Source organism: Pelobates fuscus, chromosome 3, assembly GCF_036172605.1.
Source record: "Pelobates fuscus isolate aPelFus1 chromosome 3, aPelFus1.pri, whole genome shotgun sequence".
Lineage (NCBI taxonomy): Eukaryota > Metazoa > Chordata > Amphibia > Anura > Pelobatidae > Pelobates > Pelobates fuscus.
In genome coordinates, this window is record NC_086319.1 from 406,477,997 (window position 1) to 406,550,085 (window position 72,089).

The 72,089-nt window shown below is 39.0% G+C and overlaps 2 protein-coding genes across 2 annotated transcripts; both read right to left on the bottom strand.

Moving 5' to 3' along the window:
* Positions 1-27,466: 27,466 nt before the first annotated feature.
* Positions 27,467-28,411, bottom strand: LOC134601964 (olfactory receptor 5G26-like). The gene has a single exon (XM_063446469.1). It carries the CDS (start codon positions 28,409-28,411, stop codon positions 27,467-27,469), a length of 945 nt encoding a protein of 314 aa, XP_063302539.1.
* A 35,296-nt stretch (positions 28,412-63,707) lies between these two features.
* On the bottom strand, positions 63,708-64,640 carry LOC134601965 (olfactory receptor 5P66-like). Its single transcript, XM_063446471.1, has one exon. It carries the CDS (start codon positions 64,638-64,640, stop codon positions 63,708-63,710), a length of 933 nt encoding a protein of 310 aa, XP_063302541.1.
* Positions 64,641-72,089: the final 7,449 nt, after the last annotated feature.

Here is a 72,089-nt window from a genome sequence, read left to right on the forward strand (position 1 = left end):
AAAAACACATATCTTTTTCCTCCAGCCTTGGTAAGCCTTCCACTTCAAACACCGTCCCATACTTTTTGTGGCTGTCCAATCACAGACTTCCCAATGCAGGTCAATGAGAAGTCTTTGCAAGGCAGGTGCTCTGGGCAATTGCTGGTTCTTGAGTTTAGCTCCATTGAGCTAACCAAACTAGAAAGTAACAGGACTAATTGTCTGATTGACAACTAGGGAGGAGGGTAACAATGTCCATTTATAAAAGTGTTGATTTATATTCAAATCTCCTCTTTTTGTAAAATGGAGAATACAGTCTTCACACATAAAGAAATACAGCGAAATGCTTTGGAGGTCTGGAGTGTACCTTCAATCTGAATCAAGTGGAAAATGTGGTATAATCTATCCTTTATTGTGCAATACATATGCACATATGAGTATATAAGACAGGGGTACTCCACCTTTGGCACTCCAGATGATTTGGACTACATCTCTCCTGATGTTTTGGCAGCATTATGGTTGTAAGAGTTGGAATGCTGTGGTGTTATTTTGCAATTCTAGGGTGGAAAAATCTGATTAGATCTCTAATTTAATAAAGTTACTTGCAAAATTGGCAAGACTCTCCAAGTGGGTTGTTATTGGTAGAATTATTATTATTATTATTATTATTATTATTTTATTATTTATATAGTGCCAGCAAATTCTGAAGCACTGTACAATGGGTGGACTAATAGACACGTGATTGTAACCAGACAAATTGATGCACAGGAACAGAGGTTTTGAGGGCCCTGCTCAATGAGCTTACATGCTAGAGGGAGTGGGGTATTGGGACACAAAAGGTATAAGTAGGGGTGATGAAATAAGTTGCTAAAAAAGTATTCACTGAGAACTTAGGTTATTTTTGACAGTTGCAGCAGAGGAGTCATGGGGGGGGGAAGGAGGATGAAAACCCGCTAACAGTTTAAATGATATGCTTTTCACAGGAAGTGTGTTTTCAAAGATGTTTTGAAGGAGTGGAGACTTGGTGAAAATCTAACAGAGAAGGGAAGGGAGTTCCACAGAAAAGGTGCATCCCTGGAGAAGACTTTGAGGCGAGCATGAGATGTGGGAGTACGGACAGAGGATAGACGTAGGTCTTCGGCAGAGCGCAGTTGATAGACGTAGGTCTTCGGCAGAGCGCAGTTGCCTCCACGGGACATACTTGTGTATTAGGTAAAATAGGTATTTTGGAACAGCATTTGGAACAGGGACTTGTAAGCAAGCACCAGAATCTTAAATTGAGCTCTATATCTAACTGGAAGTCAATGTAGGGACTGGCAGAGGGGGGAGGCATGGGAGCTGTGAGCGGACAGGAAAATGAGCCTTGCTGCCACAATCATTAGTGGTGCAATCTGGGAATATGTAAGACCACTGAGAAGGGGATTGTAGTAATCAAGGCGAGAAAGAATGGACTAGCACCTTAGTCGCGTCTGGTGTTAAATAGCGGCGGATGCGATCTATGTTTTTGAGCTTGAAGCAGCAGGATTTGGCGATCGACTGGACATGAGGGGTGAAGGAGAGGTCGGAGTCAAAAGAACACCTAGGCAGCTTGCCTGCGAGGTAGAGGTGATGGTGATACTGTTGACTTGGAGGGAGACAGACATGGGAGTAGCAACACTTGAGGGAGGAAAGGAAAGTTCTGTTTTGGACAGGTTGAGTTTAAGAAAGTGAGCAGCCATCCAGTTGAAAATCGCAGAGAGGCAGTGAGAGACACGAGTCAAGATGGGCAGAGAGAGATCAGAAGAGGACAGCTAGATTTGCATGTCATCTGCATATAAATGATAATGGAAGCCAAAGGAGCTGATGAGTTTACCAAGGGATGCAGTATAGATGGAGAACAGTAGGGGACCAAGGACAGAACATTGGGGAATGCCAAGAGGGGTTAGGAAGAAGAGGCAGAGCCAGAGAAAGAAACATTGAAAAAGCACTGGGAGAGGTAGGAGGAGCAACAGGAGAGAGCAGCATCTCATAGACTGAGATTACGAAGTTGTTGATAATCAACAGTGTCACAGGCAGCAGAAAGATCAAGGAGAATTAGGATAAAGTAATGGCTGTGAGATTTAGCAGCGATTAAATCGTTAAGAAACTTTGGACACAGCTGTTTCAACAGAGTGACGAGCGTGGATTTCAGACTGAAGCGAGTCAAGCAGAGAGTAGGATTCGAGGAAGTCTGTCAATCTCGCATACACAGCTCCCGCCCTATGGCAGTAGTAATATAGGACAGTAAACAGAGAAACGGATGATGAATAGGGTAGGTGCAATAATTCACATAACCATATGTAAAATACTGACAAGAACCCTATACATAGCCTACCTCAAGGTTGCAAAGTAGGGGATAACCCAGAAAAAATACACAGAAAAGGAGACCCTTGAAACAAGGGGATCCTGAGGAGCAACTTTGAACACGGAAAAGGCACTTGAATGCCTGGTAACAGGAAAGAGAGAAAGAGTAGTGGGAGAGTGAGCAGGTAAAAATGACCTATGCCGTACCCCCAACTTCCTTAATAAACCATACTTGAACAGAATATAAAAATAAATAAAACGAAGGAACCTCCAAAAACCTCTCCAATAGCTACCTAGTATAGTATTGCCTTTGAAGGCAATCACCTAAACTAAGGCAAACTCGCTAAATACCTGATACCATAAGCAAACCAAAAAAGGCCACCTAATAAAAAACTATAAAGGTGCTACCTAAGTAAAGTGTAAGACAAACATATAAAGTGAGGAAAACGCTCGACGCGCGTTTCAGCGTGGATACACGCCGTCGTCAGGAGCTAGTCAACCACTGTGTGCTCCCAAGCTTCTTAAATACCTGACATATCGTAACCGAACAGCCTACAGCTGATCGGAGCAAATTAGAGGGGCGTGTGTGGATACCGTTCTATCCCGCCTCCTAAGCCACGTCATAGCCAGCCTGTGGCTGTACATTGGTGGTTGAGTGGGTCAATCAAAGGTGAGCCCACAGAGGATCCGCCTCTCCTAGTTACAGCACACTTTCGGCGGTGGTCATAGGCTAAACGACCCATCCGTCGGGTGTGGGCGGAGAGGGAGGAGGGATACAATTACTGGCAAGCTGTTCGCCGTGTGTCTTCTAATACTGGGCAAACAAGTGGGAATGTGAAGCACCGTCTGGAGGGCGGGGCTTAACATCGCTCACTATAGACCGGTCAGTGGGAAATATACACCAAAGTAGCATACCACATATACACCTTATGAGGTGTTTAGCGAGGGCTAATGTGTGGATCCCTTGCCAGTGCCCATGGGTAGAAGATCAAAGTGATTTCGGCTTATCCCCGAATTGGAGTTTAATAAAGCATACACTGCAAAGCCAATTCTATATAACCTCTGTCCAGACAAATTATGCTGATGCTTAATAAGGATTAAGAAGTCAACCCCATATACTGCAAACATAGGACAGAGGAAAAGAGAGGGGCTATTAGTTGGACTGCGTTCAATAACGATCCGAATTTAAAGGGATAGTCAGAGAGGAATGCTATATTAGTCAGGCAGGGCTATCGATTACACACAGTGTTGTTCCAAAGAACAAAAGACAAAAAACAAAAAAACTTTATTATTTACATAAATACACAATTGCATAATCAGCAAATTAGGAATTAAAAATAGTCAGAAAAAGGTGACCAGCCTATAACCCGTGGATGTTAGGTACCCTATAAATTATAAAAATGACGTAAATGAGAACCCTTCGTTGAGTCCTTTGGGGGAGATTGTTTTTAATTTATAAATCCAATAGGACTCCCTTTGTCTCAGTTTACGGTCCCAATCACCTTTACGTTGGGTCTGAGGTATTAATTCTATACCCATAAAACGTAGCCTGCTAGATGAGTTGGCGTGATGTATCTTCAGATGTCTAGAGATAGGGGTTTCCAATCTCCTTCTGACAGAATTCACATGCTCCCTAATGCGGAATTTGAAGGGGCGAAAAGTCTTCCCAACATATTTAATTCCGCATGAGCACGTCAGAAGGTAGATGACCCCCTCCGTACGACAGTTAAAGAAAGATTGTACGCAATGGAAATCTTGATTGGAACTGTCTGAGAACATCTTAGTTTCTTTGGGTATGAATTGGCATGCGCTACAGTGTCCGCACCTATACGTGCCTTTAGGGAGATATGGTTTGGCTGGATTGCCAATTGGTCCGAGATGGCTAGGTACCAATAGGTCCCTAAGGTTTTTTCCCCTCCGAGCCGTGACTGACGGAAAGGGGGGGACCACCGATTTTAACTGTTCATCTGCCGTCAGGATTGGCCAGTATCTGCCGAGAATTGACAGCATGGTGTGCCAGCCTGCATCAAAGGTTCCAATACACCGGATTTGGTGACTACTTATTGGACTGTTGTCTTTAAGTAGATCACTTCTATCGGACTGCAAGGCCCTTGAGTAGGTCCTTTTTAATACCCTGTTAGGGTACCCCTTATCTTTGAAAGATTTCCTTAAGTCGGCTGCTTTGATTTTGAAATCTTCCACCGTGGAACAGTTCCTGCGAAGACGCAGGTACTGTCCGGTCGGTATGCCAGCCTTTGAAGGGTAGGGATGATGGCTCTGCCAGTTTAAAAAACTGTTTGTGGCAGTCTTTTTACGAAATAAAGTGGTAGATACATGGTCATCCTGTAGGGACAATGTAATGTCTAGGAAATTTAACTGTCTACCCCCAATTTCGCTAGTGAAGTGTAGATTTAAATCATTATCATTAAGCAGTTGTACAAACTTATTGAAGTCTTCTGTGGACCCCAACCACACTACCAGCACATCGTCGATATAGCGTTTCCAGCAGAATATCTGGGTCATATATTGAGTCAAACGTATATCGGTTGACAGACGATGCTCCCATGTGCCCAGATATAAATTAGCATAAGATGGGGCACAGGATGTGCCCATTGCTGTGCCCACAATTTGATGGTAGATCGCCCCATTAAACAAAAAAATTTTTTAGTGAGTACAAAATTCAAAATGGCACAAACAAAATCAATGTATTCTTGAGCGAATTTGGACTGTAGTTGTAGAATTAGTCTTAGATTTTTAATACCAAGGTTGTGTGGAATAGAACTATAGAGAGCCTCCACGTCCAGGCTGCATAGTACTGCATCTTTAGGGACTGTGAGACTCTCCATAGTCTGGAGCATCTGTTTAGTGTCCTTTACATATGAGGGGAGTGCTAGGACGAAAGGGCTCATTACTTTGTCAAGGTAAATACTCATGTTTTGGGTTAAGTTTCCTGTGCCGGAAACTATTGGTCGTCCCGTAGGATTCGTCATGGATTTATGAATTTTTGGCAAACTATAAAACGTTGATATCGTGGGATGCCTCGTAAACATGAAGTCAAGCTCATCTTTAGTGATGAGTTTGTTATCGAATGCTTGATGTAAGAGCCCTTTCACCTCTAGGATATATTCCCCTGTAGGGTCCGTCTGTAAAGTACGATAAGTTTTAGTGTCGCTCAGTAGTTGGTTGACCATGGCTATGTAATAAGGGCGGTCCATTATAACAATGTTACCGCCCTTATCCGAAGGTTTAATGATTATGTGCGGGTTAGTGCGGAGAGATTTGAGGGCATTCATTTCGGCATATGTTAAATTACCATTTGTTTTAAAATCCAAATCATTAGGGTTAATACGTTCAATGTCCCTGCATACCATTTCCAAAAAAACCTCTATGCTCTTATAATCCTTGAAATGGGGGGTAAAGGTACTCCTGGGTTTCAGGTCCGTCTGGGGTACGTCAGACTGTCCACCTTCCTCATTGCACTGCAACAAATCAACCAACATATCTAGACACTCTAAGTCTTTTACCGTCAGCCCTAAATTCTGTGCTTTTTGCTCTTTCCTAGTAGTGTGATATTTAAATAAGGCTAGTTTCCGGGCAAAAAGATTTTAGCTAGACTAGCTCCTGACGACGGCGTGTATCCACGCTGAAACGCGCGTCGAGCGTTTTCCTCACTTTATATGTTTGTCTTACACTTTACTTAGGTAGCACCTTTATAGTTTTTTATTAGGTGGCCTTTTTTGGTTTGCTTATGGTATCAGGTATTTAGCGAGTTTGCCTTAGTTTAGGTGATTGCCTTCAAAGGCAATACTATACTAGGTAGCTATTGGAGAGGTTTTTGGAGGTTCCTTCGTTTTATTTATTTTTATATTCTGTTCAAGTATGGTTTATTAAGGAAGTTGGGGGTACGGCATAGGTCATTTTTACCTGCTCACTCTCCCACTACTCTTTCTCTCTTTCCTGTTACCAGGCATTCAAGTGCCTTTTCCGTGTTCAAAGTTGCTCCTCAGGATCCCCTTGTTTCAAGGGTCTCCTTTTCTGAATATAGGACAGTAGTTGGATGGGGAGTTGGGGTCAAGGTTGGGCTTTTTCAGAATTGGCGTTATGGTTGCATGCTTAAAGGGTGAAGGAAATGTGCCGGAGGAAAGGAAGAGATTGACATTTTTAATGAGAGGAAGAGCAAGAGAGGGAGAAAGGGTGCGGATGAGATATGAGGGAGTAGGATTGAGGGAACAGGTGGTGGGGCGGAAGGACCGGAGCAGAGCAGAAACCTCTTCCGTTGTAGTAGGTGTGAATGAGCATAGTACAGTGAAGTGAGTGGCGTTGGGTGATGTATTGGAAGATGTATTGGAAGGGGAGGGAAAGAGTTTAGAGATCTCTTCTCTGATTGTAGAAATCTTCTCAGTGAAGTGTGTTGCAAAGTTTGAGGTGGACAGGGTGGTAGGAGGAGGGGGAGCAAAAGGGTGAAGGAGAGCATTAAAAGTGTGAAAAAGGGATTTGGGTTGGCGGGACATTGTACATATGAGGGTGTTGAAGTCATTTACTTTTGTATAGGAAAGAGCCAGAGTGTAGGAGCGCAGCATACATTTATAGAATAGTGTGTTCTTCTTTTAAAAATGAGTGAAGGAGTGACCAGAAAATGGTAAGACCAAGTAAAGTTACCTATTGAGGTGACCTTTAGAAGATGCAGATCCCAGTATGCAAAGAAATGCATATCTAAAGAGTGGAAGCAAGGTTTATTAAAAAACTGTAAAGCACAAAACTCAGCAGTTCAATAATTCCCACAGGCCTTGCAGGTAGTATTGTACATGACTCTCGTATACTCCAATTAACAGACCTGCTGTGATCTGTAGCTCCATCCCCTATGGCTTGCTTCCAATATTATTAAGTGTGACACTTCCCCATATCTATCTTGGCACAGATATGAGGTCAGACCCTGACAATGTTTGAAGTGGCTGTTACCTCACTCAAAACGATCACATGGCATATATCAATGGCTTATGCATTGTTACAAGAGACATCCACTCAGAGGCTGCCCTTGTTTGCAAGGGCATGGTCAGGAGAACCGATCCTCTCCCAGTATTTCACATGCTAAAATAGAGACTTGCTGGAGGTGTCAGGTATGCATGGGTAACGCTGGAGGCAATGTGAGAAAATTAGGGGCTTTTGGTAACAAATTTGAACTCTTACGACCTCCATAATTGATGCTAGATTACTATTTACTCCAAGATCTTTTCTATTCCACTTCCAAAGACTGTCCTTAGGAAAAATATAAACCTTCTCTCCTGCTCCTGAGTGCTGCTAAGGTCGGTATTCCACTCCACTGTAGAACGCAATGAATTCCTTCCATTTTAGATTGGATTGACAAAGTATAAAGCATTAGAACCATTGAAGAAACTAGATTCTCGTATTGTCAACATTATGGCCAATATCCAACCATTTGGGCACCATGGGTCTCCTTTCAAAACACAACACAGGGGCCTACACAACCTCTGTGAGTGGATGTATTGCATAAGAGAATGTCTCTATGCAACAGTACCTTCGTTATAGCGATATGTTTATTCGTATTCTTACCTCTTTTGCTCTATTTGTAGTAAAAAAAAATATGGCCGAAAAAAAAAACCTCTTGCAGTTTAGGATTGGATGTCATCGTCCTATCTATTATATGCAAAACCTCTAAACTTTTCTATTGCACTTATACAGTTCTTATTATGTTGATTTAATTCAATTAGATTAAGTTGCTAATGTTTCTTGGCAAGCAGCCATGCCTTTTTCCTGTATAAACACCTTAATAATATACCTTTTTATATGTTGAGTGAGCATTTTTTACATGTCTATTGAGCTTCCCTATGAAAGAAGGTATTTGAAATCCCATATTTAATTATACTGTAACCTTAGGGGTACATGCATTTTTCAGAAGGTTTTGTATGTCGTTAAATCAGTTGGCTCAATTTAATGCACACATTTGATGCATAATTGTTCATTAGGTGTGTTGTAATTCCTTCCCTCTGAAAGATCGTTTACCAAGCTAAATGAGGCGTGAAATACCTTTATTGTCCTGGTGTTTGCATTTTAATCTTCTCATTTTACTGTACCTGCAATAAATCATGTACGGCATATATTCTTTGATTTTGCACCTGTGGGCTTCTTTCAACCTACATCATGCATGCAACAGAGTATTTCACTTTAATGAAAAGAAGCCAAACAATATGTTAAAATTGGGTCAAATCAACCCAATCCTTTTATTTACTTTTATATGATGTTACATTAAAACAGTTATGAGTATGTGTCGGTTTCATATTTTCCATGTTTTTCAGCTTATATTCTATATACAAGCTCAGTGTTAAGTGCGTCTCTATTACAATGCAATATGTACAGTTCTGGGCGCACATTTTAAGGCTCATGTTTTATCCTGAATGTTTGGGGTGAGACTGTCTTCATTTTTTATTTATTTACCTGGTGTGTTTCCCAGTCAGTTTTTTTCTTTTTCTTTTTTTTTTTCTCACTGTCTTTTTGACCCTCAAGTTTTTCCTCCTCAATTTTTCTTATATACTGTGTTAACAATGGAGATCAAATGTTTAAAGGAACATTTAAAGCGAGTAAAAATATATATAGTGAAAAACAAACATTGCAAAATAGTAAAATATAAAATCAATATTCATTTGGGCAGACTAGATGGTTCTTGTCAAAAATCACATTCTATGTTTCTATAGGTACTTCATCAGCAAGACATTTCATGGCTTTAAATCATCAGTCTTGGGCTATATCGCCACTAAGTGTGAACCAGAAAATGACAGCCATGAAAACAATAATCTATTGCCAGTACTAAAAGAGTGAAGTACTGGCATTATTTCCTTTTAGGAAATGGCTAACTTGCAAATTCCCATTATAGCTCACTGACAATGAAGTATGGCTGTTTGAATAAGCCCTGGAGAGAAAGTGGACATGCTTAGAATTTAGGTCATTTGTGAAACCTGTCCAGTTGGAGAGCACTTCAGGCATGCTCAATATGCCCTAAATATGATTATGGAAGTGCCCTATTTATTCTCCAGTAGGGAGTTTGAGTCAGGTGACAGGTGTATAATAGTTCAAAACTCTTAAAATCTCATCGACTGGTAGTGCCATGCACTTCCAATGGAAAGGTGTCTACATGGGGAGGTCATTTTTTCTGCTCATTCTGCCAATATCCAACCAGGAAGTTATGATTTTCATCAATAAATTGTGATGCTTTTATTCCCACCAGTGTAATGTATTTATCAAATTTATATTATCTTCATATATTTAAAGAATGCTCTTACTGAATCTTGGACAAACTGTATTAATTTCCCTTACTGAGTTACTTTCGAGTGAACAAGCAAAGGTGAATTGTTTAAGTGTCCGATGTGTTGGTTCGTGTAGAATAATATATCTACTGCTTATAACATTTCAAACAATAGTTGCTTATATCTGATTTAAAAAACAAACAAACAAAAAACAGTTGTATGCCCAAATAAGATTCAAACAAAGTTCTTAAGTTACAAAGAAACATATAAAGTAACAAAGCTCAGTTTCAATGCCGTCTCCCTCATCTGAGCACTGTGTATCTGATAAAAATGCGTTCCACAATCCACAGCACTGATCCTTAAGGCCTGAAGATAGTTCTTCAATGATCAATTCACTTGCAAAGAGCGTGCAAATTATAATTTGTGAATGTGAATCCTGCCGAATGATACAACTCCAATTCCGGTGCTGTTAATTAGTTCGTATGCATATATTAGCAATTTATTTAATTTTATTTATAGGGCATATCACCATCTATCTGCATCAGTAGCATTTCAGAATATACCAAGATAAGTATATATGGAGGTAGATATGAAGGTAGAACTTTTTATGTATGGTAGGGAGCCTATCATATGGATTCTACAAACTACACTTTTCCAGACCAAACAAAAAAGAAATATGTAGCCACAATAGTGAAATACTGATACACCACTTAAAAATATTAATATCATTTGCACCTAAAAATAGTACCCCTCCTGGTGCACCACACAATGTATGTCTTTCAAGCCGTGAAGAGGGGAATTGCTTTGCACAGTGATCCGTATATACAAATAAATAAGTTAAAAACCCTTACTTGGGATGTGGTGGGTATAAACTCGCAGAGTCACCCACATAAAAGCATAAGACAAGTATATCCGAAAACGCTTCCTGGTTGCAGTCCGGTCACGTGATCGCTTCCGGGTCCGCCCTCCAATGACGTCCGTGTGACGCGTTTCGCCCGCCTCCACAGGCTTCTTCCGACGACGTCAGGGGGTTCCAGTCTTCCTTTTGAGTTCACAGTGCCGCCCTTCTCTTGCTCCATTGGCTAGGGGGCGTGGTTTCACACGATCTGTTTCTGTCACTGTTCACTCCGTATTCGATTACACGCATATGGAATTCATTATATTAAATTAGACTTAACCCCTTGCAGCAGCCAGATTCCAATGGCTGTATCCTAACACACATTAAAAGCAATATACATCACAATTCCTACTCTGAGCAGTTGGTATTTCAAATGCAAATGTGGGACATATCCAGATTATTCAGATTAGTGATTCTAAAGAAGTTTTTCCCAAAGAGACATCTTCTGATTGTATTACGCTCTATATTTATAGATATATACAGTAGATATTTACATAAGGTTAATAAAAAGTTGGTACAGAATGCATAAAGATTAAAGTTAATAAAGGGAGAGGACATGAACTTTTACAATATTATCTATAAAAAAATTTGATAATTAATAGAGGGAGAGGACATGAACTTTTACAATATCATCTATACCAGATAGAATCAATGCTCATCTTAAAGACACTCTATCCATATGTTTAATCCAAAGTTGAAAATATAATAAAATAAAATAAAATAAAATAGAAATGCCTGTCAAGTGAAGGACGAGAAAACAGAGAATTATTTACAAAAAATGACAAACTTCAAATTCTCCGTTTAGACCTCTAGGGAACAGCGATTTTAATTTAAACACCCACCTCATTTCTTGTTTTGACAATTTATTGTCTAGATTCTCACCCCTCCAATTTCTACTGACTCTTTCTATCCCAATAAATTGTAATTTAGTAACATCTCCCTGATGTTTGTGAATAAAATGGGAGGACAGGGGATGTTCCTTAAAACCTCTTCTTATATTGCGCACATGCTCCTCAATGCGAATATGCACTTGTCGAGTAGTTTTACCGACATAGTGCATACTGCATGGGCAAGTGAGGACATAGATACAGTTAGTGGTGTGACAAGTAATCAATTGTTTTACACTGTACGTTTGTTGTGTATTCCCTCCTACCAATTCTCTTTTGACACACTTAGGGGCTCCCGTGGTCCTGCACGCCAGGCAGTATCCACATTGGAAAAAACCAACCTCCTGGTTTAAAAAATTCTTATTTTGGTTTTCTTGTTTAAAGCTGCTCTTCACTAGGTGGCTCTTAATACTGGGCACCCCCCTACATATGATCCTTGGTTTTTTTGGAACTATACTTTCCAACAGGGGGTCTTCCTTTAAAATAAACCAGTATTTTTGGATTATGTTGTTCAGATCCCTATTCTTCCCTGAATAATCAAAGATCAAAGGGACTTCGTCACTCTTGGTATTCCTTTTGTTTTTGATCCTCTTACTTGACTTATCCAGTAACTTTTTCCTCTCTATTTTTCCCACCTCCTTATGGGCCTTATCCAATAAAGTCCTGGGGTACTGTTTAACTGCAAATTGTTCTACCAGCTTATTGATTTGGATCTCACAGGTTTCCTCATTGGTGCAATTCCTTTTTAACCTTAACATCTGCCCTTTGGGAATGTTATCCAGCCACGGGCCATAGTGGCAGCTATCATAGAATATAAAGCTGTTCACTTCCACCTTCTTCGCATAGCTGGGAACCTCTTTATGTCGTATTGGGAGGAGTCCTATATCTATAGTGACCATAGCTGGTTGCAGAACCTGGTCACCTATCGCCGTTACATTGACGATCTGTTCTGGATATGGAGAGGCTCTGTGGAGGAATTAACTGCATTCTTGATACATCTAAATTCTAATTCATGGGGAATCCAGCTTACTATGGATCATAGCGATAGCCAGGTTAATTTTTTGGACCTACATATTTTTGTTTCCAATCATCAAATACAGACAGAAACCTTCTTTAAGAAGGTGGACGTGAACAGCTTTATATTCTATGACAGCTGCCACTATGGCCCGTGGCTGGATAACATTCCCAAAGGGCAGATGTTAAGGTTAAAAAGGAATTGCACCAATGAGGAAACCTGTGAGATCCAAATCAATAAGCTGGTAGAACAATTTGCAGTTAAACAGTACCCCAGGACTTTATTGGATAAGGCCCATAAGGAGGTGGGAAAAATAGAGAGGAAAAAGTTACTGGATAAGTCAAGTAAGAGGATCAAAAACAAAAGGAATACCAAGAGTGACGAAGTCCCTTTGATCTTTGATTATTCAGGGAAGAATAGGGATCTGAACAACATAATCCAAAAATACTGGTTTATTTTAAAGGAAGACCCCCTGTTGGAAAGTATAGTTCCAAAAAAACCAAGGATCATCTGTAGGGGGGTGCCCAGTATTAAGAGCCACCTAGTGAAGAGCAGCTTTAAACAAGAAAACCAAAATAAGAATTTTTTAAACCAGGAGGTTGGTTTTTTCCAATGTGGATACTGCCTGGCGTGCAGGACCACGGGAGCCCCTAAGTGTGTCAAAAGAGAATTGGTAGGAGGGAATACACAACAAACGTACAGTGTAAAACAATTGATTACTTGTCACACCACTAACTGTATCTATGTCCTCACTTGCCCATGCAGTATGCACTATGTCGGTAAAACTACTCGACAAGTGCATATTCGCATTGAGGAGCATGTGCGCAATATAAGAAGAGGTTTTAAGGAACATCCCCTGTCCTCCCATTTTATTCACAAACATCAGGGAGATGTTACTAAATTACAATTTATTGGGATAGAAAGAGTCAGTAGAAATTGGAGGGGTGAGAATCTAGACAATAAATTGTCAAAACAAGAAATGAGGTGGGTGTTTAAATTAAAATCGCTGTTCCCTAGAGGTCTAAACGGAGAATTTGAAGTTTGTCATTTTTTGTAAATAATTCTCTGTTTTCTCGTCCTTCACTTGACAGGCATTTCTATTTTATTTTATTTTATTTTATTATATTTTCAACTTTGGATTAAACATATGGATAGAGTGTCTTTAAGATGAGCATTGATTCTATCTGGTATAGATGATATTGTAAAAGTTCATGTCCTCTCCCTCTATTAATTATCAAATTTTTTTATAGATAATATTGTAAAAGTTCATGTCCTCTCCCTTTATTAACTTTAATCTTTATGCATTCTGTACCAACTTTTTTATTAACCTTATGTAAATATCTACTGTATATATCTATAAATATAGAGCGTAATACAATCAGAAGATGTCTCTTTGGGAAAAACTTCTTTAGAATCACTAATCTGAATAATCTGGATATGTCCCACATTTGCATTTGAAATACCAACTGCTCAGAGTAGGAATTGTGATGTATATTGCTTTTAATGTGTGTTAGGATACAGCCATTGGAATCTGGCTGCTGCAAGGGGTTAAGTCTAATTTAATATAATGAATTCCATATGTGTGTAATCGAATACGGAGTGAACAGTGACAGAAACAGATCGTGTGAAACCACGCCCCCTAGCCAATGGAGCAAGAGAAGGGCGGCACTGTGAACTCAAAAGGAAGACTGGAACCCCCTGACGTCGTCGGAAGAAGCCTGTGGAGGCGGGCGAAACGCGTCACACGGACGTCATTGGAGGGCGGACCCGGAAGCGATCACGTGACCGGACTGCAACCAGGAAGCGTTTTCGGATATACTTGTCTTATGCTTTTATGTGGGTGACTCTGCGAGTTTATACCCACCACATCCCAAGTAAGGGTTTTTAACTTCTTTTGTACAAATAAACTGAATTGTGATATTATTCAATTGGAGGTCCTGCCCTTCTTTTTCCTACACACAGCAAAACGGAATCACCAGCTGATACATTCTGTGGAAGATCCTGCAGTGTGGGGATATCCCCTCTTCCAAAGAGCCTTACAAACCCAGAGCCAGGGGTGATAGGGCTCTGGGACATGTGAGTTTTTCTCCTATCACTCCTATCATTTATATTATTATTACCAGATGGTCTGCACTATTATGTGTGTTTTTTATGTTTACAGATCGATTTAGCGCGTTTTCTTGGTAACTATTATTGTGCTTTTCACATTTTTTGTGCATTGTATTTTCAAACGCTGCCATATTGTCTGTATGGGATTCTAGCGCTCACTCTTTTGGTTATTATACAAATAAATAAACCCACTATAAAACAAATAAAACCAATTATAAAATCAATCCAAATCCTATGCATGTAGTCTAAGTAATTAAGTTTCTTCAGGGATGTTTGAATACAACAGAGATTCCACTTGTTGCTCCCTATCTTTAAATTCATTTCTACCATGCCTACTCGCTTGTTTGGCATCCAAAACCTGTTCAAAGCAATCAGCTAGTTCTGCCTCTCTTCAGTGAAGAAGTGGGGGATGTAAAGAAACAAGTTTGCTACAATGTTTATTTAAAGGCAACTTTAAATCAAGTTATTTTACTACATAAAGGGACACTATAGTCACTAGAACCAATTACGTACAGTACATTGAGACAATGCATCTCTATGTGGAGATGCTGATTTGCCAGTGTGGCATTTGGCTCTGCCCCCCCCACCCCGCCTCCTTGGCTGAGATGTTCAGAATTGGCAAATTCTGAATTGACAAAATTGACAAAATAGTCCATATATTCATAGAATTATATTAAACATGTGTATTTTTTTTACATGGACCATTTTCCAGTCTTTTTGATTTGTTCTACTGAGTCGGTTACTAAATAACATTTTGTGAATCTGAAATCTGATCCAACTATCTTCAGAAAAAAATATTCTGCACAATGGAAATCATTTGCTGTATACAAGGCTAGGGGACACAAAACTGTAATATATTAATCTGACATGTCCTGTGTTCCATTTCCTTTTATTATTATTTTCCCAGAAAACCTCCCACTGTGAAATGATAAAGGTATATTCGCTCGTACAATAATAGTATAACATTTAGAGGTTGTATTCTTATGTAACCCCATAATGTAATATAATTTACACATAAAAATAAAAAAAGGAGGGGCATGGCCTGGCTGCTAACTGTAATGGACGCGTGAGCCGTTAGCTCCTCTGAGAGATAGCAAAATTACAGCAACTATACAAGCACAGATAGCCCCAAAACTTCAAAAAACCCATCACAAAAGCACTAAATGCCACATAGAAACCAAGATGGCACATAGATCTATCAAAAAGCCTAAGATAAAGCCTGCCAATCTTTAAGTTTTAGACTTCAGCTTCCCCGCAAGCACGTGCCAAAGACGGTGCTGATGGGCCGAACTCCTTGTCATCATGATCTGAAAAGAGCGACCTTACATCCATCTCAACCACAAACCCGACATGAGTGTCAAAATCCTTGATTCAAAAAATGCTACACAAGCTACTAAACATGTCCAGCGGCCATGATGGTTAGGCCCGCATGCATCAATTTTTTTTAGCTATATTTTATATTATATATTTTTATTTTTATAAGTTATTGCTTTTATTGAATAATGCAAATTGTGTGCATTGTAACATATTACCTGTTGTTCATTTACTAGAAATTAGGAAAAGATTGGGTGTATACATGGAGGTTCCTACAGATATACCCATGCACTTATGAGGCTTTGATGGAGTTTTGTTATTGAAGAAAATGTATCACAATCTGTGACTGACATACACAAATTGTATGTATAATGTGTATGTATAAGTCAAGGTGAATATACCATAGCACACAAAACCAGGGTAAAAACCAAAGTGAGATAAGTATAATCAAAGCACAAAGCCAGTACAAAAAACAACCACTATATAGTGCACTCTAGGGTATGGAAGACCACAACAGGGAAAAGAGCAAACTAAGGCCTTAGTTTAATATTTTTTGGAATATATTCTCCTGGAACATAATGATTTATATTATAAATATATTCTTATTAATGGTTTTAGTATACTCTGTAATATATGTTGTTCTGTACATATTTGGTCATTACATTTTATGCAACTATGGCTGGAATTCCCTGCCCCTTATTATTATTTTTTCCCTTCCCTTCCTTTTTTTTTTTTTTTAATTTTACTTAGATTTCTTTTTTTCTTTTTCTTTTTTTTTTAAATTTTTTAATTTTTTGCAATGTATATGCATATAACAAACACGCGTGAGGTACCCCAATGACAATCCTCATGCTTTTTTTAAATCACTTGAAACATTGAGGTATTCGGGAAAACATGCACAAGCTATAACTTTTACTTAGATTTCTATTGCTTCTTATTGTTATATTTAACATTGTATGAAATATTTTCTTCAAAAAATTGTTTAATAAGAATAATTTAAGAAGGTAACATAAGATGTTGAAGCGGACAGAGCCTGACATTTGTGCTGTCCTGACATGTGCAACACAAACTCCCAACCAACTTGTTGATTTTGAAGCAATCTCATCAGCACATCAGCCTGAAAACCGACTATGGTGCAGTGCCCAAATCGGGGGTGCATGGGTGAACCGATTGAGACCACCCATGAGTCTGTCACTGTCATTGAAATGCTACATTGTGGCATACCCAAGCTGGAGCACTTGCCACTCCTATATCCTACGTGCTTTACTGCTGATTTACAACTCCCTCCCTTTGGATCAGCGGGGGTCATCCTGTTCCTCACGGGCTCAGTGCACTTACCACTGTAAGTTCCTTAGAAGCACCCCAACACACAATTTACACATGGAGGCCTCAACAAGATGGTGGATGCAACCCTTTCTTCAGAGAGAACTCCCATGCAGTCCTGTGGAGTCCCCTATGACTTTGTGGTGCAGTCTCTAAAGTGCCTAGATGCCATATTCCAATGCTTTTGGGCAGGCTTGGAGAAGCACGATGTTCTGATGCCGTATCAGCCTCAGGTGGAGGAGAAAGCATCGGATCGGGGAGCTGAACAATCTTCTCTCGGGGCGCAGTCTTTCCTACAGCATCAGTCTCCCTTACCAAAAGCCTACCAATGCAGAAGACCCACAGGGGCTTGCCCCAGAAGCATTGCGCTCATGCAGACAAAGGACCACCACACCTAGCAGCAGCAAACCACCTTGGCCTTCCATCGCTCCCAAGATGGGAAGGACTCTATAGGCTGAGTCTGTGATTTGAAGATGCCTCACTCCAAAAGGCCTGGGGCTCAAGAGGGACATTTCCTCATCCTTGTTGTTCCATTACTCTTGCCAAACTTAATAATTCAGATGCCTGCATACGAGTAAAGGGATTGGATAAACTTGTGCCTATGTAATCCTGCAGTACTTCTTTACTAGCACTGCCAGGCACCTTTTTGCATATTCAGAACTTTGTGAACTTTTACATGACACTTGATAATTTTAGTATTATTTTTCATATACCTATATTGCCACCTTATAATTATTTGCTTTATGTATGAAAGCGTCAAACAGATCTATTGGCTCACATAGGTTTTTTTATCTTAAGCGTGATGGCTCAACAGTACATCTCCCCAAAATTATGCTACTCATGGGCACTTTGCCCATACTCTCGCTCATGTTTATTATTTCGGAATTAATTCACTTATGTTACTCATTTTACCTTATAACACATGCCTAGAATGTATCGTACACCTACTATTGCTGTTTATTCTTGTGTCTAGATGTGAATACATATCTTCTTTATATTTCTATAAAATGAGGCAGTTTGCTCTGGAGTTTGTCTGGCACTGTATACTTGCTGAGCAGTGGTGTACACACCATCAATGGGGCCCCGGTGCAAAATTGATCCATGCCCCCTCCCCCATGACAGACACACACAGACACATACATACACACACACAGAAACATATTTAGAGACACATACATACACACAGACACATACATACAGACACATACATACATACATACATACATACAGACAGACAGATACATACAGACACATACACACAGACACACATACATACAGATACACATACATACACACAGACAGACACACATGGACACAGACACATACAAATACACATGCAGACAGACAGACACACAGGCACACACACACACATATACATAAAAAAACAAACAGGCACACATACATACATATAAAAACAGACAGACACACACACAGACACATACATACACATACATGCATACATACAGACAGAAAGACACATACACACAGAGACACATACATACACACAGACAGACACACATACACACAGACACATACATACACACAGACAGACAAACACACACACATACATACAAACAGACAGGCATACAGATGCATACAGACAGACAGACACACAGACACACAGACGCATACAGACAGACACATACAGACGCATACAGACAGACAGACAGACACACAGAAACATACATACAGACACACATACATACAGAGACACATACACACACAGACAGACACACAAACAAATACACATATGCATACAAACAAACAACACACACAGATACGAAATGTCACCTGTGACGGAACGCCTGCCACTCCTATTGGGTGCCTCTGTTGAACGATGCTGCTAGTGCTCATCAAGGACCATCATCACCGCAACACCACAACCACTGCAAACCCCATGAACCGCTGCAGCTTGATTGGGGTTTCGCAGTCCTCCACCCACCCTGGACCCAAGACCGGGCTCCAGCTTCCAGTGAGTGAACCTCTCCTAGATCCAGAGAACAGGAACCAGGAACAAGAACAACTCTTACAAGAGCTAATGGTTATACTCTGGGGAGCATAGTGATCTTAGAAATCCCCAGAGTGTAGGTCTCCAATCCTCCAAACATGAGCCAAGACTTCATAAAGGGGTAAGCAGGTCTGTTTATTGATGGCCACAGCTCGGCCTTTTATGCAGGTCCTCCAGCAAGGGATACTCCCACAGGGACCTTGTGGAGGACTGAGACATAAGATACATTAATCAATCATTTTACCGTGCAATATAAAACACATCCACATAAACAGTGAAATCCCTCCTCTCTATCCTGGAGATAATTGGGTTAACTGTCTGTAGTAAACTCAATTATCTCCAGGTAGAGAAAATATTTCCATTTTACAAAAGTAACAAAATACATTAAAATATATAACTTTTATTTTACCGAACGGAACCCCTACGTTCGACATATCCCCAGATAGCTTGGGTCTGAGCTCTCAAACTAACCGGACAGCGCTCAGACCCCACGAACATAGTCCAAACGCCATGGAGCTAAAGAGTCTTTTCACCGACTGTTCACTAGAACTATGACTCACAATTGGCTCCATGGATTTAGCTATCTGGGGTCGGTCTCATTCGTATATTGAATGTACCGAACAGTACGCCGCTCGTATAAATGGAGACGAAAGAGATGGAAGTTGGATAGTCCCAGTGGTGTTTGTGTAAAATTGTGGGTGAAAATAGTTCCATGCGGTTGACAACCAAACACCGTTGGGCGGTAGTCATTTAAAATGGACGTGTTCGTTCAAACGAATGCCGACCACCCAGCTGTTCATCAATTAAGCTGCGGTTAACCACAGATTCTGGGTGGTTAATAAGCTGCACACTCTACATGCAGTGTGGCCGTTTGTTTGGCAGTTTGTTCGTCTGCTTGAATAACATTATTCTGGCTGTAATAGCAGTTTCATTTACCAAACCAATCCACGAATACATAAGGGAGAATACAAAATTCAAGCAATAAATGAAAAAAGGTGCAATCCAGGGACAGAGGGTTCTGTCCCAAGTGCCTTAAGACCCAAGACCTAATACTTTAAAGGGGCCATAGTCACAGGGCAAGAGGCTGGCAAGCAGGCCTCTCCAAATGCCAGTGACGAAGGTGCTTTCGTCACATCACCCTCCTGTTTCATACCTTTTAGGTGCAGGAGGGTGACTTTCCCTGGGGTCCAGTGGTGGCTTAGGCTGATGGGAGTCAGAGTTCCCACTCTGACTCCCTCTCCTTCGTCCCGCGCGGCTCTGTCTGATAGCTGGGAGGAGTGACGGGCAGTCACTTTCTCCCAGCTGTGATGTCATCATAGGGGGCCCAGACATGCTGTTAAAGCGCTGACCAGGCCCCATGGAAATCCATAGCCATCGGGTGGCCCTAACAGCATGAATGTGTGGCCCCCAGCTGTTTGCCGTGCAGGACGGGTCTGCAACACATTGCATTGGGGCACCTGGTCACATGAGTCCACAGGCCGCCCGCGCTCCCTGGAGTGATGGGCCCGGTCGCAGCTGTGACCCCCTGCGATCGCAGTATGCACGCCACTGCTGCTGTGCTATTGTTATTTGTATATGTGCTATACAAATGTTCTCTGTTGTACTACATGCCTCAAATAAAGAAAGATTGACAAAAAAAGACACTGAAGGAGAGGAGTGGTCTGCATTAAGATGGTGCCAGAATGAGGCACAGTGTGCCATAGTAGCTTTCAGATGGAGAGGGAATTGTGATTGTAAAGAGGTTTGAGTGTGTGTATGTAAAATGGCTGGAGTTTGCATGTTTGTGTATATAGAGGATGCATTGTGCATGTGTGGGGGCCATCGGATGTGTAAATAGTGTGTGGGTTTATATGAAAATAGAGACTAGTCCAGATATGATGCTGCTACATTTAAGATGGCCTACCTTAAATAAAAGAAAACAAATATTGGCAATTCATTGCTTGACAGCGTCAAAAATAATCATAGCTAGAAACTGGAAAAAGACACAAGAATTTTCTGAAGTGATGTTTATACAAGTAAAATTTCAGATACGAATGGAAATAGGAGTAGATAGAATTCGAAGTAACTTCAAAGAGAATGATATCTGGACTAATTGGTTAAAATTTTGGAACAAGAGGAAAAGAATTTGACATAAGAATAAGATAAGATATCCAATATATACTTCCACAAATTAGAGATAAGAATAACGGGACACCACTACTGTACCAAGAAAATATACGAGTGATTGATGAATGAATGTGGATAGAGATTTTTCTCCCTTTGTTTTTATTTCCTTCTGTTCCTTCTTTCTCTCTTTTTTTGTGTTTTTTCTTTCTCTTTTCTCTTCTTCTAAAAATGGAGATGTTAACTACCTACCATTATTTGATTTATCAATATAGATACAGTCTCCTATAAGATCGAAACGTAGAATGTTAAGAAGCGAGTGATAACTTAAGGAAGAAGAGAAGAGAGAAAGATAGTAGAAGAAGGGGAGGGAGAAGAGAGGGAAGGGGAAGGGAAGATATTGAGGAGAGGGAAGATAGGAAAGAAAAGAAAGATAAGGCTAAAAAAAAAAATAGTGTGTGTTTTTAAATATCAGGACCACAGAGTGTGTTTCTCGTGGTTCTTGTTCATTTAGGAAATCCTGCCATCAACCATTTTGTTTCCCTCCAAGGCTCCAAATTGGATTGAATGGGGCTGAGGCTGCAGTGTGTGTCTGTGTATGTAGGGCATTTACAATGTGTGGATAGGGCAGTAATGTGTGTTTGTATAGTGTGTGCATGTTTATAGCGGCTCGAGTGGGCTTGTGGGAATAGGTACTTTAGTGTGGGTGGGGTAAATGCTTTAAGATATATATATATATATATATATATATATATATATATATATATATATATATATAAAGGACAGATACATTTAATAATATTTCTATTTATCCAACTCCTCTCTTTCTCCATTACTTGCACCTCCAAGCAGTAAGTAGATTTATATAATTGTGTTTTGTTTATTTTTCCTGTCCAAAGGTCCTGCTACCACCAGTACTGACAAGAAACAAAACAGTGAAACATAATTTCCACTGAGCAAAAAGTAATCGCTTGATCTCTTCACTGGCCCATAAAGGGAAAAGGTGCTTTTGTCTGGCATATTAATAACATCATCAGAAAATGCTGAAAACTGTTTTTAAATAAATATGGAATACCATCTGAAACTGAGAAACTATTGTCAACGTACAGGCAGATTGGGATTAATCATTGAAGATCATTTGCCCAGATGCCTATATAGCTACTTTGAGCTTGAACACAACAGGCACATTTTAAATCCAAGCTTATAACTGTATTAGCTATATTTTGCTTGTCTTATCTATTTGCCCCACTGATGACCACACGAATCCGGTCTTATGTAGAATAATTGAATGATAATTTATATAATTTATATTTCAGTTTAAACCCAATAGAACACAATGTATTTGTATAGGAGTGCCATGACTAAGAAGTTATTTTTATAAAATGCCATTGAATCAGCCATGGTTTCACAAGTCTCACGATTCATTTTTCTTTTTCTTGCAGTTGTTTGGGAAACATAATATATCACTCAAAGGCTTAAATTTGCCTTAGACCATGATCAATTTGATTACCTTAAATACTTTTAAAATGTATAAAACAATGCTCAGTGCTATCTTAAACACTGATTTACCGTGGACAAGCATTTGCTTGGGCCCCCTGGATCCTGCCCTCCCCCCACACGTTCACCCCCTGGCATGCAATCACACCCTCTACACCAACACAATGGCAGAACTAATGTAGAGAGGGCCCTGGTGCAAGTAATTTTTGGGCCTCCCATGTAGGGCAAGAGTGGAGAATAGATATATCCTGATCTGTTGTACAACTCCCATGATGCTATGCCAGCTGGGGATCTACCATTTGCCCGTTCGTGCAGGGTTGTATTTGTGAGCAGTGTTTGTGCATTTGAATGTGAGCATGTTTTTGTGTAGTGTATGTGTGTGCATGTAAGGTGTTTGAGTGAAGGAGTGTGTTTCAATATACTTTTTGAGTTTGAATTCAGGGTTGTGTTTGTATGTAATGTTTGTGTTTGCAGGTGTGTATATTAATGTTGTGTTTGATTGCTGGTATGTATGCACATACATTCTATCCATTCACAGATATACATACACATTAGCATGAGGATACACACAAACACACTGATACACACTGACACAAACAGGCTGGTATATACAAACACACTAGCCCACACAAACACACACACAAACACACACAGACACGTACGTACACACACACTCAAATAAACAGACTTTGATACACACACTAGTTCACACACACACAGATATAAAAACGCTGGCACATCCATATACAGAGATTTAAACTTACATACACTGACACAGATATGTACACACACTCAGATACACACAGACACACAGGTACACATACACAGAGGTACACATGCATGGGTGTATTTGTGTGCAGTGTTGGCATAGGAATATTGGGATGTGTTCATTGCCACACACAGATGCCCACTTACACAAACACTGAGATACACACAGGAACACAGATACACATGCAGTGGTGTATTTGTGTGCAGTGGTAGCATTGGAATGCAAGGGTGTATTTGTGAGCAGTGTTCGCATTGGAATGTTGTAGTGTATTTGTGTGCAGTGTTGGCACTGGAATAATTGGGTGTATGCATTGCACCATGCATAAATACACACTTGCACACACCGACACACATATATACACACAGGTACACATACACAGACAAGCAGGTACACATACAAACTGACATACAAGTACACAGACACAGGGTTACAAACTGACACACAAGTACACATACACAGTGACACATACACATGACAACCAGTTACACATAAACACTGACACACAGGTACAGATGCACTGACATAAACAAAGTCAGATATACAAACACAGTCAGATACACACACTGACACAAACACAGACAGATACACAAACAGTCAGATACACACTGACACAAACACAGCCAGACATACACAGCTAGATACACATACGCACAAACACAGCCAGATATACAAATACAGCCAGAAACACACACTGACACAAACAACCAGGTACACACACTAACCTGCCATAATTTTGGTTCTGGACTGCCCTTATGGGTGGGATCAGTCTGATATGCATTGGAATAGGTTCACTTTCTAATGACACAAGTGATCAAAAACAGTTTTGAGTACTTAGCGGGGATTTACCGAAGGGCAAGCTATCAAGTTTCTCTAAGCTTTTTTCTATTCACAAAGTCCTCATATTCCCTCTTTTTGTTGCAATGCATTACTTATTATCAACAAATTATCAACAGAAGTAGTAAATAGGTCAGGTGTAAGCAACCTTCTGCACTCCAGATGTTGTGGACTACCTCACCCCTGGTGCTTGGCCAGCATTATGGCCATAAGAGCTTTATGGGAGATATAGTCAACAACATCTGGAGTGACAAATGTTGCCTACTTCTGGACTAGGTGATGTGCGGCATTAACGGATGTATGTCAAATCAACACTGACATTTATGTATAGTTCCATGAACATGGTTGATCTAAAATGTTGCAATGTTATATTACAGAAATGGTGCATCTTTGTATTTTTTTGTGCTTTCATTAATCAAACATGAAGCTTTTATAAATGTGTACTGAGATTACTTCAAAATAGCCATCAAATAATTCTTCAAATATTGTGAAGTGTTTGACCTATGTGTAAACCAGTGTTAATTTTGTGTGTATTTTTTTAATTCGTGGAAAGGTTTTGTCAATAAACCTAAAACCTAAATAAATTATCTCTATATCATAATAAATTGTTATTTTTATATTATACAGACCCATGGGCCTCAGGTCCATAGGCCACTTCATTTCACAAGGTTTTGTCAATGAATCATCACACCTTTTAGCTTTTGAGTTCAATATGGATAAAATGTCTCAGTTATTGTGTTGCTAAATCATATTGGGAGTTATTGTGATAACGTAAACTTGAGGGCATAAGGCCAAATAGGACACTTCTTAGCTGAACATGTTGTACAAAAACATCTGAAAAAAAAACAAGGTGTATTATAATCTCTTCAATATTCTTACTTTCTTTTCAAATAGTTTTTTTAGTTGTTAAATATTAAAATAAAATAAAAATAACAATAATTAAATTAACAATAATGAAAACAATGGGAAGGGGAAACTTGGGGGAAGTATCCATCCAAATTTACAATATTTTTGTGCAATATTGATATGTCTATATTTATCGATGATAATAAAACCAATTATAACATATCTATGTAAAACAAATAAAACTATTTTGTACAGCAAATCATTTACAGTTTAAATATCTTGAATTGTAAACTAAAAGATTTATTAACCTTGTTTTCCCACTCTTATTCCTACTTCCTCATCAGCAGCAATTGAAAGACAATAGAGCCATATTCTGGGCACCAACATAACCGCATTTGATAGATTTAACCTCATACTTAAGATTTTTCTTCACTTTAAATCTCATTAGTTTTGCTAAAAAATGAAAATGTTATTCAGGATTACAGCAAACCAAGGCCGTTTTAACAGCATACACAACCACTCACGAGAATAAAAATGCAAATCATTGATAAAATTAAGCTTACATTTATTGGTACTTCAAACAAAATCAGTGTTTAAACCTTAAAAAAAACATTCTACGCAGATTAACCACACAAACATTTGGACAATATTACATGAGCCTTGAAGTTAAAAAAAACTAAAATTTCAACTTAAAAATGTTACTCATTTAGCCAATCATACATTGATCAAATCAAATTATGTACAACTAGTAGGTGTCTGTTTTCATCAAGATATGTATTCACAACAGCAAGATTGCATGTACAGATACAAGCTAATACTAAGGTGAATGGTCCACCTAAACATTTTAATAAAGAGGGATTGAAGGTTCTGAAGAAATCTCCCAGAATAATATACTGAAACGTTGGCAAGCACAGCGTGCGCACGCATTAAGATTGATCTGCCCCGATCTTTAGCCATGCTCCCTCGTTTCACAATGTAAGCTCCTTACTTGTTATATGTTGTGCATTTACTCAGCCCAGTCAATGAGATATCAATGTGAATTGATCTACCGACATCACTTCCCCCACCGCCAATCACTGTGCGTTTATAATTTGTCCCTTTTTCCCTTAGCACTGCTTTGAAATGCTACACCGATAATAATAGGACAGTGGTTGGTTTTGGGGGCGGAGTCGAGTCAGCAGCTCAGGTCACACTGATAGCCCATTGGATTATTTGCTTCCAATGAAAATGATGTTTAATTTAACCCCTTAAGGACCAAACCTCTGGAATAAAAGGGAATCATGACATGCCACACATGGCATGTGTCCTTAAGGGGTTAAAGGGAAAACATGCCTAAGGGAGTAAGGAAAGGAACACAATGTTTTACAAACAGCATGAGGCCGAAACCTATCAAATGCACTTACATTATGTTGGTGCCCTGTGTACCTTTAATATACAGACAATAATACAAGCATTATTATTATAATTATTATGTTTGGCATTTCTAAAGTGCCAACTTCCTCTGCAGTGTCTTACAATATTATAACGGGGAAAATGTATAAATGAGACAATTACAAAATGTTACAGGTACAATAGGTGGATGAGGACCTGTACAAACAAGCTTACAGTGTAGAGGAGGTGGGGTATAAAACCACAATAGGGATGACATTGAGGTTAAAAGCAACAAAACAACAAGGTGGTAACGTAGCATAAATGGAGGTGAGAGTAGAGTGAATGAAACATTGTCATCGTAACCTATATGCTTAAAGGAACACTATAGTCACCTAAATTACTTTAGCTAAATAAAGCAGTTTTAGTGTATAGATCATTCCCCTGCAATTTCACTGCTCAATTCACTGTCATTTAGGAGTTAAATCACTTTGTTTCTGTTTATGCAGCCCTAGCCACACCTCCCCTGGCTATGATTGACAGAGCCTGCATGAAAAAAAAAAAACTGGTTTCACTTTCAAACAGATGTAATTTACCTTAAATAATTGTATCTCAATATCTAAATTGAACTTTAATCACATACAGGAGGCTCTTGCAGGGACTAGCAAGCTATTAACATAGCAGGGGATAAGAGCACCTTAATTAAACAGAACTTGCAATAAAGAAAGCCTATATAGGGCTCTCTTTACAGGAAGTGTTTATTGAAGGTTGTGCAAGTCACATGCAGGGAGGTGTGACTAGGGTTCATAAACAAAGGGATTTAACTCCTAAATGGCAGAGGATTGAGCAGTGAGCTAAAGTTGTTCAGGTGACTATAGTGTCCCTTTAATTTTTCATTGCAATTTGTGTTACATTTCCTTTTGTTCTTCACTATTTTAGTAGAAACAGCCATGTTCTTTTTCTCTAATGAGAACATTCAATTCTTTTCTGATGTCCTGATTTCTCACACTATAAATAACAGGGTTAAACAATGGGGTAACCATAGTGTAAAACAGAGATGTGATCTTATTGATATTGAGTGAGTATCCTTTGGACGGGCTCAAATATATACTAATTAGTGTTCCATAATATAAACACACAACAGTTAAATGTGAGCTGCAGGTGGAGAAGGCTTTCTGTCTCCCCGTAATGGAGGATATCCCAAGGATAGTTAAGAATATGTAGATATATGTGACAATGACAAATACAAATGGAAATAGTAGTATAAATGGAGTGACCATAAAGACCTCCAAGTCAACAACAGAAGTGTCTGAGCATGAAAGATCTACAATTGGAAGAAAATCACAGAAGAAATGATCAATTATATTGTGATTACAGAATTCCAATTCATAAATTAAAACACAAGTAATTATGGAGAAAAGAAAGCCAAGAGACCAGGACAACATAACAAGATAGAGACACATCTTAAAGTCCATAATGGAAGAGTAATGAAGTGGCTTACAGATGGCCAAGTATCGGTCACAGGACATCACAGTAAGTATATAACATTCAGCAATACAACACCAGCCAAACATCTGTAACTGGGTGACACAGCCAAGCAGAGATATTGTTTTACCTTCCTTTAATATAACATCCAACATATTGGGCACTACACTCATAGATAACAATGTATCACATAATGACAATTGTCCGAGGAAGAAATACATGGGAGTATGGAGGGTGTGACTGAGTGACACTAATAGAACAATGAATAAGTTGCCAGTTATTGTTATAATGTATATTGAAAAAAGAAGGATGAAGAATGGAATCCTAAATAAGCGAAGATTCTGGAATCCCAAGAGAAAAAAATCCAAAATCACTGTATGATTTTCGTGATGCATTCTCATCTAAAAGAGCAAATAATAAATATAGAGTAATGTTTCTAATTTATAAAAAAGCTTAGCATATTATTGCAGGTGAAATCATCCATATCATTTGAATAAAGGAGTACATTGTGTTTGGCACACTCTGAAGAAGATTGCACCAAACAAGACAAAACAAAGTAATTATTAATAAAATGAAGCATACATATAGTATGTGGGCTTTTACATATATAAAACATTTTATAAATATTTGATTTTATCATTTTTAGGGGGATAGGTGGGACATAGTGTGACATAACATGCAAACTGCAATTGTCCTGTGCTTCCCTGAACATGTTAATCATAAAAATTCATTATGTAGCCAGAGACTTCAGACATCAATGACCTGCTTCCACTCACTGTACGCTATGTGGACAAGTGGTCATAACCAGTGATTCGTACACACAGCACCATTTCCCCTGCATGACCAGCCTCTTGTAACCAGTCTACCGGTGTTTAATACTGACAGTCTTTATAAAGTGTCCTCGCTAAATTTTTAACATCCTACTGCTTCTGGGAGTCTTGTCACTGATATCATTGCTAAATACAACTACATTCCTAGCCTGTACTGCTCTTACCAGGGCCATGTTCAAACAATGTATTAACCTGGTCACTGTTATTTTCTGAAAACTCGAAGTGCACAGCAGTAGACATTACATTAGCCAGACCACTCTCACACATTAAGACATTTATATACCATATACAAAATGGCTCCCTTCCGTTCAGTCAAACCTTGGTTTGTCCTCTGACGCAGCCCTGCCTTTACCACACAGCCTTGGTCATATATAGATACATTACCCTGGACATTGTAAAAGCTTACTGAAGCTACAAAACCGACTGCCTGATATGAATTAATCAAGGTCTCTAGAAAGACACAGAACATACATGTCTTTTTGTGATTCATTTTGTCTTTTTGTGTTTCCATTACTTGACATTTGCCATTTCACAATCTTGTGTGGGTGACACTACTTCCTCTTTGAAAATGCCTGCTTGTTTAGCTTTCCCCTACTTTGTTTAAGAGCCCACAGTGCAGTATTTTTATTTTTCTCCTCATTACTCATGTTTTTACTTTCTCAGTAACATTATTTAATGAACCAAAGGGCCATAAAAAATGCCAAAATACCAGAGTATTGCAGTGTGCAATGATACCGTTTTTATTGGACTAACATAAAAAATAGTTTCCCTCTCTTCCTCAGGACTGAAGCAATACTGAGCAATATAATAGAGTTTAACACGTAAAACCACTGATGTAGTTAGAGAAGGGGAGGGGAGTGAGAAGGGTGTTATGAATAGCAGAAGATGTGGCTGAGAGTGAAAGACATATTGGCTCTCAATCGCCAGAACAAGTGAATATACATAGGAGAGTAATTAAGCACATAAAAGAATAACATAGAGAGGCAGACAAATACAGACATATGTGTATATATAAATTGCTCAGCTATAGCTAAAGTGGAAGTATAGAACAAAAAATGGATGACATTAAGATGTGTGTATATATAAAGTTCTGGCAGTGTGTCAGAATGCCATTTATGGTGTTGTAATGTATGATAATTATATTCTCAAATGTCCATTCGTGAGAGTCTTCAAAATTCCCTGTGTGAACTTTAATCTTGAGTTTTTGGATGGAGTGACCAGTCTGGGTGACGTAATGACCAACAGGGGCACAATATTTGCTTTCCTTGTGGTCCTCGATTGAGTGTCTGTGTAGGCACAGTTTGCAGAGTGATTTGTTGCATCGTACGGTGACATTCTGTTCTGGGGTCAGATTTCTGCAGAGCAATCTTTGTCTCAGGTTAGGTGGTTGTTTATATGTTAGTATGGGGGGCTCAGGAATTATTTCTGTAAGTGGAACAGCTGAGATTAGCAGCTGTAGCTCTTTATGTACGTGAGTTAAGATGTAGATAACTAGTAGAATCTTGTTTTGTTTTTCTTTTTTTTATTTGAAGAAGCCTTTCCCATGGTGCTTTTAGGGAAGATTTTATTTATTCAAAACTGAGGAAGGGAGGAAAACTCTAGAAAGCTTGTCTTTTCAGTATGTTAGCACTATAAAAAAAAAAAAATACTGCCTACTGCAATACTCTTTTATTTTGCCATCTACTGGACTAATGCAACAAATCCAATAAATATATATAGTACAATTTTGAATTGGGAAGAAGGAACAAGTAGAGGAGAAAAATGAGCGACAATTAAAAAAAAAAATCTCTCTATATTTATTTAATATATATTATAAATATATAAATATAAAATAAATCTCTCTACACTTATTTAATATATATTATAAATATATACATATAAAATAAATCTCTCTACATTTATTTAATAGATATTATAAATATATACATAGAAAATAAATCTCTCTACATTTATTTAATATATAGATTATAAATATATACATAGAAAATAAATCTCTCTACATTTATTTAATATATAGATTATACATATATAAATATAGATTTTCTTACTGATCCTTGTTCCCTCTATTGCTCACTTATCGATTGATCTGTAAATAAAAAAAGATTAAAAACACATCTGACCATTAATCATCTATTTTCCCAACAATCAATTCTTTTTTTTTTTTTTTTTTATACCACATGGGAACTGCAGGAATCAAACAAACCTTTTCGTCGAGAATAACAGGCAATGGATGCCCAACATAACATAGTGTGCACCGTTTAAAACATAATATCTTTAATTAAAACAGCACGTACAGAAATGTATATTCTCAAAGAGCACAGCTTCATGTGTAAAGGATAACACTGGAACAATCTCAGGATCTTCTGTGTTAATTCCACTAGTCCATTGGAAAATGCAACCATAGAAACAATATTAATAATATTAAAACTAAATCTGCAAATCTGCATTATATGAGACACATCCGCCTAGTAATAGTATGACCCTATGGAATACTTTACAATTGATATTTTATTAGTCTGAGCAAATATTACAGTTTTCCATTCTAGTAATATATCTGCTGTGTTCAGGAAAACAAAAAAAAATCATCTCCGGCAGATATTCTTTTTCCGGCTGGAAATGTAGAGAACGATTTGGAATTATTTTTAATGTCCAATTTTTGAGAAAGTGGATATTATCACAAAATGCTCTCTGCTGTACTGCACTGATATATTACTATTTTTTAGAACCAACATATTCTGCAGAGATTTACAGTTCTAGGAAGGGGATATTTAGAGTTGACGAATGCTCCAACAGGCTTTCAAGCTATGAGGATTTGAGATAGTTGGATATATATCGTTAGGAGTCTATCCCACAGCTCTAACCAATGTACCACGCACTCCATGTGCAATATGCTCTCTCCATGCATCCTATAACACATGCTCCCTGAGCAGTACACACTCTCCGGCTCTCCTATCAAATTCCCAAACTCCTCTTCACCAGTTTATCTCAATTGAGTTTACCTGACGTCTTTATACCGAGATTTCCTTTCACGTTTACCACCTCTGTGTCTAGTATTAATCTATAATGATATAACCTGGCCAAATCTTCTAAGCGGTTATTTAAATAAAACAAATAAAACAACACTTAGCAGACAAACAGTTATTACCATAGGCTAAAATAAAAAATAAAAAAACACAGTAATTACAATTTTATAAAGTGAAATCTATATTAATGCAAATGATGTTCTGAAAAAAAAAAAAAAGCTCAAAGCAATGGAAATATGTACTTACTGTCAAATAATGAGAGTAACTTTTGTTTTTATCCTGCATGTCAAGTGACAGTGTGAATCTAATATAATGTGTTTTTATAGGTTCGAAACTCACCAGAAAGATGTCCTTAGTGAGTAAATAATTCCACAGAGGGACTATTGCCATGTTCACAAGCAATGCCTTTCACTTTGTATCCACCAGATTTCGGGAACAGTTTAAACTTTGTTTTCACTTTTTTGACCATTAACCATTTGTAAACTAGATGGATAAAAAAAAAAAAAAAAACACAAGGGACAAATGAACAGCTGTGATACAAATATGGGGATAATGTGATGTAATTCTCAGATTATAAAAGATGAATACTTAAAAAAACTAAACCAAAAAGTTTTGTTATAAAACAAACAGGTTCTAGAACCAAGTGCAGAGTTATAGCTGAATAAATGAAATTAACATGCACATGTATTTATTGATACTTTCTTTTAAAGGAACACTCAAAGAACCATAACCGTGACAGTGAGGTAGTGGTTATGGTGCCATGGATGGCTTTGCACCCTCCGAGTACCACTACAATTTCCGTCCCTACAGCCAGCAGAGTCAGAAGGTCCTGCTTCTGAGCTTTACTTTACTCAGCCCTGCAGTGGCTGAGGACATCGGCTGATCACTCTCAGTCAATGAATTGTCTTGCAGCTCAGACAGAGAGAAGGCTAGGTATGGCAACTTGCTGACCTTAAGTAAAAGGTAAAAAAGTTTTATACAGTTTACCTCCTTACATTAAGGGTTAGCCCGTGCACCCCTTACAACATACAATCTGCATATGTATTACTCTACAAAGCTCTTGCATCTAAAAGTTTCTTTACTGGACTGTGTGGTGTTTTGTTTTTTCTTATGCAGTGATATATATACAGTATCTCACAAAAGTGAGTACACCCCTCACATTTTTGTCATTATTTTATTATATCTTTTCATGTGACAACACTAAATGAATGACACTCTGCTACAATGAAAAGTAGTACGTGTACAGCCTGTATAAAAGTGTAAATGTGTTGTCCCCTCAAAATAACTCGACACACAGCCATTAATGTCTAAACCGCTGGCAACAAAAATGGCAAAATTGGGTCCAATTAGCCATTTTCCCTCCCCGATGTCATGTGACTCAGTGTTACAAGGTCTCAGGTGTGTTAAATTTGGTGTTATTGCTCTCACACTCTCTCATACTGGTCAAGTTTAACAGGGCACCTCATGGCAAAGAACTCTCTGAGGATCTGAAAAAAAGAATTGTTGCTCTACATAAAGATGGCCTAGGCAATAAGAAGATTGCCAAGACCCTGAAACTGAGCTGCAGCACGGTGGGCAAAACCATACAGCGGTTTCACAGGACAGGTTCCACTCAGAACAGCGATCGCCATGGCCGACCAAAGAAGTTAAACGCACATGCTCAGCGTCATATCCAGAGGTTATCTTTGGGAAATAGACATATAAGTGCTGCCAGCATTGCTGCAGAGGTTGAAGGGGTGGGGGGTCAGCCTGTCAGTGCTCAGACCAAACGCTGCACCCTGCATCAAATTGGTCTGCATGGCTGTTATCCCAGAAGGAAGCCTCTTCTGAAGATGATGCACAAGAAAGCCTGCACACAGTTTGCTGAAGACAAGCAGACTAAGGACATGGATTACTGGAACCATGTCTTGTGGTCCGATGAGACCAAGATAAACTTACTTGGTTCAGATGGTGTCAAGCGTGGATGGTGGCAACCAAGTCAGGAGTACAAAGACAAGTGTGTCTTGCCTACAGTCAAGCATGGTGGTGGGAGTCTCATGGTCTGGGCTTGCATGAGTGCTGCTAGCACTGGGGAACTACAGTTCATTGAGGGAACCATGAATGCCAACATGTACTGTGACATACTGAAGCAGAGCATGATCTCCCTCCTTTTGGAGACTGGGTTGCAGGGCAGTATTTCAACATGATAACGACCCCAAACACACCTCCAAGACAACCACTGCCTTGCTAAAGAAGCTGAAGGTAAAGGTGATGGACTGGCCAAGCATGTCTCCAGACCTAAACCCTATTGAGCATCTGTGGGGCATCCTCAAATGGAAGGTGGGGGAGTGCAAGGTCTCTAACATCCACTGGTTCTGTGATGTCGTCATGGAGGAGTGGAAGAGGACTCCAGTGGCATCCCTAGCTTTGAAGCTCTGGTGAACTCCATGCCCATGAGGGTTAAGGCAGTGCTTGAAAATAATGGTGACCACACAAAATATTTACACTTTGTGCCCAATTTGGACATTTCCACTTAGGGGTGTACTCACTTTTGTTGCCAACGTTTTAGACATTATTGGCTGTGTGTTGAGTTATTTTGAGGGGACAGCACATTTACACTGTTATACAGGCTGTACACTTACTACTTTACATTGTAGCAGAGTGTCATTTATTCAGTGTTGTCACATGGAAAGATATAATAAAATATTTACAAAAATGTGAGGGGTGTACTAACTTTTGTAAGATACTGTATATATATATTTATTTATAAATTGTATTTATTAAATATGTTACGAGGAAAGATACATTGAGATTTCTCTCGTTTTCAAGTATGTTCTGGATCTACAAAACATTGCATTGCAAAACAATAGGGTACAATAAAATACAAAAACAATATTAATATACAATATATACAAAATTTTACATAGAATAGGTAGGAAATATATAATCAACCATGACAGGTGCATTCTGTTTTGGGGTATGTAGAGTGGGATATCTTAACCCCTTAACACCGCAGCCAAATGTACAAGTTGTGAACGAAACAAAACGTAAACAAAACCTGGCATTTGCGCTATATGTCTGTCCAACCGTAATTCACCTCTTTCATATTAAATGCACCCCCCCTTATTATATATCATTTTATTCAGGGGAAACAGGGCTTTCATTTAATATCAAATATTTAGCTATGAAACATAATTTAATATGAAAAAAATGGGAGAAAATAAGATTTTTTTTGATTTTTTTCGTTCTTCATGACATTTTAACTGTCAATGTCATAATACTGTTTGCTTTTACTGCAATAAAATACACATATTTGTATTCAGCAAAGTCTCACGTGTAAAACAGTACCCCCTATGTACAGGTTTTATGGTGTTTTGGGAAGTTACAGGGTCAAATATAGCGTGTTACATTTGAAATTGAAATTCGCCAGATTGGTTACGTTGCCTTTGAGACTGTATAGTAGCCCAGGAAATAAATTTACACCCATAATGGCATACCATTTGCAATAGTAGACGACCCAAGGTATTGCAAATAAGCGATGTCCAGTCTTTTTTAGTAGCCATTTGGTCACAAACACTGGCCAAAGTTAGCGTTAGTATTTGTTTGTGTGTGAAAAATGCAAAAAACGCCAATTTTGGCCAGTGTTTGTGACTAAGTGGCTACTAAAAAAGACTGGACATACCCCATTTGCAATACCTTTGGTTGTCTACTATTGCAAATGGTATGCCATCATAGGGGTAATTTTCATTCTTGGGCTACCATAGGGTCATAAAGGCAACGTAAGCAATCTGGCGAATTTTAATGTGAAAAAAATTAAACACAAGCCTTATATTTGACGCTGTAATTTTTGAAAACACCATAAAACCTGTACATGAGGGGTACTGTTGTACTCAGGAGACTTCGCTGAACACAAATATTTGTGTTTCAAAACAGTAAAAAGTATTGCAGCAATAATATCGTCCCTGTAAGTGCTGTTTGTGCGTGAAAAATGCAAAAAACGTCACTTTTACTGGCGATATCATGGTTGTAATACATTTTACTGTTTTGAAACACTAATATTTGTGTTCAGCGAAGTCTCCCGAGTAAAACAGTACCCCCCATGTACAGGTTTTATGGTGTCTTGGAAAGTTATAGGGTTAAATATAGTGCTAGCAAATTAAATTCCCTATACTTTCGGCATGGGTGGTCAGGCAGGTCCCGCTAATTGTAATTAATTAGGATACCTAATTATGTAAAATTATTACATAAATATATGTGTAGAATTAATATATGTATATATATATACATATGTGTATATATACGTATATATATATATATTTTTTTTTTATATTTTTATTTATATATAGGTATATATATAGTGATATATACGTATATATTTATGTATATAGATATATATATTATTTCGTTATAAGTGTATTTTGATATAAATATATATATATATTAATATCAGAATACAGTTAGAACGAAATAAAACACATCTATATATTTTTTTATATTTTATTTTTAATTATTTTTTTTATTTAATTTTTTTACGTATTTACATATTAATTTTTTTTATATTATTTATAAATATATATATAACAATAATTATATATATATTTAATCAGTATCAGTCTACGTGTAATTTGATATTAATATATATATATAATTATATATATATTAATATTAAAATACACCTAGACGGTGTATGTGTATGTGTGTATATGTGTATATATATACTTAGATCATATATATATAATATATATATATGATCTAAGTATATAATTTATTTATTTTTACACTGTTTTAAAAAAAAATTATTTTATTTTCAGCCAGCAGGGGGACCAACTGTCATTACAGTTGGTCCCCCTGCTGGCAATGCAACAGGCAGCTATACCGGCCATGTGATTGTGAGGTCCTCGCAAGGACCTCACTCTCACATGGCCGGGAGGGCTCCTGGAGGGCGGACGTGCCGCGGGGGGCTCCCTGGGAGTCCCCCGAACCGCGATCGCCGGCGTGGGACCGCCAGCGACCGGGTAAGTTACTAAAAACCGGAGGGCGTACTATTACGTCCGGCGGCGTTTAGAGCCGCTTTTAAAAGGACGTAATAGTACGCCCTCCGGTCTTAAGGGGTTAAAGGACTTTAGGCTTTGGGAAGATTTGAAAGTGTGCGGTAGGTCGTTCCATAAGCGGCGCTCTGTAGGAGAAGGAGGATCGGGCTGCTTTCTTTTTGTATTGAGGCAGACTAAATACTGTGCTAGTACTGGATCGGAGGTTATAGGAGGTGGGAACAGCCGGGGAGAGTATCCTGCTCAGCTAGGGTGGGAGCTTCCCAGAAAAGCTCTTAAACACAAGGCTGGAAAGATGAAGGGTGCGTCTGGATTCCAGCGACAGCCAGTTTAGTTATTTTAGCATGTCACAATGGGTCCTATAAATACATTGTAGTGCAAATCGGCAGAACTAGTTATACAATGTATTAAGTTTATTAAGGTGGGTTTTTGGTGCTGGTGCATATACTACATCCCCATAATCAATGATTGGATCAGCATTTTCTGTGCAATCTTTTCCTTTACTGTAGGGCCTAGGCAGGATTTGTTTCTGCACAGGGCACCTAGTTTTCGATAAAGTATAGATGCAAGTTTTTCTATGTGGAGGCCAAAAGGTAGATTGGGTTTTACAACATACCCAAGTATTTGAAAGAGTGGACTGCGGTCAGTGTGCTATTTAATTTTGTTTTGATGGATAGGTGGGAATTCTGTAATTTGTGTAATTTAGGTACTGTTCCAAAGATCATTGTGACAGTTTTTTCAGTGTTTAAGAATAGTTTGTTTTTTTGTGATCCACTTTTCTACCTCTGGTCTTGGAGCACAGCATTAAGCTGCGGTAGATAGGATTTGCTTTCATACATTATTGTGTCATCTGCGTACATGTGTACATTTGAGGATTTGCAGACACTAGGCAGATCATTTATAAATAATGTGAATAGTAGGGGGCAGAGAATGCAACCTTGGGGAACACCACACATGACTAGGAGAGGGAGGGAGTCGCTGTCAGAAATGGACACATATTGTGAGCGATCTGATAATATGATCAAAACCAGGTTAGTGGACAATCACCAACACCTGAGTTTTTGAGTTTGTGCAGTAGAATGCTGTGGTCTACTGTGCCAAAGGCCTTTGCAAAATCAAGGAAAATAGTTCTAGTTAGGTCTCCTTGTTCCATGCCAGTTTGGATGTCATTGCAAACTTTTTAGAGGGCAGTTGTAGTGGAGTGATTCAGGCAAAAACATGATTGATCAGGGGCCAGATAGTTAGATTGTTGGTAATAATCACATACTTGCATATGGACACATTTTTCTAAAAATTTTTACAATACTTGGAACAATGATATTGGGTGATAGTTACAAACCAAAGTAGTGTCACCACTTTTATGGATTGCACTACTCTTGCAGTCTTTCAAAGTTTAGGTATGTATCCAGACACCAAGGATTTGTTAATTAGATTTATGACAGGTTTAGCAATTGCCGGCGCACAGAGCTCCAACAGTATTGCTGGTATTTGATCAGGTCCAGACTGTTTTTTTTCATTTTTAGATTATTAAGGTGTTTCTTAATGACAGTAATAAGTACAGTTCTAAAATTTTACTTGTCTATATTGGGTCTTTGCAAATTCAGTGGAGCCTGATCCACATTTGTAGTTTCAGGATGCGTGTCATTTATTAGCTTCGCAATCAAGGTAGTGGAGCATCCGACAAAATAATTGTTAAAGGCATTTGCTACATCTAAGGGAAGTGGCAGGGTTTGGTTATCCACTTTGGTAGTCGAGGGTTGAGAGTGGATTGGGGGAGTTTGTAATGTATTTATGACTTTACAAAAATTTTTAGGGTGTGAAAGGTTATTGTTCAGATTTTCACCGAAATATTGGGCCTTGACCAATTTTGTTTGGTTTGTGCATATATTTTGCCATTGTCTATATGCACAGTGATCGTTCATAGACCCAGTACGCTTAAACTTTGACCACAATGAGGTCAGCTGTGATCCTATTCACATGTGCCCCTTTTTTAGGAGTTCAGACTGAAAGAATTCAACTGCACAGTCTAGATCTGGGATAGTGTTTAATCTATGCCATGGGGGGTTCTTGATGTCATTTAGAAAGGTTTCAAGATTAAAGTTTTTGAAGGACCTGGTGATTTTAAGCCTTTAGCCTTTATTTTGTGCACGCAGTACACTAAGCAGTGATCACTGAAACTGTTAGGGTGAACACCTGCCTCCTGGTTTCTATAAGGAGAAGTGGAGAGAATCCAATCGAGCAGAGCATGGTTATGGCTTTTAATGTTTATGCGAGTTGGGGAGGAGATTAATTGCGTTAGCTGCAAAGTCTCAAAGGGACACTCCAGGCACCCAGACCACTTCTGCCCATTGGTGTAGTCTGAGTGCAAACTCCCATCACCCTTAATAAAAACAAAATAGATATCTACAAAGGGGAGAATAAAGACAACTCATAGGGTAGTATATCCTAAACTAGTGAATATCTATGGTTCAAGGTTACACTCACACAAGTTAGTTGATTGTAGGCATATCAAAAGGTATAATGATGATGTCAGAATAGTATGAACTCCTCAGACTCCAATCCAAGGGCATGTGGGAACAAAAAATAAATACAACAATAAGTGCAGACTTAAAAGACCAATTATTGCGCTAGTTTAAATAACACTTACACACAAGAGGTGTAGTTCAGGCATATAATGGTCTCAGAAGATAGTTGCTCCAAAAATTGAAGGTGACTTCTTGATGATAGTATAAACAAATTTATTTGGTATAACAAAAAAATAATCAAATAAAAATAAAAATAAAATAAAACATAAATGAATCAGATTTAAGTGAATAAAAGTCCCACAGGAGCCCAACCCTACGCGTTTCGTCCGGTAATCCGGACTTCCTCAGGGGTATCGTCTATTAAATCTTCAAAGTGGAGTCAGTCTGTTGTCTTCTAGGCTGTTCGCGTCTTTTAAACCTCACTTGCCGCTCTTTTTTCCAGCCGCAAACCAATCCGACATCATGGGCAGCAGCTGTAAATGGTTGCTTCAAATTCAGATAACATCACGTGTTCTTCCGTGCGTAAGTGCGAAACCATGTGCGTTCCATTTATGCGTTCCATTTGTGCGTTCCATTTTCATGAGGACTTATACAGCGCATACAGATCATTAACTTGTTCATACATCTCCAAAATGTTCATGATTAAAAACAATATAACGGAAAATTAGACACATAAGAGAATATTACTATATGTTTGATACATTCTTTAGGACATGCACTACTTTCCATTTTTAAAAAGAAGGAAGAAAAAACATTCTGAAATGTATACAGCATTTACCTTTTTAAAGTTCTTAAAGTTATACATCCCCAAAAAATTTGTTATATGTTGAGAAGACATATATTACAGTACAAAATAATAGAAGGAACGTAGAGAGAAAGGACAGGAAAAATAGGTAGAAATAATCCTGATAGAGTGGGTTTCCCTCAATCTGGAGGGAAACTAAAGTGGGAAAAAGTGGGTAGTTCATTCCCAACAATAAAACTTAGCTTTTAATTATAACTAAAAATAAAAGTAGCGGTTGGTATAGTGATCCACCAAAACACAAATAGAAATATATATATAAAAAATGTGGCAACACCAGGAGACAGTGGAACAAAACAGTGAGCCGCTGTGACTTGCAAAGTCGAAGGGGTTATACTGTTAATGATACAAAGCCACCAAAGTGTATACAGCGGTGTAAGCTGCTAACTAAATTCCTGCTACTGAGTATATATATAGCAGAGCGTCTGTTCAAGCGGTATGATCATTAAATAGATGAGCTTGCCGTTTTCAAAACACTATTTAGAGACATTATAGCGGTAAAGTAGCTGTATGGGTATAATTGACAGTTTTACCAAAACACTTATGTCAGATATTTTGTAGAGCGTGGTGCAAGCGGTCTGTAATGAAATAAGCTTGCCGTTTATAATGCCCATATATACAGACGTTTAGGTAGTAAGTAGCTGAGTCAGTATATTAGCCAAATTGACCAAACAACTTTTGGCAGATTCTCAGACTGCTAAACCAAGGTTCTGGGAGAGACCGGTAAATTTGCAATATTTAAATCGCTAATACTGGTAAAGCGTGAAAGGATGACTGAGCTCCTGAAAAGCTCAAATACAAAACTGATACTCAAAAGGGGAGGGGGAGAGAAAACTGCAGATAATATGGTGTATAGTAAAGGAGACTATCTGCCTGTCACTAGTGACCCTAGCAACTCGTGCCTTCGAGGGCACCCCTTAGCAAAAAGCCTGATTTCTCCTGATCGCTAGTGCAGTGATATAAAGTCCCAACCTCCCAGCAGAAAGCCAAAACAGGCTAGAGAGAAATTTAGCTGAACTTGCTTCTAGATAGAGCAGATGAGTCAGTGTTGCCGTGTGTCTAACCCTGTTAGAAAATCTTGGCAGGGATAGAATGAGACACTGATGATGCAGTGTGCTGGATAACGCCAGGTGAGAGCCCCTGAAGTACGTTTCGCCACTCTGGCTCTTCAGAGGGGAACTGAGCTCCTGTTCAAGTTCAGTTTAAATAGGAGGAAGGGTTGGATCTCACTGGTCCAGTAAAGTGGGTCAATGAGAAGTCCCAAATGATTAAGGTGGGAGGGGTAAAGGATTTAACCCTTTGAGTGCTGTTTTTGGATTTAACCCTTCGAGTGCTATTTTTGGTAAAATTCAACCAATGTCTTTTAAAAATTAGAAATAGAGAGACTTAGAGATTGCTAAATGACTAGCATTATCCATACATGGAGGAGAAGTGGAAATTGGTAAATTGCCAAGTGAATTTAAATACCAAAATTGCTTAGATACATTAGAATATGGAGAGCATTGACAATTTTGCTCAGAGTGTACTAAACAGTTTGTTATAATTGAGAGTGAAATTGAATTATTAAAGAGTAGAAAATAATTTGTTGTTCGCACAGAGAGATAATAACTTGGTTACAGAAAAAAAGGGTTATCAGAAAGCAGAACTGCTATCAGTGGACTGTGGGTTGTGTTAACTCACAAGGGAAAGGGGATAGAACATGGGTATCTTTTGTCCCAGAGATGAAAAAGAACTGGGGAGTGTTAATGAATAAATGGAGTGAAATTGAATTCCTCATTGAGACCTGAGGGTGTGTGGGTTTTAAATTCATGGATCCATTTAGACTCTCTTTTTAGTAGTCTTAGATTAAAGTCCCCCTTTCTAGCGTTAGTGGATAGACGTTCAATAGCTTGAAACTGTAAGTTAGAGGGGTCTCCTTGATGTTGGGAGTGGACATGACTGGCTACTGGTGTGATGATATTGGTATTGGTAACTGAGTTCACATGTTGTAGTATGCGTCTCCAAAATTGTTGGTATGTTTTACCTATGTACTGTATCTTGCAGTTACACGTGATAACGTAAATGATTCTGGTAGTGCTGCAATTGATAAAATCCCGAATCGGGTATTGCTTGTTGGTTTTAGTGCATAGGATAAATTTGGAGGAATTGATGTATTTGCACGCCTTGCAAGAACCACATTTGTGGGTGCCCTTCGTCTTTGATAACCAACATGGCATAGTGGTGGGAGATTCCAGATGGCTATGGACAAGGGCATCTCTTAGGTTTTTGGGTCTTCGTGCCGTAAGGCTGGGGTAGGGAGTAATATTATCTTGTTGTTCCTTATCATGTACCAGAATTGGCCAGTGGCTGGTGAGAATTTCTCTCACGGGTTCCCAATACTGGTCAAAAGTGCCGATGTGGTCTCTTGTTCAGTAAGGAGCTGCACTAGAGTTTGAAGATGTGTGAAATCTTCATAATACATAATAAGAAAAATAATAAAGAAGCCAAGGAACTGGGGCTTGCAAACGAAGATTTCACACATCTTCAAACTCTAGTGCAGCTCCTTACTGAACAAGAGACCACACCCCCACTTACCAACTTTAAACCATTGAGTTGGTTTACCCCAAATTTGAGGGATGATATAAATGTTGACCTATTTGTCAAAATGACCACCGATATAATCGAATCCCTGCCCATACCCACAATTCGACAGAATAATCTCTCTAGGGGGGAACAAAATGCACTCAAAGAATTGAGCCAAAATAAGAACATCATTATTAAACCATCCGATAAGGGAGGCAATGTGGTCCTAATGGAAAGGGACAACTACATTGCCATGTGTTTGTCACATTTAAATAATTCCTTGTGTTATAGAACACTTGAGGGGGATCCCACCCCTTCCTACTTCAATTCCCTTCGCACTCTACTAGATAATGCTTTGACCAATAACATTATAACTATAGACGAATTAAGATACATTCTGCCTAAGAACTCACCTACCATTGCGACCTTCTATTGTCTGCCTAAGGTGCACAAAAACCTTACCCATCCACCAGGCAGACCCATCATTTCTGGGAATCAATGTCTAACAGAAAATGCCAGCAGGTTTCTTGAAAATCTATTACAGCCATTTGTCACCAACTTGGCTTCCTTTCTACAAGACACTAAACAGACTTTAATTACATTAGAAAACCTCACAGTCCCGCCCTACACACTTCTCGCCAGTCTAGATGTGGTATCACTATATAACAACATTCCCCACAATATAGGCATCAAAGCCACATCTTACTTTTTAGAGAAGTCCAACAAATTCTCTGCACAACATCAACAATTTCTACTGGATCTACTAACTTTTGTACTGACACATAATTACTTTGTATTTAACGGAAAATATTACTTACAAATGATGGGCACTGCTATGGGGACGGCTTGTGCCCCCAGCTATGCCAACTTGTATCTAGGCTGGTGGGAGGAAACAATATTGTCTAAAACTGGATATGAGCACAGCCAATTCATACTGAATTGGCACAGATACATCGATGATGTGCTTCTCTTTTGGACAGGATCCATCCCGAAATTTCAACAACTTGTCAATATCCTAAACGACAATGACATTGGCTTACAATTTACATCTGTCATTGATGAGAAGACATTACAATTCCTGGACCTTAAAATTACACTTGATATCGACGGTACCATATCCACTGAACTACATAGAAAGGCCACGGCTACCAACAGCCTGCTGCACTGGCAGAGTCACCATCCTTTTAAACTCAAGGCTGGCATACCCTATGGCCAATACTTAAGGGCCCGGAGAAATTGTTCCAGTGAAATTGCCTTCCAGAAAGAAGCGAAAGACATTAAATCAAGATTCAGAGAACAGGGTTACCCTAATAGAATTCTAAAAAGTGCCTACCAAAAGGTTAGCAATATGGATAGATCCACCTGCCTTCGTTCCTCTAGACCTAAACCACCTAAACAGACTATAAGATGCATCAGCACTTTTGACCAGTATTGGGAACCCGTGAGAGAAATTCTCACCAGCCACTGGCCAATTCTGGTACATGATAAGGAACTACAAGATAATATTACTCCCTACCCCAGCCTTACGGCACGAAGACCCAAAAACCTAAGAGATGCCCTTGTCCATAGCCATCTGGAATCTCCCACCACTATGCCATGTTGGTTATCAAAGACGAAGGGCACCCACAAATGTGGTTCTTGCAAGGCGTGCAAATACATCAATTCCTCCAAATTTATCCTATGCACTAAAACCAACAAGCAATACCCGATTCGGGATTTTATCAATTGCAGCACTACCAGAATCATTTACGTTATCACGTGTAACTGCAAGATACAATACATAGGTAAAACATACCAACAATTTCGGAGACGCATACTACAACATGTGAACTCAGTTACCAATACCAACATCATCACACCAGTAGCCAGTCATGTCCGCTCCCAACATCAAGGAGACCCCTCTAACTTACAGTTTCAAGCTATTGAACGTCTATCCACTAACGCTAGAAAGGGGGACTTTAATCTAAGACTACTAAAAAGAGAGTCTAAATGGATCCATGAATTTAAAACCCACACACCCTCAGGTCTCAATGAGGAATTCAATTTCACTCCATTTATTCATTAACACTCCCCAGTTCTTTTTCATCTCTGGGACAAAAGATACCCATGTTCTATCCCCTTTCCCTTGTGAGTTAACACAACCCACAGTCCACTGATAGCAGTTCTGCTTTCTGACAACCCTTTTTTTCTGTAACCAAGTTATTATCTCTCTGTGCGAACAACAAATTATTTTCTACTCTTTAATAATTCAATTTCACTCTCAATTATAACAAACTGTTTAGTACACTCTGAGCAAAATTGTCAATGCTCTCCATATTCTAATGTATCTAAGCAATTTTGGTATTTAAATTCACTTGGCAATTTACCAATTTCCACTTCTCCTCCATGTATGGATAATGCTAGTCATTTAGCAATCTCTAAGTCTCTCTATTTCTAATTTTTAAAAGACATTGGTTGAATTTTACCAAAAATAGCACTCGAAGGGTTAAATCCAAAAACAGCACTCAAAGGGTTAAATCCTTTACCCCTCCCACCTTAATCATTTGGGACTTCTCATTGACCCACTTTACTGGACCAGTGAGATCCAACCCTTCCTCCTATTTAAACTGAACTTGAACAGGAGCTCAGTTCCCCTCTGAAGAGCCAGAGTGGCGAAACGTACGTCAGGGGCTCTCACCTGGCGTTATCCAGCACACTGCATCATCAGTGTCTCATTCTATCCCTGCCAAGATTTTCTAACAGGGTTAGACACACGGCAACACTGACTCATCTGCTCTATCTAGAAGCAAGTTCAGCTAAATTTCTCTCTAGCCTGTTTTGGCTTTCTGCTGGGAGGTTGGGACTTTATATCACTGCACTAGCGATCAGGAGAAATCAGGCTTTTTGCTAAGGGGTGCCCTCGAAGGCACGAGTTGCTAGGGTCACTAGTGACAGGCAGATAGTCTCCTTTACTATACACCATATTATCTGCAGTTTTCTCTCCCCCTCCCCTTTTGAGTATCAGTTTTGTATTTGAGCTTTTCAGGAGCTCAGTCATCCTTTCACGCTTTACCAGTATTAGCGATTTAAATATTGCAAATTTACCGGTCTCTCCCAGAACCTTGGTTTAGCAGTCTGAGAATCTGCCAAAAGTTGTTTGGTCAATTTGGCTAATATACTGACTCAGCTACTTACTACCTAAACGTCTGTATATATGGGCATTATAAACGGCAAGCTTATTTCATTACAGACCGCTTGCACCACGCTCTACAAAATATCTGACATAAGTGTTTTGGTAAAACTGTCAATTATACCCATACAGCTACTTTACCGCTATAATGTCTCTAAATAGTGTTTTGAAAACGGCAAGCTCATCTATTTAATGATCATACCGCTTGAACAGACGCTCTGCTATATATATACTCAGTAGCAGGAATTTAGTTAGCAGCTTACACCGCTGTATACACTTTGGTGGCTTTGTATCATTAACAGTATAACCCCTTCGACTTTGCAAGTCACAGCGGCTCACTGTTTTGTTCCACTGTCTCCTGGTGTTGCCACATTTTTTATATATATATTTCTATTTGTGTTTTGGTGGATCACTATACCAACCGCTACTTTTATTTTTAGTTATAATTAAAAGCTAAGTTTTATTGTTGGGAATGAACTACCCACTTTTTCCCACTTTAGTTTCCCTCCAGATTGAGGGAAACCCACTCTATCAGGATTATTTCTACCTATTTTTCCTGTCCTTTCTCTCTACGTTCCTTCTATTATTTTGTATTTTTGGTGAATTTATTTCACTAGGGGTTAACCCCCAAGTAGGAGAAATCCACTTATATATCCCCCCTCCCCCCCTTTTTGACATATATTACAGTAGCATAAAAAATATCATAAAGAATAATAAATAATGCATCATAAATGATAAATGACCAATCCATGTAAATATAAAAACCCAATAATAATTTATATAATGATTTTAAAAATGATCTCTAAAATTAATTTAAAAAAATATAATTTTCAAAAAATGATTCTTAAAATTAATATATAATCTTTAAACCCATACTAAAAACTATATTAAAAAGCATACTAAATCTTTTTCGGTTTTGAACTAAGGTTTCACTAAGGAGATGGGGTATGTCAGATAAGGAATGCACTGGGGAGCTAGGTGGGCGGTTGTTTCCTGAAACAATGATTGATTTACCGCACGGGATCTCAATTGTGCCAGAAAGGAAATCAAAGGTTGCAGGAAGGCTAAAGTTTTGTAAGAGGGTAATCTTTATGGAATTGTCAACATAAATGGCAATGCCACCTCCTCTTTTAGCTCTGTCATTTCTATGGCATGAATACCCATGTACTGCAATGGCAATATATATATATATATATATATATATATATATATATATATATATATATGAAGGAATAAGAGATGCACTCTAAGGTCTTGATAAATAATAAATCGGTACTTTATTTTCCAGACAAGGTTTACATTATCCGATCGACGTTTCGACCCCTTGGGGTCTTCCTCAGGATCCTGAGAGTGCATCTCTTATTCCTTCATATATACTTTTCAACGTGGGATAGCACCGAGGCATTTAAACTATTTTATTTGGAAAGGGTGAGTGCCAAGATACAGATTGTTTTCATATATATATATATATATATATTTATATATACAATATATACTCGAGTATAAGCCGAACTGAATATAAGCCGAGGCCCCTAATTTTACCCCAAAAAACTAGGAAAACTTATTGACTCGAGTATAAGACTAGGGTGGGAAATGCAGCAGCTACTGGTAAATTTCTAAATAAAATTAGATCCTAAAAAAATTATATTAATTGAATATTTATTTACAGTGTGTGTATATAATGAATGCAGTGTGTGTGTATATGAATGCAGTGTGTGTGTATATGAGTGCAGTGTGTGTATGAGTGCAGTGTGTGTGTATGAGTGCAGTGTGTGTGTATGAATGCAGTGTGTGTGAGTGCAGTGTGCATGAGTGCAGTGTGTATGACTGCAGTGTGTGTGTGTATGAGTGCAGTGTGTATGTATGAATGCAGTTTGTGTGTATGAGTGCAGTGTGTGTGTATGAGTGCAGTGTGTGTTTGAATGCAGTGTGTATGAGTGCAGTGTGTGTGTATGAATGCAGTGTGTGTATGAGTGCAGTGTGTGTGTATGATTGCAGTGTGTATGAGTGCAGTGTGTGTGTATGAGTGCAGTGTGTATGAGTGTAGTGTGTATGAGTGCAGTGTGTGTATGAGTGCAGTGTGTATGTGTGAATGCAGTGTGTGTGTATGAGTGCAGTGTGTGTATGAGTGCAGTGTGTATGAGTGCAGTGAGTGTATGACTGCAGTGTGTGTGTGTGTGTGTGTGAGTGCAGTGTGTGTATGAATGCAGTGTATATGTATGAATGCAGTGTGTGTGTATGAGTGCAGTGTGTGTGTATGAGTGCAGTGTGTATGAGTGAGTACAGTGTGTGTATGAGTGCAGTGTGTGTATGAGTGCAGTGTGTATGTATGAATGCAGTGTGTGTGTATGTATGAGTGCAGTGTGTGTATGAGTGCAGTGTGTATGAGTGCAGTGTGTATGAGTGCAGTGTGTATGAGTGCAGTGAGTGTATGACTGCAGTGTGTGTGTGTGAGTGCAGTGTGTGTATGAGTGCAGTGTGTGTGTATGAATGCAGCGTGTGTGTATGAGTGCAGTGTGTGTGTATGAGTGCAGTGTGTGTGTGTATGAATGCAGTGTGTGTGTATGAGTGCAGTGTGTGTGTATGAATGCAGTGTGTGTGTGTATGAGTGCAGTGTGTGTATGAGTGCAGTGTGTGTGTATGAATGCAGTGTGTATGAATGCAGTGTGTATGCATGCAGTGTATATGTGTGTATGAGTGCAGTGTGTGTGTGTGTGAATGCAGTGTGTGTGTATGAGTGCAGTGTGTGTGTGTGTGATGCAGAGTGTGATGCAGAGCCTTGGTGGGGGGTGGGCATTTTTAATATTTTTTTATTATTATTATTATTTTGTTTGTTATATTATTATTTATTTATTTTTATTATTATTTTTATTATTATTTTCTTCTTCTTATTATTATTATTATTATTTTTCGTCCCCCCTCCCTGCTTGATACATGGCAGGGAGGGGGGCTCTCCTTCCCTGGTGGTCCAGTGGCATTGGCAGTTCAGTGGGGGGGAGAGGGGCTGGCAGAGAGCACTTACCTCTCCTGTGCCTCCTTTCAGCTCCCTTCTCCTCCGCGCCGGTCCGTGCAGCTCTTCTGTCAGCTCACACTGTAAGTCTCGCAAGAGCCGCACTATGACCCTGCAGGTCTCTCATGAGACTTACACTGGGAGCTGACAGAGGTGCTGAATGGACCGCCGCGGAGGAGGAGAGAGCTGACAGGAGCTGCAGGAGAGGTAAGTAAACTGCAGCCCCCACAGCCCCCAGTCTGTATTATGGCAATGTAAATGCAGCAGCTACTGGTAAATTTCTAAATAAAATTAGATCCTAAAAAAATTATATTAATTGAATATTTATTTACAGTGTGTGTATATAATGAATGCAGTGTGTGTGTATATGAATGCAGTGTGTGTGTATATGAGTGCAGTGTGTGTATGAGTGCAGTGTGTGTTTGAATGCAGTGTGTATGAGTGCAGTGTGTGTGTATGAATGCAGTGTGTGTATGAGTGCAGTGTGTGTATGAGTGCAGTGTGTGTGTGTATGAGTGCAGTGTGTATGAGTGCAGTGTGTATGTGTGGATGCAGTGTGTGTGTATGAGTGCAGTGTGTATGAGTGTAGTGTGTATGAGTGCAGTGTGTATGAGTGCAGTGTGTGTATGAGTGCAGTGTGTATGTATGAATGCAGTGTGTGTGTATGAGTGCAGTGTGTGTATGAGTGCAGTGTGTATGAGTGCAGTGAGTGTATGACTGCAGTGTGTGTGTGTGTGTGTGAGTGCAGTGTGTGTATGAGTGCAGTGTATATGTATGAATGCAGTGTGTGTGTATGAGTGCAGTGTTTGTGTATGAGTGCAGTGTGTATGAGTGAGTACAGTGTGTGTATGAGTGCAGTGTGTGTATGAGTGCAGTGTGTATGTATGAATGCAGTGTGTATGTATGAGTGCAGTGTGTGTATGAGTGCAGTGTGTATGAGTGCAGTGTGTATGAGTGCAGTGAGTGTATGACTGCAGTGTGTGTGTGTGAGTGCAGTGTGTGTATGAGTGCAGTGTGTATGTATGAATGCAGTGTGTGTGTATGAGTGCAGTGTGTGTGTATGAGTGCAGTGTGTGCAGTGTGTATGTATGAGTGCAGTGTGTGTGTGTGTATGCATGCAGTGTGTGTATGAGTGCAGTGTGTGTGTATGAATGCAGTGTGTGTGTATGAGTGCAGTGTGTGTGTATGTGTGTATGAGTGCAGTGTGTGTGTGTGTGTGTGTGAATGCAGTGTGTGTGTGTGTGAGTGCAGTGTGTGTGTGTGATGCAGAGTGTGATGCAGAGCCTTGGTGGGGGGTGGGCATTTTTAATATTTTTTTTTATAATTATTATTTTTTTTTGTTATATTATTATTTATTTATTTTTATTATTATTTTTATTATTATGTTCTTCTTCTTCTTCTTCTTATTTTTTTTTTCGTCCCCCCTCCCTGCTTCACATGGCAGGGAGGGGGGCTCTCCTTCCCTGGTGGTCCAGTGGCATTGGCAGTTCAGTGGGGGGAGGGGGGCTGGCAGAGAGCACTTACCTCTCCTGTGCCTCCTGTCAGCTCCCTTCTCCTCCGTGCCGGTCCGTGCAGCTCTTCTGTCAGCTCACACTGTAAGTCTTGCGAGAGCCGCACTATGACCCTGCAGGTCTCTCGCGAGACTTACACTGGGAGCTGACAGAGGTGCTGAATGGACCGCCGCAGAGGAGGAGAGAGCTGACAGGAGCTGCAGGAGAGGTAAGTAAACTGCAGCCCCCACAGCCCCCAGTCTGTATTATGGCAATGTAAATTGCCATAATACAGACAGTGACTCGAGTATAAGCCGAGCTGGGGTTTTTCAGCACAAAAAATGTGCTGAAAAACTCGGCTTATACTCGAGTATATACGGTATATACAGGGCCGCCATCAGGGGGTGACAACCATGACGGTTGTCACGGGCCCGTCGGCCCTGGGGGGCCCGGACTGCTCTGGCAGTCCCGGGCCCCACTTTCCCTCCCTGCACACATAGATCGCGAATATCGCTATCTATGTGTGCAGCCGCGGGCCCCCCGGCTTCCCTGTTACCGCAGAGGGGGCCCAGGCAGCACACAGACTCTTCTCCTCTCGTTTCTGCTAATAACTCTTGCGAGACCCGGTTGCCATGGCAACGCTCCGCGGGTCTCGCGAGAGTTATTGGAGGAGAGAAGAGGAGAAGCTGTGTGCTGCCTGGGCCCCCTCTGCAGTAACAGGGAAGCCGGGGGGCCCCACCATGCCACCGGACCACCAGGGATGGAATCTCCCCCCCTCCCTAGACACAGGTAAGCAGGGAGGGGGGAGAAACAATTTAAATAAATGTCATTTTTTTTTTTATTATGTTAAAATGCCCCTCCTCCCCCTCACCCCAGATTGCAAATTTACACACATACACTGACACAACACACACACACACACTACATACACTGACACAACACACACACACACACTACATACACTGACACAACACACACACTACATACACTGACACAACACACACACTGCATACACTGACACAACACACACTCTGCATACACTGACACAACACACACTCTGCATACACTAACACAACACACACTGCATACACTAACACAACACACACTCTGCATACACTAATACAACACACACTGCATACACTAACACACACACACTGCATACACTAACACAACATACATACTACATACACTAACACAACACACACACACACACTGCATACACTAACACACACAGTGCATACACTAATACAATACACACACTGTATTCACTAATACAACATGCACTCTGCATACACTACACACTAACCCACTCACTGCATCCACTATACTGACACACACTCTGCATTCGCTACATATTAACACAATCTGCATTCACTACACTAGCACACTCTCTGCATCCGCTACACACTAACACACTCTCTGCATTCACTACACATTAACACACTGCATCCGCTACACACTAACACACACTCTGCATCCGCTACACACTAACACACTCTCTGCATTCACTACACATTAACACACACTCTGCATTCACTACACATTTACACACACTCTGCATTCACTACACATTTACACACACTCTGCATTCACTGCACTAACACACACACACTAAATGCATTACACTGACACACTCTGCATTCACTACACACTAACACACACTCTGCATTCATTACACACTAACACACACTCTGCATTCACTAAACTATGCACACACTCTGGATTCACTATACTGACACACACTCTGCATTAACTGTACACACAGCATCCACTACACAAACATCCTGTATTCACAGTACACACACTACATCCACCACAAATTGAAACACTCTGCATTCACTATACACAGACACTGCGTCTAATACACACACTACATCCACTACAGACACTGCATCCACTAAACACATTTCATCTAGTACATACAAACACTACATCCACTACACAAACACACACTACATCACTGTACACACACTACATCCACTACTCAAACACACTTTGCGTTTACTATACACACTGCATCCGCTACACAAACACACACTCTGCATTCACTGCACAAACAGTATCTAATACACACAAACACTACATCCATTACACACATTCTAATTCACTTCCACTATACACACCACATTCAGTCCCGCATCATTGTCAGCGGACTAGGTAGGGCGTGGGCGGGCCCGGGAGGGAGGGGGCAGGGGGGGGCCCAGACCTTGTGCTTTGTCAGGGGCCCCAAAATTTCTGATGGCAGCCCTGGGTATATATATATATATATATATATATATATATATATATATATATATACATATATATATATATATATATATATATATATATGTACATACATATATATATATATATATATATATTTATATATATATATATATATATATATATATATATATATATTGCCATGTGTACATAGAATCAAAACAACAACCAAGAACAAGTCAAATATCAAGGGCTCTCTTGTAACGATAACTATATATATATATAAAGTTATCATTACAAGAGAGCCCTTGATATTTGACTTGTTCTTGGTTGTTGTTTTGATTCTATGTACACATGTAAAAACTCTGGATAAGAGGTGACACCCTAATATGATAAGGTATGACGGTGACAAAATGCCACCCAGGATGGGGGTCTATCAATGGAGAGAGATCTTTACCAAAACCGGGGTCAAACTCACAGCAATATCTACTCCAGGTGGGTTGGGGTCCAGAGGGGCTTAACATCCCAGGCTGGTATTGACGCCTCTTCCTGTGCCTAATTTCCCAGGCAGGTATCGATTTATCTGCCTGTGCCTAATTCTCCTAGCCATGCAGTAAACCCTCTGCCTATTCCGCCTCCAACTACTGCCTTTAGAAAGACATTTGCATCTCTCAGGCCTTTTTCTTAATATGTCTCTGTGACCAGTGAATAATGCAGCCAGGAAGCAAGTCAGATCATAATATGGTATTAAAAATATAGTACAATAACAACTTTCTAACATATGTAAAAAAACAAAAAAAAAACAGATGTAGCTGGATATTGTTTGCAGTTTCCTAATTTGCATATTGCAATATATACAAATAAATACATTATTCAGTTTTACCAACAGAGGGCGTGGCTTATATTTCTGGTGTGCTGCATTATATCATTTGTGATTTCTACATGGTGACCACAGAATGAAGTGCTTTATTTATTGTTATTTTTAACATTTTTTTTGCATACTTTTTGGGTGTTTTTTGCAATATTTTACATTGCTTTTATTTTAGTCATTGCTTTCATTGTATTGTTGTTCCTATGCATTTAGGAGGAAATAGGAAAGGATTGGTTATACACACGGAGGTTCAAACAGATAAGACAAGAGAGCAGATTGGAGTGGTCTTGGCCAGATCTCTGGATAGTAAGTAAGTAAAGTAAGGGTGGTTTTGGTATATCTGCAGTTCCTAATAAGTCCCCTTACTTTAACAAATAGGTCACATTTAGGAGGTTGTTGATGAGCATTTAAGTAAGTTGTATATTTCCAGTATTGGAAATGGATAAAAGAGTGTAGCTAATGGCTATACTTCATGGAAAGTTTGCTTCAATAAATATGGTATTGAATTATCGGCACATGTGCTTTTAGCACAAAACATGCTCCTCCAGAGAGTGGAATCTATCTACACATTTTAAAAATACTTTTTGCTGGTTTGCAATAAGGTGGATGTTCCAGGAGGGATAAGCCAAATGGCAAGTTATTTAGATAAATTAGAAAAATGGTCAGAGTTGTGGAAACTGACATTAAATGTGGATAAGTGCAAGATAATGCATCTTGGACGTAAAAACCCAAGGGCAGAATGCAGAATATTTGATAGAGTCCTAACCTCAACATCTGAGGAAAGGGATTTAGGGGTGATTATTTCTGATGATGTAAAGGTAGGCAGACAGTGTAGATAGAGCCGCAGGAAATGCTATCAGAATGTTTGGTTGTATAGGGAGAGGTATTAGCAGTAGAAAGAGGGAAGTGCTCATGCCATTGTACAGAACACTGGTGAGACCTCACTTGGAGTATTGTACGCAGTACTGGAGACCGTATCTTCAGAAGGATATTGATACTTTAGAGAGAGTTCAAAGAAGGGCTACTAAACTGGTTCATGGATTGCAGGATAAAACTTACCAGGGAAGGTTAAAGGATCTTAACATGTATAGCTTGGAGGAAAGACGAGACAGGGGGGATATGATAGAAACATTGAAATATATACAGGAGGAGACTATATTTAAAAGAAGAAAAACTACCACAACAAGAGGACATAGTCTTAAATTAGAGGGGCAAAGGTTTAAAAATAATATCAGGAAGTATTACTCTACTGAGAGGGTAGTGGATGCATGGAATAGCCTTCCAGCTGAAGTGGTAGAGGTTAACACAGTAAAGGAGTTTAAGCATGCGTGGGATAGGCATAAGGCTATCCTAACTATAAGATAAGGCCAGGGACTAATGAAAGTATTTAGAAAACTGGGCAGACTAGATGGGCCAAATGGTTCTTATCTGCCGTCACATTCTATGTTTCTATGTTGTGTGTTACAAGTAGCTAATGTGAATATATTGTATTTGTCTGATGTAAATGTGGTTTATAAACTGGTGTAAAGCTACAGTCCCAATTTATAAAATGTAACTGTAATGGGTGAGTGACTATTATTATTGGGATTATGTTCTCTACTCTGGTCTTGTACAAATAATAGACATTATGGATGTGGCTTCCAGGCTAAACCATCTTTGACTAATTGTAGGAGTAAATTCTACCAATAAATGTTATTGTGAACATCTGAGATTTATGATGTTAAGACTGTTCTTTGATGTTCTTTTCTCAATGACACTGTATGAGTTATTCAGGATCACTTCAAAGTGATCAAATACCATGTTGTTCCTGACCATCTGCCTATAGAGTAGCCTCAGAGTATAGAGTATTACCCATAAACCAATGATGTCATGTCTTATACAGGAAATAGAAAACAGTTTCCATACTTACCATAATGTTCCTTTCCTGATTAAGTCACGGAAGCATTACATTCCTAACCTTCTTGTCTGAAGGTTGTGGATGCCCGACAGGGAAAGATCAGTACTATTTAAACTTATTTCACAGTTCTACTTCCTGTCCTTTCTGCTGTGAAGGGTGGAGCTAACTCATACGTCAATTCTGCTATGGCTTAATCATGAAAGGAAAATTACGGTAAGAATGAAAACCATTTTTTTATTTTATTTTTTTTAGAGTCATTGCATTGGTTGAATATTGCGTATGGTATTATATTACCTGTTGTTCCTGCGCATTCAGGGGGAACTAGGAAAGGATTGGGAAGGTTCTTACAGATATATCCACATACTTATGAGTCTTTGATAGAGTTTTGTTTTTGAAGAAAATGCATCATAATAACTACTGTGTTACATTTTCAGGAGCACAAAGATGGCTGCCGACTATGTGCATCAGAGAACATTAAGATGGCCACCAGTCATGTGCCCTGGTGTAACCTGGTTACACTTACAGTAGACATCACGTAGTTACATTAACAATAGAGTTAATGGAAGACCACATATATTTGCAAGCCAATCCTTTAATTTTGTACAGCTATAATTAAGATTATTAGCTGCATAAGATATTTTTATTTTGGCAGAGGTATTTACAAACATTTAGCAACCAAATTACAATCATTCAAAATGCAGCAAAAGATGATGCATAATAACAAGATGATAGAGAAAATAAAACAAATATGAATAAACATATTCTAGCTTAACAATTGTAAAACGAGCTAGACAGATATCTTTTGCAGTACTAAACATATCTTTCCCATGATCGCAGTTAAGATCAAAGGCTATCCAAGCAATTTAATCTAAACACAAATATAAAAAAAGACAGTTGCAAGACAGTTTTATACTTAAAGCGGCACTGTCATGCCGAATTCCGTTTTTTTTTAACGCCCCGCCCGCCTCAACTACATCCAATCGACCCCCTAGTTACCCCCAAATGCCCCTAAGCCCCCCACATTACCTATTTTTTATTCTTTATTTTCTGCCCCGATCTTTATTCAGGGCGCCGCCATCTTTGTGTGGGTTGGTGAAGTCCCTGTGGGACACGTCATCTACCCACACTACACAGACTGTAAGATTCCCGCACATGCCCAGTGAAACACCTGGACATGCGAACGTGAATTTCACCTATTCATTCATTCGGCAGACAGACGAATGAATGAATAGAAAAAAATCAGATGAACAAACTAACACTGTGTATCAGTGTTAGTTTGTTTGTTCGGTTTATTACAAGGAGGGAGCTACCGGCGCGCAGCTCCCTCCTTGTAATATGTAACTATAGAAGCGGCCCACCACTTCATAAGCCCCCCAGGTCCCCCCTCACTCTATGGGGGTCAATATGACCCCCATAATAGCACAAGGGAGATTAAAATCTCCCCAATGCCCCTACTCGCTATATCGCGAGTAGGGGCATGTCCACTAAACAGTGAGCAGCCTGTGGCTGCTCACTGTAAAAAAGAAAAAACAGGGTAATAAGGGGGGGGACGGGGGACCTACTGTCCTCCCCCGCCGGCCCCCACCCCTGGACGGCGGGTGGGGGCCATAATAGTAATAAGGGGGGACCTACTGTCCTCCAACCCCCGGCCCCCACCCCTGGGCGGCGGGTGGGGGCCATAATAGTAATAGGGGGGGGGACCTACTGTCCTCCACCCCCGGCCCCCACCCCTGGGCGGCGGGTGGGGGCCATAATAGTAATAGGGGGGAGGGACCTACTGTCCTCCCCCCCGGCCCCCACCCCTGGGCGGCGGCCATAATAATAATAATAAGGGGGGGGGGGACCTACTGTCCTCCCCCCCGGCCCCCACCCCTGGGCGGCAGCCATAATAATAATAATAATAAGGGGGGGGACCTACTGTCCTCCACCCCCCGGCCCCCACCCCTGGGCGGCGGGTGGGGGCCATAATAGTAATAAGGGGGGGACCTACTGTCCTCCACCCCCCGGCCCCCACCCCTGGGCGGCGGGTGGGGGCCATAATAGTAATAGGGGGGGAGGGACCTACTGTCCTCCCCCCCGGCCCCCACCCCTGGGCGGCGGCCATAATAATAATAATAAAGGGGGGACCTACTGTCCTCCACCCCCCGGCCCCCACCCCTGGGCGGCGGGTGGGGGCCATAATAGTAATAAGGGGGGGGGGGCAGGAACACTTGAAATGCTTTTGTGTGTAAAAAGTATATACTTTATTTATATATATATATAAAAAGTAAAAAAACATATAGAAATAAACATGAAATATTACTTAAGGAGAAGGATAAATGTGGTAAAAAGCCACCCACAAACGATGCCACAACTCCAAAATAAATATTATGATAAATTATATTATGTATCTAGTAAATTCATCCTAGTATTCAGGCATATACATGATAAATTCGGGTGCTGGACTTTTCCCACATGTAAAGCAATTCACAAAAAACAAATAGGAACAGGAATACATCTTTAACCCCTCAAGGACCAAACCTCTGGAATAAAAGGGAATCATGACATGTCACACATGTCATGTGTCCTTAAGGGGTTAAGAGATCCACAAGAAAAAATAAAAGAGTAACAAAGGAGGTAATGAAAAAAAGTGCACATTTATTTTCAAAATTGCAACAGTCAGTGACATGAAAAATGGCCTTGGCAGAACTCAGAATGCTGAATACAAAAAGTAAGTATACAAAGCAATATATATGAGTTTCAGTTGATTTAAATTGATGATATCATTCCAAGCAGAGGCAACATATTTGCAAAATAGAAATACTTGAAAAGCAGATTTAAAAAAAAAAAGATGCAATACCTGCCGAAACGCGCGTCAGGCTGCTGTCTCTCATTTTTAAAGTTGCATTTTATACCAGGATGGTCTGACTTTCTCACTATTTAGGCTATTTTAGCTTTATACGGGGGGAGGGGGGCTGCTGTATATGTACCCAGATGGTCGGTTATGTGGCAGTGTTACTATCTTGGAGGGACTCACTGGTTTACTCTCTAGTGTCTCTACCCTATCTATACCTAGAAGCCTGTCCTGGACCTGTTTTCTAAATAACTTTTCTACTGTCCTCTTTGGTTATATAAGACAGGGTTTTCCCTATATATATCTACAAATTACTTTGAGGAAACATTAGAAGCAGTTATTTACGCTGTTTCCAACGCCTATGCCATATGTGACCGGCTGTTTTTCACTTCTCACATTGAGAAGACTAATCTACCCTGTCCTTTTTGTATATACTAAACAGGGTTTCCCCGAGTATATTTACAACTCCTGTGAAGGACACTTTGGAAACAAGACTGTTACTTTGTTCTTATCTTCACTCTATTGCTATAGTTATGGAGCTTCAGCATAAATGGAATAGGGATCAGGAAAGAGGTTCAGCGCTGATAAGAAACAAGGAATATGACAACAAGGCAGCACACCTTAAAAAAAGAGGGGGGAATCCCCTCTAAACCCCTTAAAATACAATGGAGAGAAAAGAAGGAATAATGTTTCTACTTGATGAAGCCTATTGTGGCGAAACGCGTATAGAAACTCTTTTTTTACAATCAAAGTGTTATTAAAGCAATATTTGGCTATTATACATTGGCTTGCCACATTCCTCTTTTCACTTCAGTATTATATTATTTGCTATTTTATTCTATGCAAGTTTATTTTATCCAGACCTGACTACCACTGTTTTTCCACCATATTGGAATACTAAAGAATCCTTAAGGTGGGGATTACACCACCCATACGCCATCCACCGAGCAGTACGTCTGCTCTATATAACGTGAGTATATTTTATTTCATTTTAATTATTTTATCAACTATACAGTGAGCACTATATTTTTTATTTTCTTATCCCGAGTTGGACTACTCCATCATTTTACTAAAGGACGAAAGAGGAGCACCATATATCCTTGAGTGGGGATTATTCCACTTCGTGCTATCCATACCAGAGCTGGATTTAGGTCTGAATATTGTGAGTAATATCTACTATCTCCACACAATATCCACATTTTGTTTTCATACTACACCATTGGAGTTTTCTCTCTCTTCTGTTCTTCCCACATATCCATCTTCAAGCTACAGATTTACATTCGGGATGCTACATACCCTTTGATGGACCACTAGGACCACCATTTGCACATTTGGACATTTTATATTTGGACTATTAACTCAAGACAATGTGCTGCAGCAACTAAAGAAAGTTAATATAAACAAAGCTCCAGGGCCTGACGGTATCCATCCACGTGTACTTAAGGAACTAAGTGTAGAAATAAGTGAACCTCTGTTTTTAATCTTTCAAGATTCTTTTCTTTCAGGAAGTGTTCCGGAGGATTGGAGGAAGGCAGATGTGGTTCCTATATTCAAAAAGGGTTCAAAATCCTTGCCTGGAAATTATAGACCTGTAAGCTTAACTTCTGTGGCTGGTAAAATATTTGAAAGGTTATTAAGGGATAGTATTCAAGAATTCCTTGAGAAGAATATGGTTATCAGCAAAAATCAGCACGGTTTTATGAAGCACAGGTCTGTAACGAGTATATACCCCTACACGCAGGATCCAGCCCTAACAGATGACAGTACAGAGGAGAGATACGTCTACCGGACCTTAGAGTGGCCGGACTCGACGTAATAGGATAAGACAGAGTCAGGAACGATCCGAGGTCAAGGGCACAAAGAGACAGCGTAAACGAAAACTAGCCGGGGACTGGTACACAGGAATCAGCAAGCCGGCAAACAGTACAGAATAGGATAAAGCGAAAACGAAGTCAGAATACAAAGCCAAGGTCAAATACGGAGAAACACAACTGAACACAACAAGCACTAAAGGGAACTGTAGCAGAAACCACGATAGGGCAAGGAACTAAGGGAAAAGGGTAAGTATAAGTAGCCTTCAAACTAATGTGATTGGCTCCTGTCACTTCCACTCCCCCAACAGGTAAGTGTATGGGGTGATTGGCATGACAGGAGCCAATGGGAGCCTTTTTGCAATTTAGGCTCCCACTGTCTCTTTAAGAGCGCGCCCGAGATTCGCGGCGCGCTCTTAGCTGCAGGCGGGACACGTGACCGCTTCTCGCGGTCACTGCCCGCCTTCCTGTCAGAACAGTCGGACGAGCCGCGCGCGGCACTGTGCAGCCGCAGGACCGCGCGCGGCTTGAAGAGAGGACCGCGTCCGGCCCCCGGATAAGGTAAGTACCGCTACAAGGTCATGTCAAACTAACTTGATTGCGTTCTACGAAGAAGTAAGTAGAAGTATAGATCAGGGTGTTGCAGTGGTTGTGATCTATTTGGACTTTGCCAAGGCATTTGATACAGTTCCACACAAAAGATTAGTGTTCAAACTCAAGGAAATCGGTCTCGATGAAAATGCTTGTTCTTGGGTAGAACATTGGCTTAAAAACAGAATACAAAGAGTTGTCGTTAATGGTAAATTTTCAAGCTGGACAGAGGTGGCAAGTGGTGTCCCTCAGGGGTCTGTTCTGGGACCCCTTCTATTTAACATTTTTATAAATGATCTTGAAGACAGCATTGAAAGTCATGTTTCAGTGTTTGCAGATGACACAAAACTTTGTAAAATAATACAATGTGAGCAAGATATTACTTTGCTGCAGAAGGATTTAGATAGACTGGAGGACTGGGCACTCAAATGGCAGATGGAATTTAATGTTGAAAAATGCAAAGTTATGCACTTCGGCGTAAAGAATACACAAGCAACGTATACCCTTAATGGAAGCGAATTAGGGATAACAACACACGAAAAGGACTTGGGAATTGTTATAGACAACAAACTATGCAACAATGTGCAATGTCAATCAGCAGTGGCCAAGGCCAGTAAGGTATTGTCATGCATGAAAAAGGGCATTCATTCTCGGGACGAGAATATCATTTTGCCTCTCTATAAATCACTGGTAAGACCACATATTGAATATGCTGTGCAATTTTGGGCACCTGTTCTAAAGAAGGATATCATGGCACTAGAAAGAGTGCAGAGGCGGGCTACAAAATTAATAAAAGGAATGGAACATATCAGCTATGAAGAAAGGTTAACAAATTTAAACATATTTAGTTTAGAAAAACGTCGCCTGAGAGGGGATATGATAACATTATACAAATATATTCGGGGCCAATACAAACCATTGTGTGGAAATCTATTCACAAACCGGACTTTACATAGGACACGAGGCCATGCGTTTAGACTGGAAGAAAGAAGATTTCGTCTAAGGCAAAGGAAAGGTTTTTTTACTGTAAGAACAATCAGGATGTGGAATTCTCTGCCTGAAGAAGTGGTTTTATCAGAGTCCATACAGATGTTCAAACAGCTACTAGATGCATACTTGCAAAGACAGAATATTCAAGGATATAATCTTTCAATGTAGGGTAATACCTGCTTGATTCAAGGATAAATCTGACTGCCATTCTGGGGTCAAGAAGGAATTTTTTGTCCTAGCTTGTTGCAAAATTGTGCTTCAAACTGGGTTTTTTTTTGCCTTTTGGATCAACAGCAAAAAACAGGTGTGAGGAAGGCTGAACTTGATGGACGCAAGTCTCTTTTCAGCTATCTAACTATGTAACTATGTAACTATGTAACTATTAGGTACCGTTGTTATTCCAATTTTTATATTACATTTGGACATTTTATATTAGGACGATTTGTTACCGCTGCTATTCCTATTTTTATATTATTAGCTTTTATTTCCACTTGTTTTGGGCGCACCCTTATTCCTTCTTTTTTCTTCAGCATAACCCCAACCCAGGGATATCTTAACAGCATTATAGGCCTCCAGGCAAAGCAGTGCACTGGGGCCCTAACTATGCAATCACTCACATGAATAGCGGTTGGCTTTTGAAAGGTGTCTAGTCCGCAGCTAAGTTTACACTGGTGCTCACTGGATGTTTTCCTTGCAATCAGAAGGATGTTTTGTTTATAGGGGACACATGGCTAAGGATGTGGAGAAAGCAGCAGAACGTCTTACAAATAGCATGAGGCCAAAATGTTTCAAATGCACTTGCATTATATTGGTGTCCTGTGCACATTTAATATATAGATAATAATAACAACATTTTTATTATTACTACTTTGTATCATTTATGTAGCAACAACTTACAAAGGATAAAATGTAACAATAAATGAGACAGTTACAAAATGTCACAGGGACAATAGGTTAATGATGACCCTGCTCAAACGAGCTTACAGTGTAGAGGAGATAGAGTATAAAAAGCAATAGAAAGGGCATAAAGGGAAATAGCAACCAAACAACAAGGTAGTAAAAATGGAAATGAGAGTAGAGTGAATGAAACATCGTCACCATAACCTACATGTTTAATTTTTAATTAGAATTTGTTTTACATTTCATTTGGTTTTTAACTATTTAGTAGAAATTTTACTGAAACAGCCATTTCCTTTTTTTTTTTTTAACAATATAAAACAAGCAAGGTGGAGTATCTTACATATGGTATGGATGTTTGCAATTTCCAATAATTTAATTCCTGTAGAGGAAACAAACAGAACAAATACTAGTGCAATATATCCTGAATAAATATAGGAATTAACTGATTGCTGTATGGAGCGAGTGGTGGAACGCAAATATGCATTTCAAATAACAGCTGATGAGGTGTTATGATGGAGATTGAAATGGAACGCAGGGTTGCGTTCCAACCGCCGGACCGACCGGAAATACGTCAGACGCAAGTGCGCACGCATACTCGGAAGTGGGATTATCGGTAACCAGATAAAACGGCAAGATTGGAGAAAACTGTAGACAGCAGGAGACTCTGTATCATAGCAACTGAGGAAGCCCCCAAGAGGGATGAAACGCATTGTGCATGCACTTTATCAGGACTTTTTGAAAAAAAAAAAAATTGTATTGTTATCTTATTGATTGGAATAAAGCACTTTTAGAAAACCACCAGATCAGTATTGTTACTGTGAAGTGAATCTACCTCATATACAGAAGAGGGAGTGGGACCCTACAAGATCCCACAATGCCTACAGTTTGAGCCAACATTTTAGGCTCCACGTTTGTGAGTGTTTTGCCTCCACTTTTAATACTCATATATATTTAATTAGGCTATATTGCACTAGTATTTGTTCTGTTTGTTTCCTCTATATGAATTAGATTCTTGGAAATTGCAAACATCCATACCATATGTAAGATACTCCACCTTGCTTGTTTCAAATTGTATATTTGTTGGTGAGGGTTAAGGGAACCCCACCTAGGTGTTGCAGTGTCTAATATTGTGTGTTAAACCCACTGGGACTGTGTTTATTTTGTCTTTTTTTTAACGATTGAATTAAATTCTTTTCTGATGTCCTGATTTCTAACACAATAAATAACAGGGTTAAACAATGGGGTAACCAGAGTGTAAAAAAGAGATGTGACCTTATTGATATTGAGTGAGTATCCTTTGGATGGGCTGATGTATATACTAATTAGTGTTCCATAATATAAACACACAACAGTTAAATGTGAGCTGCAGGTGGAGAAGGCTTTCTGTCTCCCCGTAGTGGAGGATATTCCAAGGATAGTGAAGAATATGTAGATATATGTGACAATGACAAATACAAATGGAAATAGTAGTATAAATGGAGTGACTATAGAGACCTCCAATTTAATTACAGAAGTGTCTGAGCATGAAAGATTTACGATTGGAAGATACTCACAAAAGAAATGATCAATTATATTCCGATTACAGAATTCCAATTCATAAATCAAAAGACAAGTAATTATGGAAATAAGAAAGCCAAGAGACCAGGACAATACAACAAGAAATAGACAAATTTTAAAGTCCATGATGGAAGAGTAACGAAGTGGGTTACAGATGGCCAAGTATCGGTCACAGGACATCATACTGAGTATATAACATTCAGCAATACAACACAAGGCAAACATAAACAACTGGGTAAGGCATCCAAGCAGGGATATTGTAGTACCTTCTTTCAATATAACATCTAACAAGTTGGGTATTACACTTGTAGATAACAAAGTGTCGCATAATGACAATTGCTTGAGGAAGAAATACATGGGAGTGTGGAGGGTGTGACTGAGTGACACTAATAGAACAATGAATAAGTTAACAGTTATTGTAATTGCATAAATTGAAAAAAGTAGAATGAAGAATGGAATTCTAAATGAGGAAAGATTCTGAAATCCCATGAGAAAAAATTCTGAAATCACTGTATGATTTTCCTGAAGCATTCTTATCTAAAATAATGAAAAATAAATATAGAGTAATGTTGCCAATCTATAACAAAGCTTAGCATGTTGATGCAGGTGAAGTCATCAATAACATCTGAATTAAAGAGTACATAGTGTTTGGTACACTCCGATAAAGATTGGACCAAACAAGACTTTAAAGTGAACCATTTCATCACTGGTAAAAATAGGAAATGAATTTGAACTATTCTTGCATATTGTTCAAAACACAGAGTTGGATTTACAATTTGGAACAGTAGGCCCTTTGCCCAATTGTAACTCCAAAATAAGAAATAAGAACAGCACCTACCAACCACACAAAGGTGCAAGGAATCCAGCTCCCAAACCAGTATATATTCAGGAAAGTATACAAATAAATGCCATCACTTCATTTTGAAAGTAGTGTACCTTTATTAGGTTCCCAAAGTGTGCAACAGCAATGTTTTGATCTCTGCAACGGTCTTAATCAACATTGTGGTTGTACACTTTGGGCCCCTCAATATGGACACTACTTTCAAAAGGTTGTGCTGGAATTAATTTTTATACTCTCCCTAACTGTAGGCACTTCACATGTGTCTGCTTTTGCCTTTTAAAAACTAACTGCCTGACCACACACAGTGCCAAAATAAAAGCTGTTGGAGTCTGTGCAGAGATCACTGTGATAAGGGAGCCATGATCTCTGATTATAGAAGCCACGGTGTGGACGGAGTGTGAGGAGAGTATTATGGGTGCCATATGCAGACACACACTGCATACAAAGGTACACTACAACACAGAGTGACATGAACACACACAGACATGCATATAATATGTGGGTTTGTACACATATAAAACATTTTATATTTTATGTCTTTTAACTTTTATAAGGGGTAGGTGGGACACAGTGTGACATAATATGCAAACTGCAAATATTCCGTGGTTCCTTAAATATGTTAATTATACAAATTTGTTCTGTAGCCGAGGACTTCAGACATCAATAAGCTTTGTATCATCTGCTTCCACTCACTGTACGCTATGTGGACAAGTGGCCATAACCAGTGATTCGTACACACAAGACCTGCCCTCTCTTGTCCTCACTTCATCTGCATAACCAGCCTCTTGTAACCACTCCACCAGTATGTAATATTGACAGCCTTCATAAAGGCTGGCAGCTCAGTTGTTCCAAACAGTTGATTTGGCCACACCTAATGTTTTTGCTATCTCTCTGATGGGTTTGTTTTGTTTTTTCAGCCTAATGATGGCTTGTTTCACTGATAGTGACAGCTCTTTGGATCTCGTATTGAGAGTGGACAGCAACAGATTCCAAATGCAAATAGCACACTTGAAATGAACTCTGGAGCTTTTATCTGCTCCTGGTAAATGGGATAATGAGGGAATAACACACACCTGGCCATGGAACAGCTGAGCAGGCAATTGTACCATTACTTTTGGCCCCTTGAAAAGTGGGAGGCACATATACAAACTGTTGTAATTCCTACACCGTTCACCTGATTTGGATGTAGATACCCTCAAATTAAAGCTGAAAGTCTGCAGTTAAAGCACATCATTTAATTTCAAATCCATTGTGGTGGTGTATAGAGCCAAGAAGATTAGAATTGTGTTGATGTCCCAATATTTATGGACCTGACTGTATATAATAAAAACTATTTAATATAATATTTTACAAAAAGTATCAAAAATTTATAATATTTTTAATATCTAACATCAATATTTTGGCATTGTATCTCCTTTTCTATTAAAGCTAAAAAATACCTCACTATTTTTAATTCTTTTAGACCCTTACATTTGTTTATGAGTGAATTTTATGTTTCACACAATTAATTCACAATTTTATATAAAAATATACATTTATTGGGACAAATAATAATGAACATGCGTTATATTGAATAATGGAATGACAGTATGATGTAGAATATGGCATTATTGTAGTTACAATAACCACAACCACAATTCTAAGTGGCTTTGTCTTAGAATGATGGGGTAAGTAGTCAACTTAAGAAATGTTCTACCATCAGGGGCAGCATACACAGCAAGTAATGTATAGCAATAGTACACAGATAATGCATTCAGCTTGCTATTAGTAAAACAACGATCCACGAATACCAAGTTAATTTCTAAATAAATTATGCAAATTAAACATAAGCACCATTAATTAAGATATCAACAAAAGCTTGACTTTTAGATAAATCTATTTTAAATCGTATATAGCAGTACGTTGATAGGAACAAATTCAAGTTAAAAGCAGCAACAAATAGAGGGGAAAATAAGGAGCAATAAAAAATGATAAATATTCATTAAATAAATATAGATTTCCTTACTGCTCCTCCTTTTTCTCTCAATTTCTCACTTCTTCCTTTAACTATAAATAAAAAATAAAAAAAAAATAAAACCATTAGTGGCTGTCCCCTAACAATCAATTATCTATTTTCCCAACAATCACCTCTTTTTTGGTACCACATGGGAACTTGAAATCAGTAATCAAACAAACCTGTTCGTCCATTGCCCGTTTAATTTGTTCTTGATTTGCCCATTTGGTGCATCGGCGTTACGGAATTCGGACGACCATTTCATTTAAATCTGAATGCACAAATCTAGTTTGGAGTATAGTAGACCTGCTAGGCAGACAAACACATAAGTCAATATTGTGTTATCAGCTATAAATACAACAAAAGGGAATCTACAGAAAAAAAAAGTGAAAACACATACATAGGGTAATACTATCACTATTAACGGGGGAATGCATCTTTAAATTAGAATGATTAGATTTCAAGAGATCCCAAAAATAGATCCCTAGATTGGTATTTATAGGTAACACTTTGCAGTCCTAATAGAAATGCAGCTGTGATAGAATGAAGGGAAATAGATACAATTTGGTAATGGTGTAATTCACTTTGTTGCGTATTCAGTACTTTATTAGGCTTTATTTATTAATTGCCAAAATGAACTGACATAAAGTGTAACTCTGTTTACCAATTAAATAAGGGTGTCTATTAACGTAAAGAATATGAATCAGACTGCCATTTTTGGGGCTGTTTTATAGTAATAGAATACAATTATCTAGTCCAATCCCATGGAGGGGTCTGCTCTCAACAAGATTAGAAAGGGAAAGATACACTAAGCAGTTACTTCCCATATAGACAACCTAATATGGGGATATCAAGAGAGTATTGCACATTAAGGATGATGCTAATTATAGAGAGGGGAATAGGGATAGTTATAGGTGGTATTCAAGGAAAATAGTAGAATCCACAATAAAAAAAAGGAGTGAATCCTATAACTCGTCCTGCCTGCACCTTAATAGGTGCTTAAATGCTGTATAGATCCATTGCTGTTCTGACAAATATACTAGCTGCAGCTACCTGCCAAATGCCAGGCTAAATAGTAGAGTAAACTTCTCCTAGTTCTCCCTGTCTGCACCTTAGTGGGTGCTAATAATGGTATGTAACTCAGTTGCTCCTATTCTGAGTCACCAATACCTTCCGTATTTATCCTTGTGGCTATCCCCATAAAATTCCCTGCAATCCCACCAACACCCTATTAAGCAATATAGTGAATATGTGATAATTCAGTGCATAGTGCAAGTTAAAATAAAATTAAATAAACCCGACGTGCGTTTCGGTGCTCAAACGGCACCTTCATCAAGGGAGGTCTTTAAATTACACTCACAAGATTTTGAGAATAAAACAATTTTTTCCCAATTAGGGATGTTCTCAGATCCCTGTGTCTTCCTACTTGGATACACGTAAATGCGGAAAGAGAAACATAACATAGTGTGTACTATTTAAAACAATATATTTAATTAAAATTGCACTTACAGAAGTGTATATTCACAGTATATCCACAGAGCACAGCTTCATGTGTAAAGGATAACACAGGAACAATCCCAGGATCTTCTATGTTAATTCTACTAGTCCATTGGAGAATGTAACCATAGAAACAATATTAATAATATTAGAACTAATAACGGAAATCTGCATTATGTGTGAATTGAACAACGCGTTCACCTAGTGATTTTTACAGTACAACCCTATGTAAAACGTTAACATTAACATTTTATTAGGGTGAGCAAATATTATGTTATTTCTTTTCCAACTTGAAGTTTAGATGACTGGAATTATTTTGAATGTCCATTTCCAAATGAGAAAGAGGATATTACCAGAAAACACTCTCGGCTGTACTGCAGTGACGTCTATTATTTCTGTTATTACACAGTTTTTCTATCATGCTCACCATCACTGTGTCTATTATTAATCTATAATGCACTAACCTGGCTATAATTCTTAGCATTTAACTAAAACTACACCTCCTTAGCATTCTTTTTAAGTAACAGCTATTTATAATAAAATAAAAAAAAACTTACAATACTTACAATTTTACAAAGTGATACTTATATTGATGCATATGATATTCTGTAAAAACAACTCACAGCAATGAAAATATGCACTTACTGTTAAATAATGAGAGTAACTTTAGCTTTTATTCTGCATGCCAAGTGACAGTGTGAATCTAATATAATGTGTTTTTATAGGTTTGACACTCACCACAAAGAGGTCCTTAGTGAGTAATAATTCCACGCAGGGACTATTGCCATGTTCACAAATAATCCCTTTGCATTTCGTATTCCACCAGAATCATATAGGAACAGTTTAAACTTTACTTTACATTTTTTGGCCTTTAACCATTTGTACGCTAGATAACACATAATAAAAAAAATATAAAACAAGGGGAAGCGTTGCAGCCGTGATAAAAACGGGAGGAAATGTGAATTAATTCTAAGTTTCTAATTTAAAACTAAAAATAAGCTGAAAAAGTTTTATGATAAAATAAATAGATTCTAGAACCAAGTACAGAGTTATAATCGAATATGGGAAATTATAGGCTCCCTGAAGATTGTAGTCAAGCAACTCTATTTCACCAGCAGAAGACACTGCTGAGTCATCACAATTACATTTATATATTCTTTTATTTACTGAATAAATACTTATTTTGCTTATATTACTGGTGGGCTGTAGGGTCTATCAGTGGAGAGAGATTTTACCAAGACTGAGGTTAAACCAATGGCTATATCTATCCAAGCTGGACTGGCTTCTATAGGGGCTTGACCTCCTAGTCAGGTAATGACCCTCTGCCTGTGACTTATTCTCCCATGTCGAAGGTCCTACTGTTAGGACTGAGAGTTCATCACAGAGTCTGGAAACCCTTATGCTGCTATGGACTTGTGCGTTGACAAAGAAGATGTTTCTGCTTTTCATTATCTCTCTACAGCAGTGTGGAATACATCAAGAATCACACCACACAGATGTTATATCATAAAGCATTCAAAGGTTTATTGCGTAGAACTCAATATATTTAGGGCACAGTTGTCTAGTGGTGTATACATCAACAGCATTATCAACCAGTGGCAATAAGTGCACATTTATAAAATAAAAAATTGGATTTGTATTCACTTTTTGTATCACACAGCTAGGTTACAATGCTGCCGCCCATCCCATGTGTTCCCTATTAAGGGTGAATAAGTATATAGGGGTGTATATAAAAAGGTGCCCCTCTCTGTCTCATTGGAGATATTTTTGCCAGGGGTTCAAGGAAGCGGGGTGAAGGGTCGATGTGGGACCCGTCTAGGGGGGTCTGCCTTCACGTTGGCGGGTGGGCATTCCCTCCAGTGGCCATTGAAGTAACTACATGACCTCCATTTGTTTAAATATACATAGGGATTACGTAGGGTAGTCTTGGCTAGACCCCAAAATTTCTAGTCTGAAAGTAACACGTATAAGTCATATGTCTTCTTGTATGGATAAGCCATCTTTCATGTGCACAAAATTGTTTGTACTGTACATCAAAAGAGTGTACATTAAAAGAGTCACCCATTATTATTATTAGTTTAGAAAATCCGGTGGACACAGGACTGCAGCAGGTCAGTTCCCTCTATCCCAGCTATCTTATTTGGTTTCCCTCTTCAGGTAAGTACATCAGTAGTTTTGTGTATTGGCTAGTTTAAGTATGGTTGGGGGCTCTTGTATTTCTCTTTATGTCATATTTAGGAGGTTGCTGATGAGCATCTAAGTAAGTTGTTTATTTCCAGTATTAGAGCTAAATAAAAGAGTGTAGCTAATGGCTATATTTCATGGGAAGTTTACATCAAGATATATGACATTGATTTATTGTCAATAAAGCAAACAAAAGAAAGGTATGTGCCAGTACCCCAACATACATCGAAACACTCATTCTGCATATGTCCCTGGGTACACTAACACTTCCTCTCTCCAGCTAACTCTACAAAACAATTGTATTACCCAAGCAAGAGAGAAGAAAATGTGATGATAAGAACCTATTAAAATTAATATATAAAATATCACAAATACCGCAGGAAGCAAATTAATTTCTCCACCATGGCAGTAGATGTGCTCATAGTTCTCGCTGCTGGCAGTAATGTTTCTCTAGTTCTGAAAATTCTCACAAAATATTGGTGCGTACTCAAAAGAACTTAATGGAAAAAATATATCTGGAGAACGACTATCCCTATAGTCAAGATTTTTTACAATATTGTCAACAAAGCATGCCCACCATGATAAGCAGCAGTTATAGGACTTGTAGCTAACACATTTCTGCCTAAATGTAACTGGGGACAGAAATCGTTTCATGACACTACTTTTCTCAACATTGGCTCAAAGGCCATATCATGGTAGTTCATCTGTGAAATCACAGAAATTAAAAGCTCAAAGCTCTTTTCTAAAACTCTCCAGCATAGAGTATAGCAACATTTTATACGTGAAGTGGGAAGAGATTTTTTTAAAACTTTTATTACATTTACATAGTTTGAGAACTAGTGTCTTCTCCTATACTTTGCTTAGGTTGATCTCATCTTTTAGGTTACATTGCTTCTACAATTAGATAAGAATGTATTTTTTTTTTAAAAAGCAAACGTTTCTGTTATAAAGAAATGATAAACTCAATGCATTAAAACTCTGTACTGATCTCAGAGAAGGATTAAGATCCCACAGAGAACTAGGCAGGTTAGCAGTTTGTCCCCCTTTATTCTTCAATAGGAATGGTTAATGGGTTCCAGCAAATTCATGGTTCCCTTGGCCTAGCCCAAAGGTGGCCAAGTAGATTCTCCATAAGGTCAATCCTGCTCTGACTGATCTTTCTATTTAGTCAAACCCTACCAGATCTGGACTGGGTTAATGGCCTAGGTATTCGAAGGCAGAGCAGTCCAATGCAAAGGAGAAGTACACACACCCAAAAATTTTATGAAAGGTTAATGCTCATCCAGGGCAACCCATTTACCTGACTTTGTTGAAGTGCTCTTGCATGGGTAAAAGGTTCTCGTTTTTTTCCATGGCGCAAACAAACTTACAAACATGCCTGTGCTGCATTTCTTGTGGACGTGTGTGTAGAGGCTTTTGTGTATGTGTGGCTAGGGGCTGCAATGTACATTCACCTAATTGTGTT

Bases quoted from the DNA above. Each gene is read 5' to 3' on its own strand.
- LOC134601964 (XM_063446469.1), bottom strand. From the start codon at position 28,411: ATGCATCACGAAAATCATACAGTGATTTTGGATTTTTTTCTCTTGGGA.
- LOC134601965 (XM_063446471.1), bottom strand. From the start codon at position 64,640: ATGCTTCAGGAAAATCATACAGTGATTTCAGAATTTTTTCTCATGGGA.